Source organism: Ixodes scapularis, unplaced genomic scaffold (assembly GCF_016920785.2).
Source record: "Ixodes scapularis isolate PalLabHiFi unplaced genomic scaffold, ASM1692078v2 PGA_scaffold1__304_contigs__length_218370807, whole genome shotgun sequence".
NCBI classification, from domain to species: domain Eukaryota; kingdom Metazoa; phylum Arthropoda; class Arachnida; order Ixodida; family Ixodidae; genus Ixodes; species Ixodes scapularis.
In genome coordinates, this window is record NW_024609846.1 from 95,210,256 (window position 1) to 95,282,344 (window position 72,089).

Below are 72,089 nucleotides of genomic sequence, written 5' to 3' on the forward strand. Positions count from 1 at the left end.
AGATGTCTCCACCGTAAGCAAAGCGCACATGAAGGTACCCTAAAAGAGGCCATGCAATGCGTTTCTGGCCTTTTTTTTTAATTTGCATTGCTTTCGATCGAATTAGTGAATGCGACCCTAGCAACAGATTAAACATAAAATAAACAATAAATCTAGCATATTTTGAACATAATAGATTAAAGAGATTCAGAATTTTTAGCAAATTTTCTTTTGTTGATGACGTCTTTTGTCTGAACCAGTAGAGAACCGAAGCGACAAGAGCGTGCAACAACCATACGCGATCTTCCTAAGTGTTGGACATTAACATCCAGTTATGAGGATGTGAACGCCCCACCAATTTATGAGTGTTACAAGCAAATATTTGAGTGAGAGTCACGTGCTTGAAAGGATCAGAACGGGTCCTTGCGCCTATTCAGCCAGTCCTACCTCTAGAATTTTATGTCATCATTATCCGACGCTCGAGACCAATGTCGGCACTGAACGTTCGTGTTTGACACTGACAGGCACGCCGTTCGAAGCAGCATTTGGTTTTCTTCGTTCCTTTGCAATGCCCCTTTAAAAGAGGGGTGCAGCGATATTCAGTTGGAATGTTTTTCACTTTACGCGAGCTTACTGGCACACCTGGGGCTCAAGGATACTCACACGCAACGCCACTGGCCAAGAAACTCCTTTGTTTGCGGATGTAATTTCAAGGACAAAATCCATCGTTTTCATTCAATCTCTCCTTTGCAAAATTTGATAACTAACGTGGGGATCGCAGATAGATAGATAGATAACAACTTTAATGTTCCACCAGATGAGGAGACACCTAGTCCTCGTCCCCGGCACGCAGGCCTAGGATACGGGGCCAGGGACTTCCGCGGTTAGAAGCAGGCAAAGAGGTCTTGGCTCTTCGCGGCTTCTTCCGCCAGGCGGATGGCTTGCTGCTGTAGAGCAGGGACCTCGCTCCGCAGCAGCGCTTCCCAGGCTTCTCCACAATTTATATTTGCTTTAGCCCCTGAGGAGCTAGCACATTCCCAGATTATGTGGTCAAGGGTCCCCCTCGCCCCACAGTGCTTGCACTTATCGTGTTGTCTGTCATCTATCCGAACATGGTATGCCCAGACTGGGTTTATGAAGTTCCCAGCTTGCAGGCGCCGCCATGCGACTGCCTCCCTATTGCTTAGACTTTTGTCTGGTGGTGGCACCTGTTTCCTTTGTAATCTATAATTTTCCACAACCTCCCTATAAGTTTGCAGACGCTCGTTCATGTTCCGGCAGTCGGGCGGCTCCACAGTTACCCGGAAGTAGAGAGCTCGGGCTAACTCGTGGGCCGCCTCGTTGCCAGGAACGGACGTGTGTGCGGGGTCCAAATTAGGCTAATTTTTCTGTTTAGCTGTCTACCGGTAAGAATCCTTGCCGCTTCCGGCGAGATCCTACCCTTCCCAAAATTCCAGATGGCCGTTTTGCTATCGCTAATAATAAAATTGGCTTTCGTTCCAACGCAAGCGAGCGCTATCGCAACTTCTTCAGCCGTTTCTGTGTTGCGGCTTCTAATGGCGGCGGCCGATACGGGAGCACCTCGGCCGTCAACCACCGAGGCGACCGCCGCACCCGACTTGCCACTTGCCGCGTCCACATACGCAACCGACTTGCTGTCCATTAAATCGAAGCGTTTGATTAGTGCTTCTGCTCTCTTCTCCCTCCTCTCCGTGTTGAATATGGGATGCATGTGACGAGGGAGGGGGGGAATAATTAGGTTTTCCCGGCAGTCCTGCGGAATGCTTGACTTGACTCGTAGTTCCCTATCTGTTTGTAGGCCTACCATCTCGAGGATAGCTCTGCCCGTGGTTGTTCGGCTAAGTCTTTCGAGCTGCGATATTCTGACAGCCTCCGCTATTTCGTCCCAGGTATTGTGCACTCCCATAGAGAGGAGCTTCACTGTGGAGGTGCTAATTGGTAAGCCCAGGACCCCCTTTGTGCATCGTCAGATGAGCGAGTCTAGTTTCCTTCTCTCCTCCGACCTGATGTTTAAGAAAGGCGTGGCATAGCTCACGCAGCTTATTACGTATGCTTGAATTAGTTTAAGCAAGCTTCTTTCCTTCAGGCCTCGTCCTTTCAGCGCGACCCTTTCAAATAGTCCAAGGGCTTGCGTGGCTAATCTTTCTAGTCTTTTGATTGCCCCATCATTATATCCATTCTCCTGAATGAACAGTCCCAAGATTCTGATCTGATCTACCTTTGGAACTGGTTTCTCCTCTACTTTAATGCTAAAATCCCAGCTGCGTTTGCATCGTAGAGACTTTGGGTTATAGACGAAGAATTCAGATTTTTGTGGAGAGCATGAGAGGCCCCTATTGGCAGCATAATTCATGACAGTGTCTGTCGCCGCCTGCAAGCGCTCCTCAATGCTCGCATCACTACCTTGGTTAATCCAGAGGGTGATGTCGTCCGCGTAAATACTGAAATTCAGCCCCTCTATGCTCCTCAGAGCTGCTGGGAGGCTCCTCATTGCCACGTTGAAAAGGAACGGGGAAAGAACCGAGCCCTGCGGCGTGCCCCTGTTCCCTAACTTTAGTGTGTGTGACTCAATGTCTTGGAACTTTACACAGGCAGTTCTGTCTGACAAAAAGTCCTTGATGTAGTCGTACGTTCGCGTACCTACCCCGATTTCTTGGAGACCGCAAAGGATCGCTTCATGTTTAACATTATCAAAAGCCTTTGTCAAGTCCAGGCCGAGAATTACTTTGGCGTCTCTAGAACGCGAATCGATTATGTCATGTTTCAGTCGGAGCATCACGTCCTGCGTACTCAAGCTCGGCCGGAAGCCGACCATCTCGCACGGCCACAGGTCGTTTTGCTCCATAAAGCGTGTCAATCTGGTCTGGACTACGCGCTCCATCAATTTCCCCGTGCATGAGGTTAGGGAAATTGGTCTTAAAGTTTCTAGTCTAGGGGGTTTGCTCGGCTTTGGGATTAGAATTACGTTTGCCGACTTCCACTGCCGAGGCAGGTGGCCTTTAGTCCAAATATCTTGCATGTACTCCGTCAGAGCGCTGATGGAGTCATTGTCCAGGTTTCTTAATATTTTGTTAGTTATCTCGTCAGGGCCCGGGGGCGATTTTGTTTTTAGTCGCAATATTTCTGCCCTGACCTCCGCTTCCGTGATGGGTGCGTCGAGCTCCTCGTTGGGAGCTCCGTCGTACTCTAAGAGGGGGGTATTAGCGGTATCACCAATATACATGTTGACTAGTTTGTCCATAAATTCCGCGTCTGTTCCCTCGAACGCGTGCCTGGCTTTTGATAATCTAATTCCTGATTGAGTTTTCAAATTGGTCGAATCTAATAGGTGTCTCAGCAGACCCCATGTTTTGGCAAGGCTCATGCCCCGTTCCATCTCGTCGCATCGGCTGCACCAATTTTGTTCGCACAATTTGATCGCATAATTTTCAATTTCTTTGTTATGTCTAGCAATCTTCCTTCTCAAATTGCGGTTCCATTTTTGTCTCTTTAGTCTGCGCTCCATACCGTGTTTTTCCTCCCACATGTGAAGCAGTTTGCTATCAGCTACCTCAGGGCATTGTCCCCTTCAAGTGTCTTTGTGGCCTCCCCAACGTGACGCTTGAGGATCTCCGTCCATTTCTCTGTGTTTGTGATCCTCCCAGTGGCAGCTTTCTCTCGTTTATCCCTAAATAATTCCCATTCGGTAATTCTCGGTTGACGCGCACAACGCGTCTTCACTCCTTTTTTAATGGTCGAGGCCAGAATAAAATGGTCGCTGCCGAAATTTTGCTCCGAATTTTGCCACGTCAGGTCTGTCACATTTTTGGAGGTCAGGTCAGGGGAGGTGTCTGCGCACACGCTGTTACCCACCCTGGATGGACTACTAGGGTCCGTGTGTAGTGTGAGTCCCAGCTCATGCGCATCCTCCCATAACTGCCTGCCTTTAGGATCTTGTTTAGCGTAACCCCATTCCGGGTGTGCCGCATTAAAGTCACCGACTATTAGCAAGGGGTTGGTGCCGGCTGCCTTAATCGCTTTGCGGAAGAGGGCCCTGAATGCCACCTTTCTCTGCTTTGGGGTACTATACAAATTTAAGAGGAAGTGGGGATCGCAGTACACCCATATGACGATATTTGAATGCTGTTCATATATTGGACCCGAGCATTGCGTGGGCACTCGATTTGGGCTCGTGATAATTACTAGCTCGAGAAACATTCGGGTAGTGGCCCGTGCCCAATCGCTGCAACGACGACAACAGCCGAGCCATAACAATGTCTGGAACTCAGCGCATGTCCTGTGCTTTGCCAACCCCAGCGCGTGGCTATGATAAACATTGGCGGCTTATAATCAGCTCCAAATGACGTGGTCGCTTGTTCTGGCTGCGAGTTGAAGGGGTGAACGCTGCTCGTTTTTCTTTATTCTTTTTCTCGGACTTCTATTGAATGGGGTGAAAACCGAACGCGTGTTAAATAGGTCATTCGCGTCAGGGATCCCTTTTAAGCGGTATTTACGGAAAGTACAAAAATTGTTGCATCGCCCCTTTAAGCTGAAACAAATATAGCAAAAGGGGATGTCCAAATTGTAAAGTTGTGCAGTATATATAAGGAGTACTCACTGGGCGCCATATTTGTGGCTGCTGTCTAGAGCGCATGCTCAGAACGAGCCCACATTCATAGGCTGCTAAGACCGGTCATTTTGACGGTGTGGAATGAACGTTGCAAAAGGACCCTGGAAGCTAGCCATCAGCACGCGCTCAGCAGTCGCGCACACAGCTATGGCCGCCAGAGAACGCTTTCTATAGCAGTCTCGCGATGATGTTCTGCGGCCTAATAAAATGTTAGAGCGCGCATGACTGATAAAGTACGGAGTTGTAAAATTAGGCCCCAAAACAAGTGCACGACTATTTGCACGTGGAGAGCAGCAGCTCCTATATCTACGGTGTGTCGTTTGATTCCCCCACTTCTACTTCAAGTGCCCTAGTCCGTTGACACACGCCGAGGGTTAAGCGCCTTTCGACCTATTGAGCTCGACCAATTGAAACGTCGGGCCACTAAATGTTTAGGACTTGCTTTGTGAAAGTCTGTATTTCTCAACTTTTTGACCCAACCAGACGAAGTTCCGTCAAACATGTTTACGTTTAAAACATGCATTCCTATATATTTCTTCTTGCAGTAATTGGCGTCTTGAATGGCATTATTTAAAAGAATATCATTTATTATTTCTATTTCTGCCCATTTTGTGTATTTGCCTTCAAATCTATAACGTAAGCACACAGTTCTTTTTGGCCTACCCCGCAACCCGGTGTTTCACACTGACAAACAGCGAACAAATAAGCGCGTTCCGAAGACTCAATGGATGGCTATTTTCGAGTATCGTCCTCCCGTGTCGGTCTCAAGCGGTTATGTGAAATTCACAGTCAAATTTGTTGCATTGTCATTGTTTACATCCTGTCTATTCGCTGTTATCAAGCCGATAGCAGTTTCCCTGTTGACGTCACTAGTCGTGGCGTTCTCTATATATCTGTGTTCGAAGCAATAAAGGGGGCGTTGTCCCATACTGGCTACCACCGGAGCGTGTACTCGCGTCGCGCCTGGCCGAACGGCGGATGGCAGCTAAGACGTAACAGTGGCGACGAGCTGAACTCACTCAACGGGCACGACAAGCAAGGACAGCCCAAGAATGGCAACTGCGGCCACGGCGTTTCAAGTTCCCTTCTTCCACGACGCAGAAGATAAGTGGGAAACTTATGTTGTTTGAGTTGAAGCCTACTTTGAAGGAAATGCTATTACCGAAGATAAGAGGAAGCGCGCACTGCCCTTAGCAAAAAGAGTCCGTACTTCAAACGAAGTTGAAATATATTTAGTACGAATATTCATTTTGTATTTATTCTGTATTATTTTGGCCGCATTCGAAATACGCGCGTAATGTATTCAAAATACATTATAAATATGAATAAAAAAGTGAAAGCCGTTTACAAATCCCTGTAACGCCGAATTGGAGCGCAGCTCTTGAGGAGGAGGAGTGAAGGGTACTGAGGGGAGGGTAGACCCCTCCCCCTTCTCCTCCTCCTCCCCTCATTCTTTAATATGCTCCGGGGGGGGTGTCACGTGACTTCGGGGAGGGGGTCACGTGACCTCGGGGAGGCGTGACCTGGGGGTGACCTCAAGGCCACGTGACCCCAAAGGTGACCCCCACGTAAACTTGGGGTCACGTGACCCGGAGGGGTCACGTGACCTCGGGGGGTCACGTGACCTCAGAGGGGTCACGTGACCTTAGAGGGGTCACGTGACCTCAGAGGGGTCACGTGACCTTGAGATGACCTTGGAAGGGGTCACGTGACCTTGGGGGTCACGTGACCTCGGGGGTCACGTGACCTTGGGGAGGCGACCACGTGACCTCGGGGGTCACGTGACCTCAGAGGGGTCACGTGACTTGGGGGTCACGTGACCTTCAAAGGGTCACGTGGGGTCATCTTGGGGTCACGTGACCTTGAGATGACCTTGGAAGGGGTCACGTGACCTCGAGGGGTCACGTGACCTTCAGGGGGTCACGTGGGGTCACGTGACCTTGAGATGACCTTGGGAGGGGTCACGTGACCTTGGGGGTCACGTGACCTTGGGATGACCTTGGTTACGCCGACGCCGACGCCGACGCCGACTGCGACGCCGCTCAAGCCGGGAACGGGCCCCTAAGAGCTGTGCTCTAAAAATATTTTAGATATACCAAAAATATTATTCCTTCACAATCAAGATGCCATTTGTGGATTAAAAACCGGGTACACAATTTTTTTTTTCGATTTTGTCAGCAGATGGTGTCCCTGTGGTATTTGAATGCACTACTAAACACATCTCACAAAGCCACATTAGAAACGAACACAAACACCATGACGCACTGAAGAGCTCATTCACAGTCCCGTCGACTGCTCTAGAGCCTTATATAGCCTACATATTGAAGGTAATAATTTTTTCGGTGACCACCTCTGCGCTTATTAAGGTTACAAGTATTCGAACTTCTCCTCGGGAGTCTGTCAAGGGGGAAACAGTTTCGAAGTTCGTGGACGATATCTCTTACTAAAAGGCATTGGTACAACTAATAACAATTCGGCACAGTCCCTAAAACAATATCCACACAAAGGGCTCATAAAAAACATGTTATTGCTTCTCTGCGTAGCACCACTCGGGGCGAAGCGAATCAAGGCAGTTTCTTCACTTTAAAATACTATAAACGACATTATTTTCGTGAGGACCTAATTCTCGCAAAGTTGGCGAATCGCCTACAATTCCGAAAAATAGGTCCTGTAAACAACTCCGGCAAAATGTAAAAACATTAAAATCTATATTGCGATCCCAGCGCGTCGCGAAAATTAGAATTTGCGAATTATTCCAAAACTCCAACTTTGACCTAAATCGCGAAATATTGAGCCCGCGAAAAATAAATATTTGACAGTAGTTGTTTTGCCTTTCCTTTTTAGTAGTTGACTATTTAATATGGTAGTTAATGTCACTGTATTAAAGTCACTATTCACATCACGTACAATGGTGAGTATACACGTTCAGTGAACTAACATTGTGCTAACAAAACCACGCCAAACGTATCTGTTCACAGCATTTGCTGAAGCTTTCTAGCATCAGCAAATGTTGTGGATGTAGTTCCCGAACCCCGTTTGTGATTGGTGTGCAAGGAACTGATCAGGTGTGTTCTTGATAGAAAAAAGGAAACAATAACATAAACTGGGCTGATTTATCAGTGCGATGCTGCGCAATTCAATTGCCAAACTAATCAAATGTATTTAGGCGCTTCAGTGTACTCCATATCTGCTTGAAGTGAACTTCAGAAGGGGAGCCTTTAAATATTTTGGTAGTTTAAGTCAAGCTACCAAAGTATTGCAGTCAAAAGGTACTTAGAGTATAACACAACAGTATTTACGATTTTCAGGTATTTTAAGAGTATTCTGCACGTGTTCTTGATTGCTCCATTTTTTGGGGGTTGGAGTATATTTTGCATGAATTAAATAAATATTTCAAGAAATATATGTGAAAGGTATTTTGTGCCTATTAATTTAGTATTTACATATTTCAAAACGCATGAAGGGAACTTCGAATGTAGTTTAAGTAAAGGAATTTTAAAATGATTTTTAGAAGTATATTTCAGTACTAAGTAACAAAAAAAGAAGTTTATATTTTCGGTATATTTTTCGTGTACTTACAATTATGAATTGTATTTCAAATACACTCAAATTAGAATGTGGTATATTTCAAACGTATTAGTTTTCGCTAAGGGTGTTGGTAGCCGCGCTCGGCTCCAGGCCGATTGGAAAACTGTGCGGAATATGCGCGCCTCGAAGGGTCAACGATCTAACGTACAAGGAAGTTGTCGGCATCCTGGGTCGACACTACGCGTCCAAGCCTAACGAAATAGCTGAAAGCTACAAGTTTTTCAATCGGCAACAGCGGGAAGGCGAGTCGGTGCAAGACTTCATCGTGGAACTAAGGAAAATCGCGGAAAATTGCAATTTCGGAGACAGCTTGGACCGCATGCTGCGGGATCGCATTGTTTGCGGAGTGCGAAACCAGACAGTCCAACGTCAACTACTGGCAAGGCGAGACCTGACTTTGGCAGAGGCAGAAGATTTGGCTACCGCGGCAGAGGTAGCCACAAAGGAGGTAAAGAACATGGAATGCCAGGAGGTGAAAAATGAAGTGGAGCTACACAGAATAGCCGGAAAGTCCCGAAAGCAGCCAGACCTGGGAAGGAGGTACAATACAAGAAAAGAAGAATGCGAACGAATGCGGTACCCGAGAAGTATTTCCCCTGGGGATGCGGAAGCAGTTCACATGCACGGGACGCGTGTCGGCACAGATTTGCCAGATGTTTCCGATGCGGCAGACAAGGCCATTTCGCGAAGAAATGTGGGGCGCATAATGACGTTGCAACTCCAGGACGACCAATCTCGACGATTGCAGCTGCGACGGCGTCAGAGGGAGAGGACCTGGACTTGGCATCAGTGTACACGGTACAACCTCGAACACGGGCAAGTTTTGAACCGCCGGTCCGAAGGCAGATCTCCTGGGGGGGAGTACGACTGACCATGGAAGTCGACACGGGCTCTCCTGTTTGTGTTATTCCCCGTGAAGTGTACAATGAGCACAAGGACCATTGGCCGGCGCTGTCGGCAACCAAGCTGAGTCTCCGATGCTACTTGGGACAGCTGCCCATTCTCGGGGAGCTACACATGAGGGCGACCGTCCATGACGTCACGGTGCCGGCTTCGCTCGTGGTTGTGAACTGCCCCGGACCAAGCTTGTGTGGTCGAGACGTAATCGGCAAACGGAACTTACTGAACCCTCTGGTGTCAAGCGTGGTTGCAGGCTCAACGAGAGAGCTGGAAGACCTGCTGTTGCAGTTTCAGGACCTGTTCGAGCCAGGCCTGGGAACCATCAAGGGGCCACCGGTACGTTTTCATTTGAGGGAGGGAGCGGTGCCGAAGTTTATGAAGGCACGACCTTGTTCCATACGCGCTTCGCGACAAAGTGTCAGAGGAGCTGGATCGGTTGGTAGGGGCCGGAGTTATCTCACCTGTAAGCCATTCGGAGTGGGCAGCAGCGATTGTACCGGTGCAGAAAAAGAACGGCTCGATACGCCTGTGCGGCGATTTTAAGTTGACAGCGAACATGGCGTGCAACACAGAGCAGTATCCGCTACCTAACATAGCTGATATGTTTGCGTCGTTGCGGGGCGGTTCTTTATTTAGCACCTTAGACCTTAGGGATGCTTACAGCCAGGTGGCATTGGATGAAGAGTCGAAGGAATTAACAGTCATCAACACCCATCGTGGCCTTTACAGCTTCAATCGCCTTCCTTTTGGAGTTGCTTCCGCGCCGGCGATTTTTCAGAGGAAGATGGAGAGCATGCTCGCAGATCTGGAGGGCGTGCAAGTGTAGCTGGACGACGTCCTGGTAGCGGAACAACCGGGAACCGACAACCTGAGCAGGGTGCTGCAATGCTTCCGGGACATGGGTGTCAAGCTTCGGCGATCAAAATGCCAATTTAGGAAGCCGGACATCACTTACCTGGGCCACCAGATCGACAAGGAAGGACTACATCCAATCGAGAAAAACTTGGAGGCCATCCGAGATGCACCGACGCCGTCAAATGTAAGTGAACTTCGCTCCTTCCTTGGGCTTCTGACGTATTATCACCGATTCTTGCCCAATATGTCGACGCTGCTAGCACCGTTATACGAGCTGCTCGGCAAGGATCAAAGGTGGAATTGGGGACCAAGGCAAAATAAGGCCGCCAAACAGGCCAAGGCCGCGCTGCTGACATCACCGGTCCTGACATTTTTTGACCCTGAGAAGCCACTGCGACTGGAATGTCACGCGTCCCCAACAGGAGTGGGTGCCTTCCTATCGCACAAGATCCGGGGTGTCGATACACCGATGGCTTTTCGGTCAAGAACATTGACCTCCGCCGAAAAGAACTATTCGCAACTAGAAAAGGAGGCACTTGCGTTGATCTTTGGCGTAATCAAGTTCCGTGATTATTTACTGGGACGCCAATTCGTATTAGTCACGGACCATCAACCACTTGTGGGTCTGCTTCGAGAAGACCGGCCTGTACCGCTACTGGCGTCTGGACGGATTCAAAGGTGGGCTCTGCTACTCAGCGATTTTCGGTACAAAATAGAATTTCGACCCGCCAAACAAAACGGAAACGCTGACGCGCTGAGTCGATTGCCACTTCCACGGCAAGGACCACCAGTGGAAGAGGACCTCCCGGAATTTGTGCTGACGCTGCACCGCGTAGATGAAGCATTTAGGTCCGCGCAGCGGCTAGAAGACTTGATGAAAACAGACGATACGTTGTTGCAGGTCATCAAGTACGTGCAGAACGGCTGGCCCGCTAGCCTTCTGAAGAACCAGACAGAGGTGCAGCCTTATTTTGCCCGGAAGCTCGAGCTGTCTACGTGCCGTGGGTTACTTTACTGGGCCCGGCGCCTCGTGATTCCGACACGGGCCCGCCCGGACATCCTGAAGCTGCTGCACGAATCTCACCAGGGCGTATCAGCCATGAAGAGAAATGCGCGGTCGTTGTTTTGGTGGCCGGGACTGGACCGGGAGGTGGAACAACTGAGCGGAAATTGTAACGAGTGCGTACAAGCCGCCCCAATGCCGTCTGCGTGCTCACCGGTGAATTGGCCAGAAACAAAAGAAAGATGGTCGAGAGTGCACATCGATTTTGCAGGACCAGTTGACGGAAGGATGTTGCTGATAGTCGTCGATTCCCATTCCAAATAGATTGAAGCTTGCATCATGCGATCAACAACGGCAGAGGCGACTGTGAATCAACTCCGAGAACTGTTCCGCAGGTTCGGTCTGCCCAGAACAATCGTTTCTGATAATGGACCTCAGTTCATTAGTCAGCATTTTGAAGACTTTGTGAAAAGAAACAATGTGTGTCACCTCCGCTGTGCGCCCTATCATCCTCAGTCTAACGGGTTGGCTGAACGGGCAGTCAGGACGATCAAGTTCGGCCTCGCTAAGTTAACTGGGGGAGATTTGGGAAAAAGGCTGGCGCAGCTTCTGATAAATTATCGTCGGACACCTTTAGCGTGTGGCAAGTCCCCAGGGGAAATACTTCTCGGGTACCGCATTCGTTCGCGCCTGGACATGAGTGTACCGTTCCGGCCTGCGTTATTGTCCGACGATGTGCAGGTTCAAGGAGACTCCTGGGACCTTGGGGCGCCGGTGTGGGCCCGCAACTTCGGCCAAGGTGAAAGATGGTCACCGGGGACTGTCCAGAACAAGCTCGGGTCAAGGATGCTGGTCATCGAGACTCCGGAGGGAACAGTCCGTCGACACATGTACCAGGTCCGCGGCAGACAAGGTCCGACTGAAAGTCTGGGAGGCCCTAAAAACTGTTCGGACAACGTCGGGCCGCCAGTGACACAAGGACAGCCGGACAGCCAGGGGCCACCGAGCGAGCAAGACGTGCCAGCCCCCGACGGTCAAGACCAACCAGCCTTACGACGCTCAACGCGGACACGGAAACCGATCGATCGTTTGCAATATTAAGAGAAGGAGAACCGTTGCATTGTCATTGTTTACATCCTGTCTATTCGCTGTTATCAAGCCGATAGCAGTTTCCCTGTTGACGTCACTAGTCGTGGCGTTCTCTATATATCTGTGTTCGAAGCAATAAAGGGGGCGTTGTCCCATACTGGCTACCACCGGAGCGTGTCATACTCGCGTCGCGCCTGGCCGAACGGCGGATGGCAGCTAAGACGTAACAAAATTGATTGATGACATTAACAAATATTTATTTACTACCTGAAGACTTGACAACATAGATAAAGGGACGATCACCCTAAAGATATACATCATAAGTTAATGCATCCACTCATTATCTGAAATATGCTCTGGAAATATTTTCCGGCATTTTTATCCTCGAGAGGTACTTGCATAAGTTATTTGAAAGAAACTTAGCATTTTTTTTCTTTTCAGTTTCAAGTTGATTTAGATAACAGGTGTTCCTGACGAGTATTCAACTTCTCAAACATATAGAAGTCTGTTGCTTCTTTTATTTGATGAACAACGATTTTTTGTGTTTGTGGGCTGGATGAAAACAAAGCACACAGTGGCGCGTGACGGAACTATGACGATTGCGCACGCAGACCGTCAGCAAGTGACCAGTTAAGCAGCTTTAATGTCGAGTAGACTATGAAATACTACTTTGTTCTATTTAACAACAAATCACCGATTAGCAAGGGGGATGCTTATTGACAAAGTGAATTGACCGGCATCTTGTCAAGAACAAACATCAAACACCGAGTTATGTCGAAAATATGCACTTCAATGCGCTCTATTTTAGGCCAGATGCGTACTGAATACGAAGGTCACTCTTTTCTGCATAATTATTCGCGTGCGTCATGGTGCTGAATGAAAACAATATTAGTCAGGAAAGCAAGCGTTGTGCTTGCCGCTCAGTGTTCTATAAAAAGTAGACTGCAAGGGTTTGTTTTAAAACTTTCCTGACATTTTGAAAATATTATTGCTTTTAACTTAGTTGTATCGTCATCATATATATTGTGAAACGTATTTTATAATCTAGATTTCAGAATATATATATGGCGAGAACGTGTCCATTTTATGATTGTATGCACTGTAATTAATTTTTTAAGTACAAGAGCACAGTAGGACTCGACTTTTAATATTGCGACGCAATCGCCTACTAGTCATGTGCATTTTAGGCGACCCACCAGACTGATAACCTTTAGATTCAGGTGAAATATATGCCACTGAGGTAAAAAAAAATGAAAGCCGTTTACAAATCCCCGTAACGCCGAATTGGAGCGCAGCTCTTGAGGAGGAGTAGGGAAGGCTACTGAGGGGGGTCACGTCACCTGCGGGTAGTCACGTGACCCCGGAGGGGTCACGTGATCTCGGGGGGGGGGGGGTCATATGACCTTGGGGGGTCACGTGACCTCGGGGGATCACGTGACTTTGGGGGTCACGTGATCTCAGGGGGGGGTCACATGACCTGGGTGGCCTTGGGGGTCACGTGGGGTCACCTTGGGGGTCGCGTGACCTTGAGGAGACTTTGGGAGGCGTCACGTGACCTTGGGAGGGGTCACGTGACCTCGGGGAGTCACGTGGCCTGGAGGGGCCACGTGACCCCTCCAGGTCACGTGACCTTGGGGTGACCTTGGGGAAGGGGCCACGTGACCTCGGGGTCACGTGACCTTGGGGTGACCTTGGGGTCACGTGACCTTCAGGGGGTCGTGTGGGGTCACCTTGGGGGTCACGTGACCTTGAGGTGACCTTAGGAGGGGTCACGTTACCTCGGGGGTCACGTGACCTTGGGCTGACCTTGACGGTCCCGTGACCTTGAGATGACCTTGGTTACGCCGACGGCGACGGCGACGCCGACGCCGCTCAAGCCGGAAACGGGCCCCTAGAGCTGCGCTCTAAAAGAAATAGATGTTCAGTCGTATATGTTAATCGAGCTTTTCATTTACTGTTTCATCCAAATGAAACAACGCAATTTATTTTTGGTACCTGGAAATAAAAGTGGATTCAACAAATGAAAAAAAGAAGGTATATAGTTAATCGTTTCACTCCTGAAAAGTGCCTGTAGCCAAAGGAACACGGAAAACATATTCTCAGTTTAGCGGTTCGAACCGGTTCAAACCGGTTCGAACCGTTATTTTTCGGTTTCCGGAACTGAACCGGAGCTGAACCGAAATTCGTGAACCCGAACCGGAACCGAACCGATAAAAATTTTGGTTCGACACTCTGGTGGCAGCTACATTCGCCTTCTGCCGTCATGTGGACCTAGATGCCGCTTCTAAATTTGGTATGGAAGGTTCTGTTCGCTAGCACGGTGCGAACAGTTTTCTAGTACGACTCCAACGCTATAGAGCCAGTATTCGCGTCGGACTGCTCGGAGCCCCTTCCGTCGCAAAGACTTCAAGGTCGAAAGCCATCAAGATATTACTCTGCTGCATTTGTTAGTGGTGTTATTGCATCTCAGAGCAAATCACCAATTTCCCGAACCTCCAACGCCTGCCGCAAATAGCCTAAACCAGGCGCAATTCGCAAAGTGTCCGACGCTGTCTGTCGCTACAACGCACAACGGCGTGGTAGAGGGAGCGTCGGCTGCTCTCGGATTCAACATTTGTCGTCACGAGCTCCCTGCTCGTTGTTTCCAGTAGAGCGGCAGCCAGTGATTCGGAGGTGTACGCGTAACCTTAAAAATTAAATTTTCTTGGAAGAAAACTAATATTTCTAGCTGATATTTTGTGGAGATATTGTGAAACATTTATAAACACTGATGACCATCAATATTTCGCCGTATCACCAAGTTGGGAAGGAACAGACTGATCTCAGCAGCTAGTTTGAGTACGCCACCGCTGTGGCCATGCATTGTGGGATCTGTAGTCTTTCTGCACGCCCAACAACAGCGCTGGCGGTCTGCGCAAGCAGTGCACAAGACGCCACGAGCTGTCTCGTGCACGGGCGCCTACCTCTTGTGAACTACCGTTATGGCGGCGTCACGCATCTGTGGAACGCTTAGCAAGATAGGTCTATTGTGCGCGGTGCGACAGACGTCATTTCAGGATAACGTTGCTTCCCTGAAGTCTTTTCTGTATGAGATGGAAGATAAATCGCGTCGGAGACAATCGAATCTTTCATGGAATTGCCGAGTGCCCTTCAGAAACTTGAACACAGACTGAACATAGTGCTGTCAGTGCTCTTTCAGGTTTGGAAATCAATGCCCAATGCATTGCGCGGACCCAAAAAATCGGCTATTAAAAAAAAAGGATAAATGCCGTCAAGTGATCCTAAATTTTGAAACTTTTAAGAGGAAAGACACGATTCTGCAACACAGGACTCGGATGAAAGGAAAAGGTTTGTCTAATAAAGATCTTTCACCCGCCTCGCGACTTGCGACATCAAACACGGATCCCTGTGTCCCTATTAAGATATCAAAGCTGATTGATATTTGGCAAAGCACAGGGATCCGTGTTTTGCCGTACGTTAAAACAAACTACTCGTCAAGAAAAATATGCATGCTTACGATCCCACAGAAGATACCGATTTCAATGTCATTAATTTTTTTTCGCCACGAGTTGTTCATATTTAGTATAATGTTAGTCAGAACCCGCTCGAAGGGACATTAGAGGGGATATTGTCACGAATGACGAGGTGACGAAACAAAGAATAACCGAGGAAGCTAAAGCGTTTAATGGGCGAACTTGTGCCCAAAACATAAAGGAAAAAGAAGATAAGAACAGAGCGTCGCGCCGTCGAAGGTGGCGTAACAGCAGGATTGAACGCTGGGGCGAGACTGACTCCGGCTTGCCACGGGAAGTATCTTTTGTAGCCGCGTAGGTCTTTTTAACATTCGGCCTAGAACGTTCGGCGCGTAGAGCATTCGTAACTCGATCAGACAAGAAAGGTATCGAATTTGCGAGAACGCCAAGTAGAAAGCTGCTTTATATAACAATGTTTTCCAGCATGTAACCCACTTTTTTTGTTTGTTCCTTTATTATAATGTTTCTTCAGCAGTTGCTCCCGCCTTGTGTAATGCCAGCAATGGCCTTCAAGGTTTAATAAATAATGATGATGAAATAAAAGAACATTTCGCTACCTGGAATCGAACCCAGATCTTCCGCGCGACTGCCAAGCGCGGTAACCATTCGGCCACATACTTCTTTTTTCTTTATTGCCGGACGTGCACTTTAGAAACACAATAACAAAGGCGTAAATCATACATAACATTCGGCCACGTACGCGCTCGCTCAGCGACGCGGGTGGCAATATTAAAGAGTTCCTCATTGCCCAAAGGAAAAGGGTTGTTGTCGACGGGTTATAGACCTTTTTCACAAGGGTGCCGCCGTCTTGAATTGTCGTCACTTCCCAGTGTAGGCGGAAATGTTGTTTTCCTGTCGCCACGCCAATAGAAGGCCTTTAGGATATAACCATAACCGTCACACATTCTTGTTTTGCCTCCCCTGGTTGGAACGGTTTTTTTTTTTTTTTTTTTTCGTCACCCATACGGGATAGGCCAATTAGGCGGCTGGAGACGAGAGTACACGAACAGCGCGCTTACGCTTCCCGCTCACAGTGCCAATCTGGCTAACGAGCGTAGTAATCAAAAAGAAAAACATTAATAAACGTAAAACATATGCGCTTAGCGAGCGCTTTTGGTTTACAAATAATAGTTAAGGTAAATCCCAATCAAGCGGGCTAAAACAAGAGACAATCTAAAATCAATATAAATGTTGATGGCTGTATTCAGCCAAATCAATCCAATCCGTAGCGCGCTATAATTTGGCGTTCGTTCTCAGATTTTTTGGGCGTTTGCCTGCGCTTTGACCGTCTCTCGCCGAAGATTTAGGCCTTCAACTATTCCTAAACTGAGACGAACGCGAGCGAGCAGACTCTGCGAGCAGCTTCTCTTTTTAGATCTGAGCTGGAGTAACTTTGAAGCCTTGAATTACTTGTTTTCAAGCTGCAGGCATCGTGCCACGAACGAAATCCACTCGGAGCCACGGAGTGGCAATACTTTGCCATGTCAACGGTTACTGCGTCTTTTTAGGCTTAGGAACGGCCAGAATCAGGGACTATGTTTAAAGTGCCACTAGCCCACCGCTCATTCTTTGTGACTTGAGCGAGATAAAGCAAAGCGAAAGCCGGTTGCACCATTCATTGGCAATTAAATTTGCTAATACTGCAGCGACCATGCTGAATTTGCTCCGAAGCGAGCGGAAAGGGCGCCGCTCGCTTCGCGCTATTTCTCGAATTCTGCATTGGGGGTGAACGCTAACCCTAAACACCAAACGGAGTTTGGGCTCTGTGCATGCGCAGTTGTGAGCCCCTATTTTTGGGGGGCGCTCAAGCTTTGGGGCCCCCTATTCTAAAACTATCTATTAAAATGCAATTTTCGCGCTTAATTTTTGGTCTATACGTGTTTCAGGAAGCAGTATCAGATCGGACATCCCAGTATCTTGTTGAAGACACAAAAAATGCATTTTCAAACGAATTATACGATTAACAAATTGCACCTGGTGGATGTTGAAAAAGCCTCATTTGTAATGTCCGTCTAGGAACATTGATAGGTAGAGACGATGCGTGTCTTGCCTACACCTATAGCCTCACTGGTTCCCCATGCGTGCAAGCATGTGCAGCGAGCGCGTGACTAACGTAGCTTTGGCAAGCTTGTAATTGCACGCACTTGCCCGCACCAGCAGGGGCATGGCGACAGCCAGAGGCCCTGCCTGCAATCGTCTTGTCGACATCAACCTTGAGCCACAGCTTTGCTCGTACCGAGACAGGTTACGTCACGATTGCGCCGGATGTTACGTGCTCTCCGTTGGCTGCTCTCCGAGCGCTTTCCAGAGTGGATCGTCTATAACAAAAAATAAAGCCATCAGGATAAACTACAAACGTGCGACTGTCATTTACGAATATTGTGGATCATATTCAGCCTATTTCTGAACACGACGAGTATTCCAAATTTCGTTGAAGTATCCCTTTAAGCTAGAAAAAGGCAGGTATTGGCTGCCAGTGCACTATTTTTATTTTCAATATTACCCGTAGAATAGTGCGCTCTCGAGAGGATCTGATCTCCGCAATGAATTCAGGTACTGTAGTGGTATGTACGGAAGCGTGGCTATCTAGTAAAGTTCAAAACAGTTAAATATATCTGCCATAGACGGTTCAATAAATATCGATCTGACAGAAGTGATGAACTTGGCGGTGGAGTACTAATTGCCTTTGCGGATAGCATTACATCCTCAGTCATAGATGCATGTAGCCAACTTGAGACTGTCTGGGTCAACCCGTGTATAAATTACAAGCGATGGATATCGGGGGTGTGCTGTGCTACCGCCCACCAAGTTATAACTTCTTTTTTTGTGAAGATTTACACGACTCGGTCTCTACTTCACCAATCCCTACTTCTCTACTTCACCCATCATTCTTTTGGTTTGTTTCTTAATTTTCCTAACATCCTTTGGTCTGGAATTTCCCACCTGTAAAGCCATTTTCCTCTGAAAGCAACGATTTCATACATTTATGTTCGTATTTTCCGCAACTATGCCCAACCTCCTCGTACTACCTGCTCATCAGCAAACGTACCAGACATTATCTTAACGACATGTGGGAACTTAATCTCGCCCATATTATATTTACCAGGTTTAAGTGATCACTGCCTCTTATATTTAAATATATATATATATATATATATATATATATATATATATATATATACACCATCCGTGTCTTTGCCAAATGCACCCAAACATATACGAGACTATAATAAAACTGATTCTGATGCAATTAATAGGGACCTATGCACTTTTATGAACACTTTTTTTATCATGCTGCCAAGAGCATTCTTTTAACGATAATTGGAGCATATTCAAGACGGAACGTATGATTTTGAACTATCATATCCCCCTGCTGAAGGCATATTTCAACTCAAATGACCCGAGGTTTCATTGAACGCACAGTAGATTACCAAACAAGATAAAGCGTTCATTTCTTGCCGCGAAATTTTTTTGACAGATCACAAGTGGAGTGATTATTATACTACTGCTGATTTATATAGAACGGCTGTGCATCTATATAAACATAATTTTTTTTTTAATTACACCTCACCGTCCATGTTGATAATAATCCCAAGCTGATTTGGAATGTTACGAGAGTTGTAAAACGCCTGTGTCATTGAAGACCGAGGATGGTAGTCCTACTGCGGTGTTGATTGCGCTGATATTATTAATGATGTATTTGTAAGTTTTTTTTCGCCGTCTCCAAACACTCTTACTCTTGATTGCATATCTTATGACTATCTAACAATGAATCCCTTAATAGTCGATCCTGAAGGCATTGTTAAAATAATTGACTCCCTCAAACTTTCATCATATGGAGGGAATTGACGATATTCATACAACATTCTTAAAGAACTCCATGACCTGCATGGCAATTTAGCTTGCCGCCATAGTAACTCAATCTTTACGGTTTGGTGATTTACCTGACGATTGGAAGGTCGCCAGGGTGATTCCTGTGAACAAGGCAGGTGACAAACGTGGTCCTCTAAATGTTCGCTCTATTTCGCTGACTAGTATCCCATGCGAAAATTCTCAACAAATAATTCATTCTAATTTAGTAAACTTCCTAGATCCAAACTTTCCTGTTCATTTCGACATGGTTTTTGGAAGTCATTTGCATGCGAAACCCAGCTTTATCATTTCCACATGACCTTCACACTATACTTGACCAGAGGTTAAGTATAGATTTATATTAAGATTTTTCAAAGGCGTTTGATAAGCTGTCTCACATACTATTTCTGTTAAAACTCAGTAAGGAAATTATCACTCTGAACGTTCTGACCGTGATACATCATTTCCTAACAAACCTCGGACATCGGGTTACCATCAATAATTATATTTCCGCGTTAGTCTCTCTGGCTTCAGGAGTCCAATAGGGTTCAGTTTTAGGTCTTTTGCTACACTCTCAGAAAAAAAAGGGTATATTCTTACCCCTTGTCCCATCCCATATACGACACCCCAAAACTTCAGTTCAACGTACAGTGCGCTGACGTCTAACAGACGGCCTCAACTTTTACGAGGCACTTGAGAACGGTGAGATATACCTCATTAAACAGTTAAAGTACGCATCAAAAACTACAGAAAAGAAACACTGAGGTTTTGCAGTAATGCTAAGAAAATCCCGATTACTTTTTTTTTTTTTTGTGGTCAATAACACGTACGTTAGCTATTTTAATAAGTTGTACCACTCGGCTATCAAGCCGCCTGTGAAAGTTGGGAACATCGGTTCGACGTCCACGAGTTGTACGCCGAATTGAAATTTTGGGGTGTCGTATATGGGACCTTTCTTTTCTGAGAAAAGTATTTTTAATCCACAGCAATATCCTACCATGTCATATATCAAGAAACATTTCACTATTTGGTGATAACTACGTTTCCTACCGACAAGCGACCAATAACCTTGATTCAAACCAGTTACAAAACAATACCAACGTAGTATCACTTTGGTGCGAGTCATGATCTATGCAACAAAACTTAACTAAATGTAAATAATCTGTAAAGAGCGCGACACTGTTAGCGCGAACAAGCGATCGCCGGTTTTCCCTTTTTTTTTTTTTTTTGAAACCAAAGGATGTCATCAAAGTTATTATTGCTATAGATAGAGTTCATTTAGGTCTATATTGCAGGCGATAAAATTTCGTACTCGTGCTAATACTATTTACAAGTAAAATGGGAAAATTCGCCGATGTCGTGTTCGCGCTAACAGTGCACAATGTGTACGTATACCGATATACGACACTACCTGCAGATTAGAATATTCAAGTAGTTGCACTGCACTAGGTATCAGAGTGCCGGTACCTTGGTTGGTGTACATATCACGTCTGGTCTAACCTGGAAATCTCACATAGATAACGCAACTAACAATGAAAATTGCATGCTGGAATGTTTAAAGAGAAACTTCACATTGGCACCACAACCACTAAAAGTAATGATGTATAAAACACTGGTACAACCGAAACTAGAGTATGCATCGCCTGTTTGGTATCCTCATCAGTCTTCACAAATTGCATCACCCGAAGCAATACAAAAACAAATCGGTACTTTTCATTTGATTCAAATATCATATATTTTCATCATATGAATATATAATGAAAATGTTATCTCTTTCTCTACTGTCTAAAAGGAGGACTGTTCGTGATTTAATTTTTCTGCATAAGGTTGCGAATGGCGCTGTTGATTCGGCTCAACTCCTTGCAAAAGTGAACTTTCATATTCCATTCCGAGTAACTAGACACTTTGTTTGTTTTGATGTTCGCTCGCCATGTAACACCTTACCTCTCTTACGGATACAGTCATTATATAATACCTTCGCTCCACCCCACCTTGATATATCTGCATCAATTCCTATGTACCGTCGTGATTTAAATGATATTATTCTAGCCCCTTAGCATCATGTTTGTCTTGGATGTTTTATCTTTTTAGTAAATGTTTAGAGCCTATGTACTTGCTTGCTCATTTTGCTTGTTGTGTTGGTGCACCAATAAGAAGACCAATGTGGTTGTTTTTGGGCACCCCAAAATACAGATTATTATTATTATTATAGATCATCGAACGTCAAGTGTTTTCATTAAGAACTAAACTTTCACTCCCACAACTATCAGTCCACAAAAAAAATCGCTCGGTTAATCTTATTTCACAAAGCTTATCACACTAACCATACTCGGTGAGATAGGTTCTTCGAACTTCATGAGTCAGTAATCAACATAAAGTTGCTATCCGTCCCTCTATTAGCAATGCTTTTAACTATTCCTTTATATCACGTGTATCCCTCCAATGGATTCACCCTCCGGGTTCATCCTCTCAATTACTGACAGTGTTTTTTTTTTTCTTTTAAGAAGGCCTTAAAGGGGCGGTGCAACGGTATTCAATTGGAATTTTTTTCACTTTACACGAGCTTACTGGCACTAGTGGGACTCAAGGATAATCGCACGCAACGCCACTAACCAAGAAACTCATTTATTGGGCTTTAATTTCCAAGACAAAACCGAGCGTTTTCATTCAATCTCTCCTTCGCAAAAACCTGATGACGTAGCTGGGCGGTAGCAGTACCGCCCAGTGACGATATTTGAATGCGGCTCATAGATTGGACCCGAGCATTGCGTGGGCACTCGATTTGGGCTCGCGATAATCTATAGCTCGAGAAGCATTTCGGGTAGTGTCCTGTGTCCAATCGCTGCACTGACGAAAACAGCCGAACCATAACAATGTGGAACGCAGCGCGTGTCCTGTGCCTTGCCAACCGCAGCGCATGGCTATGATCAACATTGGCGGCCTATAATCGGCTCCAGATCACATGGCCGCTTGTTCTGGCTGCGAGTTGAGGGGGTGAACGCTGCTCGGTTTTCTTTATTTTTTGCTGCGACTTCGATTGCGTGTAGTAAAAAACGAACGGGTATTTACAGGTCATTAACGTCAGGGATCCGTTCTAAGCGGTATTTGCGCAAAATACAAAAATCGTTGCATCGCCCCTTTAAAAGGGCGGTGCAACGATATTCATTTGGAATGTTTTTCACTTTACACGAGCTTACTGGAACTAGTGGGACTCAAGGATACTCGCTCGCAACGCCAATGACAAAGAAACTCCTTTGTTGCACTGTAATTTTGAGGACAAAACCGAGTGTTTTCATTCAATCTCTCCTTCGCAAAACCTGATGACGTAGCTGGGCGGTAGCAGTACCGCCCAGTGACGATATTTGAATGCGGTTTATAGATTGGACCCGAGCATTGCGTGCGCACTCGATTTGGGCTCGTGATAATCGATAGATCGAGAAGCATTCGGGTAGTGTATTGTGTCCAATCGCTGCAATGACGACAACAGCCGAACCATAACAATGTCTGGAACTCAGCGCGTGTCCTGTGCCTTGCCAACCCCAGCGCATGGCTATGATCAACACTGGCGGCATATAATCGGCTCCAGATCACATGGCCGCTTGTTCTGGCTGTGAGTTGAGGAGGTGAACTCTGCTCGTTTTCCTTTATTTTTTTCTGCGACTTCGATTGCGTGTGGTGAAAAACGAACGGGTATTTCACCGGTCATTAACGTCAGGGATTTGTTTTAAGTGGTATTTGAGCAAAATACAAAAATCGTTGCATCGCCCCTTTAATCAGTCCCTGCCTGATTTTGTTGATCTTACTGCTTATTGTTTTTTCTTCCCATATGTCATTCCAATAGAAACACATTGTTCCCCACTCCCCTTTTGTAATGTTTTATGCCCTGAGCGTGAATAATTAAAATGAAGTGAGGTGAAACAAACCCACCCGTACCCCAAGTCTTGGACATTCCAGTCACCTCAGCTCTCCAAAAACATTCCTGGCTACGCACCTGGGTACTGCACCTCGGTAGGTTTCGCCCTCGGTGTTGAAATATATATCTTATCTTGCAACGTTTCCCATTGGCCATTCAAGCACTTACTCGGTCTGTCTTTCTTGCCTTTTCGATCGCCCTTTCCCGCGCCAACAACTCGGTTGGTGTAATGTGGTGCTCCTTCTCGAGAATACCACGATGCTCACTAAAACAGCCCGTTTGAAATTAAAGAACAATATAAAGGGTTGGTGAACGTACTCTTCGTATTGGAAATGCATCCAAAAGTGAGCCGACGTATAGCTTTTTTTTTCGTTTTTTGGCCGCTTTCTTAGGCTCGATCTAATGACTTCAACTTGTTCTCTGCCTGCTCGGCTGTGATAACCCCGCCTCACTTTCCGACAACGGTGTCGGCCAGCTGCAGCCACAGGGCCCTTATGCTCCTAAACATAAACATTTATTGTTTCTTATTAGGCGTGTCTCGTAAAATTTCCCGGCAAAGGTGCACTTGAAACCTCCATTGGTGCTGAGATATTCTCCCAACTTTTTTTAGGCACCGATAAAAAAAAAAAAAAAGAAACTTTGTTTTTACGACATTAAACAGCTGCCTGTCGACGTCAGCTGGGGGTGGACGCGCGGGCTGCAGCACCGCTTGGTTTGTGGTCGGCTCGGAGGCTAAACTGAGCGTAACTCGTTCTCCGTCTCAAATAATAAAATACGAACATTGTAAACGTCAATGTATTATAATGAGGTAATGATCGACGTAAGTCAATCATTCACCAAACGTAAGCAAGCCTACGCAGCCTTGCATACGATTTGTACAACATACAAGTACAAATTGTACAACTTGCGTTGTACAATTTGTACAACGCAAGTTTGTTAACACACTTGCGTTAGTTCGACACTGCAGAGTGCGACTGCAACGGACGGGTTGCTTGGCACGAGTTCCGTCGGCTCCAACGAAACAAAATAAAAAACCTGTTTTTTATTTCGTAGTTGACGGGGTTGTTGCCGTAAAATGCGGTAGCAACCCTTACTTCACAAGCACTCGGTCCGACTCGACGCAAGTGTTTGAAACGCCGTTAAGTCCTAACTTCCGTTATGTGGACCATCCCGCTTCCGTCCACTGCAGGTACACCAGTTTCATCTACGAGTGAAAATACTACACTTTCAACGTTCTTCTGTATTACAAACATGGTTCAAATAAACGCCCTAAGAAACACGGAGATCAAGGTAGAGAAGAGGCGTCTGCCTTCGCCGTCTGCTTTCGTCGCCTGCTACACCACTAACGCTGAACTGGCTTCGGAGCCCGTGCAAGCATTTAGGGAACTGGGATTGAACTTGTACAGAACTGAGACGAATCGAACGCGCCAGTGCAGCGCCCGTGCCACTTCCGGTCGGATCAAATATGCCAGTTCCTGTAACCTATACTCGTCACACGAAGGAAAAAGTAACTTATGTGCATTATTCATGCGCTACACGAAGTAGTTCTTGCAACTTTCAGTTGTTGAAGGAAGAAATTAGGTGGTTATCGCTTAGAACGTGTAACTTTCAATAAAATAACGGCAAGCTAATCTAAAATTTACCCACATATATCCTTATTTACCACATAAAGAAGTAAATCAGCAGTGCCTTTTTTTTTAAATTTTACTATGGTTATTGAGGAGAATACAAGTATAGTTTATCTAATTCAGGTGAATCGAACAGTTATAATGTCGTTTTCATTGAACGTTTGAACGGTGTTTTAGTTGATTTACATTCTCATTAAATTCATTGGAGATTTCCATTTTCATTGAACGCTTGAAATGAACGTTTGAACGTTCACTTCAATTGAACATATCATTGCTTTTTATGTTTTCATCGGAAATTATGGCGTTTGACGCTTATGTACACCGAGAAAAGTATCCGTGACGCAAGTCAAGCGCTTCGTCATCGCGAGGGATCAAAACATGCGCGGAAGTTGCTCCAAGAACATCAATGGGCGGTAGCAGCATGTTACGTGTTCCGGATTCTGCGACCGTCGCTTCCACTGCAGGTGGACATTGCCGCTGCAGATAAGGAATTTCTCGTTCGGAACGGAGTCAGCACCTACAAGTGTAAAGAGTGCACCAGAGAGCAAGGAACCAATCCGTCTAGGCTTTGCATCCACGACTTGCCCAGCAGTATGAAGCCCGGCATTGAAGGTAAAGTACACTCTGATAAGCAGGAAAAAGTACGTGCATATGTAGCAGAGCTACGACCAATCATTATTCAGCTTTGCGAAAAGATTGCCATGTTCTCCACCAAAATACAGGCGCTGCCCCAGGCAGACAATGAACAATTGCAACTTCATCTAGCCCGTAATGAGGAACTGCTTCGTAACTCCTCAAGCACTGCTCCTCCTCGCTCCATTTCGACGAATTTAGAAGCTGCTTTTGAAAGTTGTGTTTCAACAATTAAGGGTACTCCGACAGGTGTAAGTAAACCATATTTTTCGAATTCTTTAAATTTGGATACTGGACTTTCAAGTTATGCGGTAGCGATTCGGAGCACTAGTTACGGCTGGTGCAGACGTGCAAGCAACGGCGCAAGTATGATCGAGAACCAATTGGAACCGTGCATCTAATCTGGAGCCTAGAGAACCCTTGGTTTCCTCGACCACTGGTATCCACGGCAGCCAATCGACAACTGGCAAGGACGGATTCACCATTACTTAAAAGACAAGGAAAGTCAAGCCCGCCACAGGCACGAACATCACTAGTAAGCTGACGTCCGCACCTCGCCCTCCGCGGAGTCGGGCGCTCTTTGTTTCTCGTCTTGACCATACAACAACTGTTTACGATATCACAGAAAGGCTCAGCACCGTTGTTAAAACATTTGTATGTACTGTGGGCAACCTGGGGATCAAAAGCTTTGGACCAGGTGGCCCGCATGCCAAATCGTCCACAGTCATTTCCGCCGCGAGGGGGCCAAGTAACAATTGGCCACGCGAGCGGTGCTCCAACACTGATAGGCCGTTGCAGTGGATGCGCGGGACCTCTTGCGATCGCGGCGCGGGCGATGGCGGGGAATAAATGAATACGTGTTGCTGAAGCAGTGCCTCGTGTCATTCTCCGAGAGGTTTAGCAGCAAGGAAATTCCTCCACTGGCGCCCAAACGTGAGGAAGCTGTTTGTCTGGGAAGATGGCCACCGAACTGGGTTCGTTATTGCTTCTAACAAAGTCCTTTTTGAGTTTCTAAATTTGCCCGTGTTTCCGAAACGTTTTTTTTTTTTTTTTTAGAATTTATTTGAGAAAATTTAACTGCATTCAGAACCTCTAAGTAGTACAGAATGTCGTCTACGGGGGGCGCCAACAAACACGTGAGCGATTAGCCAACCACGTCGCTTGGCGGAGCTGAGTAACAACGGGATCACAGAGGGGAGGGGGGAGGGTTGCAGGCATTGTTCAGTAGGCCTTGAGCCAAACTCACGGGGCTCAGCATATTGCCCAGCACCCTGCAGGAAAATGTCAGAGGGTGCTCAAGTACCCATTACACGCCCGGGGTTTTAATGTTTGTACTTGCGTACAAACATTAAAACTGACAGCCCTCACGTTTTTTTTTTTTTTTTTTTTTTTTGATAAATAAACATTTTGTGGTTGAGAGTGACTCCGCTGAGCGAAAGATATAGTGGAGCTCAATGAGGCAAGAGTTACCTAGAGTTACCGCGAAGTCGGTGGCGGTTTCGTTGAGTGGGGTTTAGCAGACGACAAGCTCATAGGCTTTGCTACGCGGAATTCGCTCACTCCCGGAAATCCGCTCACTCCCGGAAATCCGCTGTCGAGATGGAACTTCTTTGTCATTCGTGAACTTCTGGGCTTCCCTGAGGACGGTCTCATTGACGGCAAGAAACTTTGTTTACTCCACTACGACAGCAAGCTTGCCAGCTCAGCCGTAGGTGCTCCCGTACGTTTGATTTTTTTAATCGGCGTTCGAACGTTTAACAATTACCGATTTGATCTCCGGACACTCGGTATAAGGATCGCAGCATACCATAAAATACTCGCCTCCGAGCACAGCCTACATGCTTCAGTGTTCTTACTTTTGTGCGTTTCTTCCATAGACTTGCGTGTATTGCCTTTGTCAAGCAATGGCCGCCGGTGGCGACACCGACGGGCTCCCGATCCGCGAACGCCAAACTGACTGAGCTCCAAAATGGCTCCCGCAGAGACCGCAGTTTACAGGATAACCTGTTCGTTCTCGCGCCGCTCATTGAGATCGCCAGAAAAGAGGGACGATATTTTATATGCTGTTTCTTAGATGTAGCGAAGGCGTATGATAGCGTATCAAACGGGTCCCTCATCCAATGCCTCATGAGACTATATATGCCCAGCCAATGGACGAACTTCATGCGACGATTGTACGACGGAGGAGCTGTCACGGCTAAGTTCGGAGGCTTTGATGTCCAGAAGGGCTGAAGTGGAGAGGGGCCTGAAGCAGGGCTGCCCTCTCTCGCCCCTCCTATACACGAACTCATCTCTGTTACGTCACGGCGCGGTGGTGGCGCGTCGGACGCACTTCCGGTCCGGGGTTGTGGGCGGAAGTGCCCATCTGAGACGTGTATTCCTGCGCTGTTTTGAAAGGAACCAGACAAAAACCTGCCTTATTGTCAAAATGCTGCTACTTGGGCTGTACCAAAGGGCCGAGAAAGGTTTGAAGGTCAGTTTTCATGCGCTCGGTTTGTCCGAGAACGTGGATATATGCCGTGAAAAGGGAAAACCAGACGCCGTCGGACCACGATTGCTTGGGCGGTAAGCATTTTGGGTTGAATTCACGGATACTTCTGGCCATCAGATTTATTTGTTTTGTTCCAAAATGAACGCCGGAAAACCGTCAAGTTGTACGGACCACCTGCGGACTACGTTCAGTGCATCTTCAATTTGAAACGGTCGCCCTATCGTTCGAACTGTCGTCTGCTCTTTCAAACGTTTCTGCTTGTCGTCTGCTCTTTTAGAGGACACCCGCCCGTAGACCAAACGTGGACCCGGTAATTGCGATAAGAAGTAAGTACAGGCCTCAAAAGACTTAAGTTTGAAGGTTGGTAAGCAGGCTCGACGTAAACAGTCGATACAAGGAGATGTTGATCACTATTACCAGTGGCCATCATCGACTTGTTATGCCTGATTCACTTGGTTAGATTCTGCTTGCGATTTTCAGTATTGACGTCGACCATCTCAGCTACGGTTCAGGCTTTTGCAGTCCGAGCGACGTCGCTACTGAAAATTGCAAGCGAAATCTCATCATGTGAATCAGGCTTTAGCGTACATTCTGCGGCGTCCACGCGGAATGAATCGCCGCATGTCAGATTATTCACGCGAAGTTTTGCGGTGTAACGAGCCTCGTTAATTTCGCTGACGCCGCTCAAGTAGTCAGACATCGTTAGGAGGACGTAGAATCAACAATTCCAACGCAAAAAAGAGCGCGGGGACTCACACCGACGCCGAAAACATCGCATTTCAATGGTTTGTTTATGGGCGACGGCGAGCTTCTTGCCCACACCCCCATCGCGCATGCGCGGCGCCGGTGGCGTCCGCTAGGGGCGCTCCGGGCTCTCCGGTTTGTTTGTAAACATGAGTTGGTGTATATATGTTGTACACGGGCGAGCTAGAACAACATCTCCTGAAATCAGGGCTCGGTTTCTCGCTCACACGCGTAGAAGAGGGTTGTGAAACGCACTGGACACTGCCGGGCCTCGCATACACTGATGACCTGGTGCTCATGGCGGAAGACACGGAAACACTTCGGGAGTTGGTAGACGTCTGTGAGGAAGAAGTGGAACTACTGATACTTTAATTCCATGTTTTAGAATCAGCAGTAGTGCAGTTCTCTGGAGACTACACAGGAAACAGAGTGTTGAGGCTGCAACAGGAAGCGGTCGCGGTGTCGGATCAGTACAGATATCTATACGAACGCGCCCGACTACTGTGACAAATATCAAGCAAATATTCGACAGACGGAAAAAAGAGGGCAAAACATCTTACGTCGGCGAATTCTGTGGAGCGGCAATAGATACCTGTGGTAGGGGTCGCTACTATTAGGTTGTATATATATGAGAGAGTAAAGAGGCAGACGAAGACTTGTTTCGTTCCACCCGGACCAGGCGCGTGTGTGTGTTCGTTCCTCTCTGGCCTCGACGGTCGCCGGTCTCTACATGGTGTCAGAAGTGGGATGCTAGCGCCTTTTCTCTTTTCAAGCGCCAGCACCAGCCTCGGAGGAGACCGCCATGGCCGAAGGGGAGGGCGCCGCCGCCGGTCCGGGAGCGTTGCCAGTCGGTGCGCTCAATCTACGAGCACCGCCCCAGTTTGACTTCAGCAACCCCGGAAAATGGAAACAGTGGCATCAGCAGTTTGATGACTACGTCTACGCGTCAGGACTCTACGCCGCCAGCGACAAAGTCCGTGTTCGGACCCTACTATACTCCATGGGGCCGCAAGCGCGGGACGTTCTGACTTCGTTACACGTCGACGATTCAAACTTCGACAACTACGATCTCATCGCTGAGATGTTCAACGCGTACTTCGTTCACCCAGTGAATGAGCTCTACGAGAGCGCACGCTTCCACAGACGGTTGCAGCAAGCGGGTGAGTCAGCTGACTCCTTTTTTACGACGCTCAGCAACATGGCAAAAAAATGTAACTACCCGTCGTGAGAAGTCGAGGAGCGGCTCATTCGCGACCGTTTTGTGGTGAGCTTGCGAGACACAAAGCTGTCGGACAGACTGTGCCGAAACACGAAGCTTACGTTGGACGAAGCGCTCATTCAAGTTCGCCAATACGAGGACGCAGAGAGGGAACGGAAGCTGCGGGACTCGTTGGCATCTACAGCCATGGCAGCTTCAGCAGAAGCGAAGGCGTTAAACATTGACGCAGCAAAAGTTGCGAAGAACCGCCTGCCAAGGCCGAAGCAAGCAAGCGGTGACGCAGCGAGAGCATCTTCATGCGGCTTTTGCGGACGTTCTCCGCATCCGCGCTCAGAGTGCCCTGCTAACCGTGCGCAATGCAACAAGTGCCACAAGAAGGGCCACTTCGCAGCTGTCTGCCGCGCCAAGAATAAGTTGGCTTCACTGGAGCTTGGTGCCGTCCGTTGTCCGTCCAAGGCTAGAGCGAAGTTTGTAGACGTGAAGGTCAACGACGTACTGCTGAGCTTCAAGGTTGACAGCGGAGCGGAGGTCACCGTCGTCCCCAGTACGTTTTCGGGGTACCAGCTCGCCTGGAGCCCCCAGAAGGGGAGTTGACAGGACCCGCCGGTCAACCGTTGGACGTGCTAGGAACGTTCGTCGCGGCCTTGGAATGGAAAACCAAGCGCGTCAAGCAGAAGCTCTACGTTGTGCGTTTGCAAGTTGTTCCCTTGTCGGGATTTCCGGCAATTCAGGCGTTGGGCGTGGTCAAGTTTGTGGATCACCTTCCGGAGTCTTCTGCCGAAAACAGTCCTACTGAGCTCGACGGGACTTTGTCAACACAGCTCTTTCAGGGACTCGGAGAACTTCGAGAGCAGTACACAATTCGTCTTCAGCAGAACGCGGTACCGTACTCGCTGCACGTTCCGCGAAGGGTCCCCATCCCACTACGCGATGTCGTAAAGTCTGAACTAGACAAGATGGAGGCCCAAGGGGTAATCCGAAGAGTAACCAAACCGACACCGTGGTGCGCAGGCATGGTAGTGGTGCCGAAAGCTTCGGGAAGCTACCGCATATGCGTGGACCTGACTCGACTGAACCGGGCAGTGCTTCGTGAACGTCACATCCTGCCGACAGTGGATCAAGTGCTTGGACTTCTGGGCGAGGCGCGAGTCTTCTCCAGGCTCGACGCCACGTCAAGTTTTCACCAAGTGAAGCTGTCAAGTGAGTCCCAGGAACTTACAACGTTCATCACCCCGTTCGGACGGTTCTGCTTTTGTCGGTTGCCTTTCGGGATTACCCCTGCGCCGGAATATTTTCAACGCCAGATGTCGTACATTCTGGAGGGCCAAGATGGAGTTGTCAATATGATTGATGATATTCTCGTTTTTGGCCGAGATGTTGTGGAACACGACAAGCGTCTCACAGAGGTTCTCAACCGCTTAAAAAAAGCAGGTCTGACTCTGAACAGGTCCAAGTGCAAGTTTGGCGTCACCAGTGTAAAGTTCCTTGGCGTAGTCGTCAGCCAGAATGGCATTATGCCAGACCCTGAGAAGGTGGAGGCTGTACAGCACATGGAGCCACCGGTCGACGTCAGAGGTGTCCGTAGACTGTTAGGCATGGTCAACCACGTTGGTAGGTTTTTGCCACATCTGTCTGCCGTCACGGCACCTATTCGAGAATTGCTGAGCAAGAAGAGTGCGTGGGTCTGGGGACCAAACCAGCAGGCTGCCTTCCTCAAGTTGAAGACTATGCTCTCTTCAGACATTTGTATGGCTTGTTACAATCCGGAGCACCGGACCATAGTGTCTGCTGACTCCAGCTCTTTCGGTCTTGGTGCAGTCCTGCTCCAGAATCAACCGTCTGGCGAGCGTCGGGCGGTGGCTTTTGCTTCACGGTCACTTAGTGCGACCGAGCAGAGGTACAGCCAGACCGAAAAGGAGACTTTGGCAGTCACATGGGTCGTGTGTCGCTTCGATGAGTACGCCCGGGGACTGCGGTTTACAGTGGAAACCGATCACCAGCCCTTGACTGCGTTGCTTGGCGACATGGACGTAGACCTTCTTCCTCCACGAGTTCAGCGACTGAGGATAAAGTTGATGCGGTATCAGTACCAGATTTTATACGTTCCTGGGAAGCTCCTGGCAACGGCCGACACCCTGTCCCGAGCGCCGTTGAGCCGAACAGCTCCATCAACCTGCGACAGCCTAGAGCTGTACGTCGAGAGCGTGGTTCACGCAATCCAAGAAGGTGCGCCCGTCAGCCTTGAGGTGGTCCGTCGACAACAGTCAACAGATGGCGACTGCACAGCACTGGCAAAGTTCTGTGACCAAGGTTGGCCTCAGAAGACCAAGGTTCCGTGTCACCTAATGAAGTACTGGAACTACCGCGGGGAACCAACCGTTTGTGACGGTGTGCTTCTCAAAGGAGGACGCCTCGTTATTCCTGCATTGCTGCGACCTGAGGTCCTGCAGGCCATTCACGAGGGACACCAAGGAGTCAACCGATGCAAGGCACGGGCTCGAGACTTGGTGTGGTGGCCCAGTATCGGCGATCAAATCAAAACCATGGTCGAGAAGTGCGAGCGCTGCCCATCGACGAGGGTACAGCGGGCTGAACCTCTCATGACGTCGCCTCCAACACAGCTACCTTGGCAACAGGTGGGAGTCGATTTATTCCACTTAAACGGCCAAGATTTTCTACTGATGGTGGACTATCACTCACGATATCCTGAAGTAATGACACTGCGAACCACGTCAAGTCAAGCCGTGATTTCTGCAGTAAAAAGTGTCATGGCGCGTTTCGGGATCCCTGAGGTACTTCGAAGTGACAACGGACCACAGTTTGCCTCCCACGACTTCGCCAGATTCGCGGAAGACTACGGATTTAAGCACGTCACTAGCAGTCCTGGATTTCCGCAGTCAAACGGAGAAGTGGAGCGTACAGTCCGGACAGTGAAGGACCTTTTGGTTAAAGGCGACGATCCGTTCTTGTCACTTCTCGTCTATAGAGATACTCCTGGCGTCTTGGGTTTTAGCCCTGCTCAGCTGCTGATGAGTCGACAGCTCCGGACTCAAGTACCCAAGGCTGCCGAGAAACTCCAGCCGGCATGGCCAAAGTCACAGGTCTTTCTGGAGCGGGACAGCGCGGCGAAGCGACGCCAAGCTTCCGACTTCGACCGTCGTCATGGAGTGCGCGAGCTCAGGGAACTTTCACCTGGCGAAGATGTGTGGGTGACCGACGCACAGTGCCCTGCTCATTCGCTTAGCCGAGCGCAACGCCCACGCTCTTATGTCGTCGAAACTCCGCGGGGTGTATTGCAGAGAAATCGGCGACACCTGGTTCCTTTCGGGAGCCAACCTACGGAGCCTGTTCCCGGCCTGCCAGCTCCGGTTCTGCCGGTTCCTGCGGCCGATGGAGCCAATGGCCTCCAACCCCAAGGTTCTGAACAACGAAGCCTGGTTACAACTCCCTCTCCGCAGCCTTCTGCCGAGGAAGCTCCCGCAGAGCCAAGGGCAAGTCCGAGAGCTGATGCAAGTCAGGCACCAGCGAATGTGTGGATCCACACTCCTCGACGCACGATATCTGGCCGTCGAGTAGTAACTCCAAAGAGACTGCACTTGTAGTGAGGTAGTATGTCCTGATGTGTTCATCCACGAGTGATGTTTCTGAGAAAGGGGGATGTTGTGGTAGGGGTCGCTACTATTAGGTTGTATATATATGAGAGAGTAAAGAGGCAGACGAAGACTTGTTTCGTTTCACTCAGACCAGGCGCGTGGGTGTGTTCGTTCCTCTCTGGCCTCGACGGTCGCCGGTCTCTACAATACCGAATGGTGAAGGAACTATGGAAGGCTGTGCAGGTGCCTGAAATTACGTTCGCCAATGAAATAATTTGTGTCACGGCTGACACACGAGCCTGTTAGAGAGCAGGCAAAGGGATGTCGGCCGTCAAGCACTTAGTTGCCACGTACAAGTGGCGATTAAGGCGATTAGGGTGACCTGGGATTGTTGACTTTCGAAGCAAGAAAGGCAGCCGGCAAGCTTTGTTATCAAGGACGGCTCCTACACATGGGTAAAATTCAATGGGCCAGACAGATACTTGACTCTTTGGGTCTCCGATGCCTACAGACACGGTGGGTAAAGCGCGTCTACCAGCTCCGCAAAAAGAACGCTTTTTTTTTTTTCACCGACCCAGTTTAGGAAGACATGGAAGGCAAGAAGCAGGAACAATCGAACACCTGATCCTCCACTGCCCGGCCCTGGTGCCAAAATGGGAGCTATAGTCGACACGCAAGCCGACCTAACATCCAGCCACAACGGTGGACGGCAGGCGACGCCACCGGCGAGTGTGCACGGAGGCTATAGAGCTATAGCCACTACAGCTCCCCAACCTGCACAAGCGCCATCACTAGCAAAAGCATTGGGATTTTAAGAAGAGGCCGACTCCGGAGCACACTCCACGGAGAGATGGGTGGGCCGAAAAACCAAGCGGCTGGCAAATTGGTAGAAAAAAAAAGAGAAATATGTGAGGGGCTACACAAAGGAGCCCACTGGCTTGGACCCGATTAGTACGTGACCCCCCCCCCCCCCCCCCTTTCCAAAGGGGATAGCTACATTCGTCATCATCATCATCATCGATTAAAACCCCTCGATGTGTTTACGTTTGTCTTACAAGTAGCGTCAAATGTGCCAGTGCACGAGGTCTGTGTCCCGAGCGGCCCTTGTCCCTTGTAAACAAATGGCGGCGCATCATTGAAATGAGCGGCCTTTGGAAACGGATGGTGTCGGAGTACCCGCTCTTGGCACGTGTCCTGCGTGTTTCCACAACAATGGTAGACTGTACTTGTAAAAAAACGCCTTTATCAAGGGGCTTTAGTTGCGATTTAAAGGGGCCATGAAACGAATTTGGGGCTGGGATAAATGATTTTAAATTGGGACTTTAGTAATCGCATATCGTTTAGTTTGCCAAGAGAAAGAGGGTAAAAAGTCAACGGCCAGCTTTTCGGTACGAACATTTGAAAATATTGCGGACTATTTTGTACCTTTTTTCGTTCGAAAGCTCTCCGCCTTTTCACGAGGATACATCCGCGGTTCCCAATGCGCGTCAGCGGTGCCAACCTGACGTCAGCCGAGCCCAGCTCACGCATTGGACACGAGGACTGCGTCACTCGGAAGTATGCGCTCGTCAACAATAAATCCGTCGACGAATATTCGGATTCGCGTTCGTGGCCAATGAGTGCCCTGACGGAACTTATCGTCACCGGGGAATGTCACGTTCTAGGGTGTGCTTAAAAAGCACGGTGGAGGCTAGGAGTCATCGCACCGCTGCCGAAGAATATCACGACGACGTGATCTCACAATTCGCATTTGAGTTGAGGATTAAAGCTAAGGAGAAAGAAGAAGGAAAATCGTTTTATGACCCGCTTTAAGCGCGCGCCGCGCGTTCACAATATCACCCGGGCGCGCACTTAAAAAAGCATGCTTCAAAGGCTCCGATATGTGAGACACAGACTCTTATATAGCGCTGTAGTCTCGTTGTATATATGTACAGCTTGTAAAGGAAAAGGAATTAAAGAGCACGCGCCTCGCGCATCGCGCTGCGCTGGACATTCTATCAAACATGGTGTCAGAAGTGGGATGTGCTGACCACTGCTCTCCTCCCGAACGACACGTCAGCACACCCTAAGGGCCCTTGCCCTGAAGCCTTAACCTGGCTTTAACCTCTACGGCCTTCACTACGGACCTATGCTCTTCATCTGCCGACAGACCTGACTCCCCGTAACCGGATGGAACGTCCAAGCCAAACGCCAGCGAACGTGACTTCGTTCCAGATTACGCCGCCTGACCCATTCACGATTTCATCGCCGTCAGACTGGCCTCAATGGAAGAAGCGGTTCCTGCGCTACCGCGCTGCTTCGGGACTCTGCGACCGTCCAAGGGAGAGTCAAGTCGGCACGCTGGTGTACCTCATGGGCCCCCAGGCAGAGGACATTTTCAACACGTTCAAGTTGACGTCCGATGAGCAGAAAAACTTCGACGTGGTGCTCAAGAGCTATGACAACTACTTCATTCCTCGAAGAAACGTCATCTTCGAACGGGCGAAATTCAACACCAGAGTCCAGCTGGACGGTGAGTCCGTCGAAGATTTTGCTACAGCTCTCCATGCCCTAGCGGACACCTGCAACTTCGGAGAACTCCGCGAGGAACTGATCCGAGACAGGCTAGTCGTAGGCCTCAAGAATCACAAGGTGTCGCAAACTCTTCAGTTAGACCCCGACCTCAATCTGTTGAAGGCACTCACAGTTGCGCGTCAGAACGAGTCTGTTCAGCTGCAACAGGCAGAACTCCTTCAAGGCCATCCCAAAGAAACTGCAGCCGTGGATGCACTACACGTGAGAAAGTACAAGTCTGCTAAACACGACTCCGACGCCAAGCCACCGTCTAAGACTCAGCATCAACCCACAAAAGGCAGCGGCAAGAAAAATCAAGCCCGCTCATGTGGCTGGTGCGGTAAAGAGCGGCACGCGCGAGCTCTCTGTCCAGCAAAGAGTGGCACGTGCCAAAAGTGCAGAAAGAAAGGCCACTATGCGACTGTTTGCCGGTCGGTGCAAATGCTGCAGACAATCGAAAAAGAGCCAGGATTCCTTGGTTTGGTGGGTGAAACTGCCTCGTCAACCTGGGAAGTCGCTCCGCAAGTGGAAGCGAAAATACTGATCTTCAAGATCGACACGGGGGCGGACGAGACTGTCATTCCTGAACGACAGTACCATCAGCATTTCAAGCATATCCCTCTAAACCCCACAACGCGTCGTCTTCAGGGACCTGATGGAAAAGCTCTTTGCGTCTCGGGGGTGGCCAAACTTCATTTCAAGTTGAACGGCCGAGAAAGCCTCGAAGACGTTTACATCCTTCCGCTACTCCGCACCGCTCTTCTTGGCAAGCCAGCCATCAATCGCTTGGGACTGTTCAGCTCCCTCAACTCTGTTTCGGTGTTGAACGTCGACAAAGATTTCCCTGAGGTCTTCCAAGGTCTTGGCAAGTTACAACAGGAGTGTGACATACTGCTTCGACCTGACGCCACTCCACATGCTCTCACGTCTCCTCGTCGGGTGCCTCTACCTCTGTATGAGAAGACAAAAGAGGAGCTTCTACGGATGCAAGAAATCGGCGTCATCAACCCCGTAACAGAACCCACCTCTTGGTCTGCTCCAATGGTGGTGGTACCCAAACCGTCAGGAGCACTGAGGATCTGTGTAGACTACACAGAGCTCAATAAGTTCGTCCTACGTGAATGGCATCCCATTCCGGCGGTGGAACACACCCTTGGGACGCTGCAAGGAGCCACCTGGTTCTCAAAAATGGATGCCACGTCAGGATTTTGGCAGATTCCTTTAAGCGAGAAGAGTAAAGCGCTGACCACTTTCATCACGCCCTTCGGTCGCTTTTGCTTCAATCGCCTACCATTTGGTATCTGCTCTGCCCCGGAACACTTCCAACGGCGCATGAGCGACATTCTCCAGGGTCTTGAAGGTGTTGCTTGCCACATGGACGATATCCTTGTCTGGGGATCATCGAAGGAACAGCACGAGCAACGACTCCGCGCTACTCTAGAGCGAGTTCGAGACGCAGGCGTGACCCTGAACAGAGACAAATGCCAGTTTGGCGTCACGAAGATACAGTACTTGGGGCACATCATCGAGAACAACCACGTTCGACCTGACGAGAACAAGATAAAAGCAGTCACTGAGATGCCGAGGCCAACCTCCAAGACTGAACTCCGACGGCTGATGGGCATGGCCACCTACTTAGGTCGTTTTGTACCTAACATGGCAGAGTTGCTACAACCACTGTCAAGCATGTTGTCATCAAAGCAAGAGTTCGTCTGGGAGACCGCGCAGGAAAAAGCATTCTCAAACTGGAAAAGACTACTCTCATCAGATCCAGTCCTCGCGATGTACTCCCCGAAGAGACCAACTAAAGTCACGGCGGATGCCTCCTCGTATGGCCTGGGCGCTGTCCTACGTCAGCAGCAAGACGACGGTCGCTACGCTGTCATTGCCTATGCTTCCCGAGTACTAACCGAGACTGAACGCCGTTACGCTCAGATCGAAAAGGAAGGCCTTGCTCTCGTCTGGGCCTGCGAGAAGTTTCACGACTACCTCTGCGGAACTAAGTTTTGCCTGGAAACGGACCATAAACCTCTTGTCTCGCTGTTTGGGTCGAAAGCGATTGACGACCTGACACCTCGACTGCAGAGGATGCGCATGCGCTTAATGCGGTACGCTTTTGAAATCATGTACATTCCAGGCAAAGACATCACCGCCGCTGACGCTTTGTCAAGGTCTCCGCTGCAAGGGAAGATCGAAGACAACGAGCTGGAAAAAGAGATCGAAGGCTACATAAACCAGCTGTTTTCAACGCTGCCAGTTGCTCCCCCTTCGTTGCAAGAGCTAAAAAGGGAACAAGAAGAAGATGAGTCCTGCCGCCAACTCCGCTCTTTCACACAAAAAGGCTGGCCAAGTCATCGTGATCTGCAGCCTTGCCTAAAGGAGTTCTGGCCGCATAAAGACCATGTCACCGAAGTCGAAGACGTCCTTATGCATGGCATCAGAATCATCATCCCGAAAAAGCTCCAGGAAGCAACTCTTCGCATTCTGCACGAAGGCCATTTTGGCATTGATAAATGCCGCGCGAGGGCAAGAAACGCAGTCTGGTGGCCAACAATCGACGCTGACATTGAGAATTCGGTGAAGTCATGTCGGACTTGCCTCCAACAGAAAGGAAACAGGAAAATGCCAATGAAGCCCACGGAGTTTCCAGAAAGACCATGGCAAAAGGTCGGCATGGACCTTTTCTTTCTTGGAGGATCGTGGTGGCTGATTGTCACAGATTACTACTCGAGGTTTCCCGAGTTAGTGAAGCTCACTAGCTTGACTGGCAACGCTGTCGTCACACACTGCAAGTCCATCTTTGCAAGACACGGCATACCGGAGGTAGTCATCAGTGACAACGGACCACAGTTTTCCAAAGGACCCGACTCATCGTTCGCATTGTTTGCGAAAGAATATGGGTTTAGACACACAACTTCAAGTCCCCACTATCCACAAAGTAACGGTCTAGCAGAAGCTGCTGTAAAAATAATCAAAGGATCCCTGAAAAAGTCGGGAGACCCGTACCAGACCCTTCTTACCTACAGGGCGAGCCCCCTCAAGAACGGTTACTCACCTGCGGAGTTACTAATGGGTAGAAGAATCAGAACAACTCTTCCAACTTCTTCAAACAGCCTGCTTCCTCGTCTCCCAGACAAAGAGAAACTAAGGGCGTACGAAGAAGAAAGCAGGAAGAAGCAGAAACTCTGGTTTGATTCCCGCCATGGGGTGCGAAATCTTCCTGACTTGAACGTCGACACGGACGTCTGGGTAGTGGACCTCGAGAAGTTCGGCACGGTCCACAGGTCAGCTGAGGAGCCGAGATCATACTGGGTGGACACTGGCGATACGTCCGTTCGCCGCAACAGGACACACTTAGTCCCGATGCCTGAAGCGACCGCCGAAACCACCCATCGTCGAAAAAGTACACCGAATGTACCTCTGTTCGTTCCTGCATGTACCGACACGAGCCACACACACACGACAAGTGGAAGATGTGTTATTCGACCAAAACGTTACGCCACCTGACTTCCTTTTTAGAAAAGGGAAGATGTGAGACACAGACTCTTATATAGCGCTGTAGTCTCGTTGTATATATGTACAGCTTGTAAAGGAAAAGGAATTAAAGAGCACGCGCCTCGCGCATCGCGCTGCGCTGGACATTCTATCAAACACGATAGTGCGGTACGCCGAACGTAGCTTATCAGCGACCTAGTTTACTAACCGGACGCGCGAGCAAAAAATTCCATTCTATGACCGATGCTTTTAGGCGTGCCTTAGAAAAAACAGGTCGAACCATGGATAGGTGTACTTCCTGGCGAGAAAACATTGTATAATATACTAGAATTTTACTTTTTGCTTTGGTGCACACGTTCTCTTAAAAGGCACTTCGTTCAGCGTTAATTATTTGCTTTAAAAGTCCTATGGCTGCTTAGTTAGCTGTGTGCCAATGTCTTTCGGAGCAGGAGGCTAGCCCCTTGCAAAGGCGCGTTTTATGAGTACCGCCAGTAATTGTTGTGGAAATGCGCAAGACACGTTCCACGAGCGGGTGCTCCGCCGCCGTTCGCTTCCAAGGGCCGCTCCTTTCAGTGCTGTGCCGCTATTTGCTTCCAAGGGCCACTCGAGACACGAGCCTCGTGCAGTGGTGCATTTGCGCTACTTGCAAGACAAACGCAAACACATCGAGCGGCATCAAGTGGCGCTGCGGAACGGTAGCCCCGCAGCGTCACCGCTACGCCGGCTACTGCGGGGCGTGCTCCGTTGCCATGGCGCGCCCGCGCTCTTTCCCAACTGATTGCCGTTGCTACAAGCGCGAGCATGTGGCCCTGAACAGTGCTTACACTGCAAAAGCGCGCATGCTTGGCAAAAAAAAAAATTGGGTTGTGTGGTATGTTTATACAGCCTAGAACTTGGTCTGCCTCACAGGGGCAATGTTCACCCCCTCAACTCGCAGCCAGAACAAGCGGCCACGTGATCTGGAGCCGATTATATGCCGCCAATGTTGATCATAGCCATGCGCTGGGGTTGGCAAGGCACAGGACACGCGCTGCGTTCCAGACATTGTTATGGTTCGGCTGTTTCCGTCATTGCAACGATTGGACACAGGACACTACTCGAATGCTTCTCCAGCTATAGATTATCACGAGCCCAAATCGAGTGGCCACGCAATGCTCGGGTCCAATCTATGAGCCACATTCAAATATCGTCACTAGCTACGTCATCAGGTTTTGCGAAAAAGAGATTGAATAAAAACGCTCGGTTTTGTCCTCGAAATTACACTGCAACAAAGGAGTTTCTTGGCCAGTGGCGTTGCGTGTGAGTATCCTTGAGTCCCACTAGTGCCAGTAAGCTCGTGTAAAGTGAAAAAACATTCCAATTGAATATCGTTGCACCACCTCTATAATGTGAAACGAAGTATATATGATCTGAAATCGTTGACACGAAGGTATTTTGGAAGGCTTGCATTCACTCGTGCAAACATCGTGAGCACCAAGACATTAAAAGCCTGGCAAGGGTACCATCGCTCGCATGCTGCACGGGTTTGAGGCTTGTCGGTGTCGGTTGTTTTTGTTTGTCGCTCTGGTGAGAGTTGAGCATTAGGGCGAACGCTCACCCAAAGCATGACTTGAGTTCCGAGCATGCACAGAAGTGAGCCTCTATTTCTTAGGGGCCCCCTGACATTGATGCCCCCTATTCTAAAAATTCCTAAGGCTGGAATTTTAGCCTCAGAAAGTAACCCCTTTTAATATACGAGTAGTCTCTCAGACTACTGTTATAAAAAATCGTCAGGTATACGAAAGAATTGTCGGACTAAAGGGCATTTGGGGGACATGTAGAGCTCGTAACTCCCGGGTGAATTGAGCAACAGGAGCGAAAGCTTGCTTGCTCTCTTGTTTTGTTGAAATTGCACCGTCCCAGTGCCATGTTCACTTATTTTCACACCAAATAACGGCCGAAGAGGTCCCATGCCACGAGAAACTGAGGGATAGGTGGAGACGAGAGCGTGCAGGGACGTCAAAACATCCAGCTCTGGTTGGAATTATTAGTGAGTATAAGCTAGCTGTATTTGCCTTCACTCATACTTCGAACGCGTTCAGTTGCAATTAGCCGGAGTTCAGCGTTTCGCGTTCGCGTTCGAAGAGTGGATAGAATAAGGCAGCTATGCGGAGCGCACGTTCGTCTGCTTATTGCGCAGGGGTTGCAGTGACGTCAGAACGCCGAGCTCTGATTGGCTCTGATTAGAAGGATTCCGGGTAGACATCAATGCTAGCTGCCTTTGAGGTCTACCCACTATCCTTCCAATCGGAGCCAAACAGACGCTCGACGTTCTGACGTCACCACAACCTCTGCGCAAGGAGCAGACGAACTTGCGCTCCGCACAGCTTCACCTCTACCCGCTAATCATTCTATTCAGAGCTCGGCCATCTAAAGTTCCCTCGCGCTCTCGTATACCCCTCTCCCTCGGTTTGTCGACGCATGAACAAATCAAAGTGAAAGGCGTCAATGGCAAAATGGCGAGCCCCCCGCACGAAGGCCCTCGACACGGGGTGGGCAATCCTCGACCCTTACACTCAAATCAGTCTGAGACCTCTCGTTAAGTCGATAATAGCAAACGCACCAAATGCTATGAGCACCGTGACGGTGCACTTTCGATGCTGCTTTATCGACTCCATTGGTCTGTAATTGCGTTGTCGGACTTCAAGTGAAACCGAGTCTAGTTCAGGACCGGAAGCCCAGTGAAAGCGCCGTAACCATGCGCTTTCAGGGACTACGCCTGTGTTTGGTTGTCATGCATTGATTACAACATGTTTCGGTGACGCCCTCTTGTGATTCTTATTCGTGACGTCACAAGTTGAATTTTCGGTTGCGAAAGTTAGGTTTGATAGTTGTGCAAAGCCATATATAACGGTCCGGAATTGCTCATATTTTCGGGAATGAAAGCGGACAACAATACGACTTACGACGAGTGTTTGAGGCGTTTTTTTCGTGCTCTGACTTAGACAGACTGTTTCTGTGCGCGTGGGGATACGTATGTGTGAGACAGAATGTGCGTGTGTGCGCGTGTATGGGCGTATGTACATCATTTTATGTTTGCGTGTCTGCGCGCGCGCGTGTGTGGGTCTGCGTGCGTAAGGTGCCGTGTCTCAAGGTTCTGCTCATTACAAGTTAGCAGCATTTTTTTTTTATAGTGAAGCGACATATCAGACATTCAGATTGATTGACTGAACCTAAAACACAGTTCTGAAGCTTCCTGTACCACTCAAGGTACAGAACGAGTCCCCTTCTAAATTGTAATAAAGTGGTAATGTGAGCTAGATGGTACATCACTAATATTAAACAGCGCACAAAAAGTCAGCGGAAGAGAAAAGGACAGTAGAGCGAAAGAGCGCTGATCGCCTCGGCGCGTTATGCCACCATCTAACCCATTTCTTTCTTAATTAAACCTTTTTTACATTCTTTATCTGCCTGCCGAGGGAAGATCGGTGGCCGGAAGACGTTCGAAACATGAGCTCCGTGGAAGCGTCTGCAACGGCCCTTGCTGGCCGCGGTTCTAATCACTCCGGTGAATCGACGAACGATGACTATAAAATTGTTTTACCACAGATGCCTACAGGAATTACGAGTGAAACATCGGTGCTTCTGCATTGCGATTTGAAAGGGCGCCCCTACCGTATCCAGGATTTTCGACAAGAGATGGCCAGGTGCGGCGTACTCGGCGACATCGCAGCACTTGGTGCGTACCAAATGAATCATGTTTGGATGGCTACCCTTCGAACGGCAGAAGCAAAGAGACGACTCGTGGACGCCAAAGAACTGCAGGTGAAGGGTCTTCGGTGCCTCGTCGTGGATCCCAGCATCACGGAGGTACGGCTTCGTCTATACTGGATCCCGTATGATGTGCCGGACGACGTTGTGCGTAAGGAATTGGAGCCGTATGGCAAGGTCCTGGAAGTGAGCCGGGAGAAGTGGAATGTTGAAGGCTTCCAAGGGATCGAATCAACGACAAGGTGTGCGCGGATGACACTGAACGAAGGCGGCACGGCCGATACCATGCCACACCAGCTTCGGATCCAAGGTGGTAACGTACTTGTTGTGATCCCTGGTCGGGCGCCCTTGTGCTTACGCTGTAAGCGCACAGGTCATATTCGACGAGAATGCAGGGCGCCGAAGTGCTCGGAGTGTTTTCGCTTCGGGCATTATGGCACCGAATGTGTCAGGTCGTACGCCAGGGTGGCCAGCGGGGCCGGGACGGCCGAGGCCGAGACCAATGACCACGCCATGGATGCCGAGGAAGCGGAGCGTACTATCCAGGGCTTGGCGCCAGAAGTTTCAACCCCTGCCAAAGAACGCAAGAGTGAAGGAAGCAGCTCCTTGGGGGCAGCGAGAGAGAACGGAGGTCAACCGGAAGGCGCACCTCCCAGCGGTGCCGACGTGAAACCCTCTGATGCCGGAACAGACAAGGAATCGAACGACGCAAGCACCAACGGACCTTCAGATATGGACGACACCAGCGAGTCAACTAAGCGAGCCTTCGATGACGATACGGCAGCAGGAAACGGAGCACGCCAACTACACCCCTGGATGGAACGCACGAAGAAGGGGCGTTACCAGCCCGCGCCCAACGATCCTAAAGAGGAACGTCGGCGCAGGGAAAGCAAGTAAGGCGTTCTTTGCCTGGTTTCCTGGTGTTTAAGATTGCTGCATCAAGACAACTTGGACCCTGACTGCTTAGGTTTTTAGTGTCTGCACCGAAGCAGAGCACATGATTTGTGAGTCCCAATCAGCCATTACAGTTGCAACGCTGAATGTTCGTGGTTTATGCACTAGAAAAAAGCAGTACCAAATACAGCGATTATTGTCGAAAGAGCAACCCGATTTCTTGGCGTTGCAAGAAACTAAATTGGCTGAGGCGGAACAGGTAGAGGAAGCAGTCAGACCTTTCATGCCTAACTACGAAATCTGTGTGACGCATGCAGTTGGTCATTCGGCAGGGTGTTTCCTGCTTCTGAAAAAGTCGGTACCGTTGTCGCAGTTATGCGTTACAACGGACACTGAAGGACGTTTCATTATGTGTGATTTTGTGCTAACGTCAAATCAATTCAGGCTTATTTGCATTTACGCCCCAAATGTGACCACTGACCGCGTTTTATTTTTTGGCGGTTTACGTCGGTATCTTGATTGCGATAGAGCTCTAGTCCTTGTGGGTGACTTTAATTGTGTTGTACGACAGTTGGATAGATCGCCAATAAGACGGAACACTGATAAGAGTGAACTACTTTTGGGCGAAATGTTGGAGGATTATGACCTGATTGATGTGGGCACTGTAAAAAACGCGAAGAAGGAAATGCGCTTTACCCATTTTCAAGCGTCGTCCAGTGCGCGTTTGGACAGGGTGTATGTTTCTGCCCCTCTAGCAGAACATTTAGGAAAGTGCCGTGTCACTCCAGTCTTTTTCTCAGACCACAGTCTGGTTATCGCGACGATAGGCGACAGAGCACCTGAAAAGAAAAAGTTTAATTGGAACTTATGGAAACTAAACATAAAGCTTCTGAAAGACAACGTCTTTCTAAAAAATGTAGAACAGTTTTTGAAAGATGCTTTTAAAGAGCCGGGAGTGGACATTTTCGAGAAATGGGAACTGGCAAAACAAGAAATTAAGGCAATCGCCATTGAGAGGTCATCAATTCTTTCGTACAACGCCCGGTGTGAGGAACGCAGTTTAAACAAGGACTTGATAGAGCTATGTAAAGCAGAGTGCGAAAGACCCGGTAATGGGGTAAAAGACGTCGAGTATGTCAGAGAAAAATTAGATCAGCTCCACCGCGAGCGCTATCGTGGTGCAGTAGTGCGCGCTAAAGCCCCTTGATAAAAGCGCTTTACCCATTTTCAAGCGTCGTCCAGTGCGCGTTTGGACAGGGTGTATGTTTCTGCCCCTCTAGCAGAACATTTAGGAAAGTGCCGTGTCACTCCAGTCTTTTTCTCAGACCACAGTCTGGTTATCGCGACGATAGGCGACAGAGCACCTGAAAAGAAAAAGTTTAATTGGAACTTATGGAAACTAAACATAAAGCTTCTGAAAGACAACGTCTTTCTAAAAAATGTAGAACAGTTTTTGAAAGATGCTTTTAAAGAGCCGGGAGTGGACATTTTCGAGAAATGGGAACTGGCAAAACAAGAAATTAAGGCAATCGCCATTGAGAGGTCATCAATTCTTTCGTACAACGCCCGGTGTGAGGAACGCAGTTTAAACAAGGACTTGATAGAGCTATGTAAAGCAGAGTGCGAAAGACCCGGTAATGGGGTAAAAGACGTCGAGTATGTCAGAGAAAAATTAGATCAGCTCCACCGCGAGCGCTATCGTGGTGCAGTAGTGCGCGCCCGTGCAGAAAAATACACAATGGGCGAGCAGCCCACTAAGCGTGCCTTGGCAGACGAGAAGCGTTACGCACTTCGGAACGAAATAGCCGAAATTGAATTCAAGCAAATGATTACTACGGATCCCGAGAAAATAGCACAGGCCTTCCTCGAGCATTACGCACAGCTTTTTGCTAACAAAACGCAAGGGTGTCATATGGACATTTATGCCCAGCTTTTAGAAAAACTGCCAAGGCTATCGAATGATGAACGCGAAGAGCTTGAGCAAGAAATTACGATCCAAGAAGTAGAGCGCGCAATCGACGACCTGCCGAACTCTAAGACGCCGGGACCGGATGGATTGGGCGCAGAATTTTACAAGAACTTTAAGAGCCTAATAGCTAGTGTTTTTTTGAACGTCATACATACTGCCTACGAAAGAGAATGTTTGCCCTTTTCGTTTTCTCGTGCCTACACTGTCCTGATACCGAAATCTGATGACCCCGTGAAACTGCGCAGCGTCACCGGTTATCGCCCAATAACGCTATGCAATACCGATTACAAGATCTTCGCGAAAATTCTGGCGCGTCGTCTTCAAGGTGTCGCATGTGAGATAATAAGCGAGCATCAAACGTGTGGGATACAGGGGAGGACTATCTTGACAAATGTGCATGTGGCTCGTAGCGTCCTGGAGGCCTGCAGTGACAGCACCACGCAGGTTGCAGTGCTACAGATAGATCTAGATAAGGCATTCGACCGTGTTAGCCATGATGTACTCTTTGATGTTTTGAGTCATGTCAATGTTGGTGACGCCATCCTAAAAGGTGTAAAGATGGCCTATAAGGACTGTACAACAAGGCTTATAGTGAACAAAGAGCTCAGTTCTGTTATTAACGTACGAGAGTCGGTACGACAAGGTTGCCCTATGTCTCCCCTTTTGTTTGATTTGTATTTAGAGCTTTTCTGTTTAAGCGTAAAAAATAGTCAACGCGTCCGAGGTTTCCAATTTTATAATGCAGAAGTAAAAATAATGAGTTACGCCGATGACATTGCTGTTTTTTGTAGGGACAAAGAAAGCGTTACCGAAGTCATAACTTTGGCTAAAAGGTTTTGCCACGCTACTGGTGCTGTTATAAACTGGGAAAAGTGCCGTGGTTTCTGGCATGGTGCTTGGGCCACTACACCCTCAGAATTTGAGGGTGTATGCTGGGACACAGTGCCGTGCAGGTACCTCGGGGTGCCATTGCAAAGTTTCCGGAATAGCCAAACGTACTGGTCGGGTGTCGCTACCGACCTGGACAGGCGTGCTTCTCGTTGGAAGCAACGCGAGCTGTCCATTTTTGCCCGAGCGACTGTTTGTAACGTTTTTCTGATTGCGAAGCTCTGGTATGTTCTTCAGGTCATCCATTGTGCGCGAACCAATGTTCAAAAATTTCATCAAATTTTCGCCGCGTTTATTTGGAACTCGAAGTATGAGCCGATGAGACGAGACAATCTTTTTCATCGAGTTTGTAACGGTGGCGTGGGGCTTTCCCACCTTTTTGTCAAGCAACTTGTGTCGCGCTTCTTTTTTTTGAGAGACCAAGAACACCCGTTCATTCGCACACTGATTCAAACAAAAGTGTCACCACATTTGCCATCTTTTCTTGTTTCTTCTCATGGCGGCGAGCCAACAAGAATCACTGGTTTTTTGAAAGAAGTTGTTGACACGATGGGGTTTCTGACAGCACGTTTTTCTTTGAATTACCTTTGTGATGTCAGTAAAAAAGCGCTCTATCGCGATTTAGTTGTGAGTGTTTTCCCTATGCCCTTGTATCGAGGTGTGTCCCAACATGGCCACGATGTGCTTAGACTTGTAAAAAGGATGTGTGTTCCCGCGGCTGTTAAGACTTTCTTTTATAAATTACACACGAATACCTTGCCAGTTAAGGTTTGGCTTAAAGAAAGAGGGATCTATGTGCCATGGTCGGTAAATTGCCTTCTATGTAAAAAACCTGAGACTATTGAACATGTGTTTATTTTTTGTTGGGACGCGGTATTTTTCTGGGATGTCCTCCAACGCACTCTAAAGAAAGAATTACCTGTTACCCCAACAGGGATACGTTTCCTTAGAGTGGATAATGATAATGAAGTCCCTTATGACATGATTATGTTGTTAGCTTTGTGCAGCATTTGGAGATCACGTATGGCTGTTCGACATGCTGACCTCGACGCAAAAGAAGTGCGGATATATTTCTTCAACCTTGTAAAACAAGTACAGAGCGTGTATTTGAACTGTGAACCTGAGCCGGAGTGGACTTTTTATTTTTTTTATTTAAAATCACTCCTCGAAATGCGTGATTTTTAATACGCTGTGCAAAAAAGCTGTGCAGTGCTGTTAGAATGACATGAATGTTTTTGTACCTACCATGCAATAAAGAAAAAAAAAAAAAAAGATCGGTGGCCGAGTGGTCTAGCGCACACCAGCTCGGAGCACGTGGAGCGAAAGCTCGCGTTGCAGAACCCAGGGATCCTGGGTTCGAGCCCCACCCCTGCCCGTTTCGATCTGGATGAGCATCCTACCGGCGTGCGGTCGTGTATCACTACTGCGTGATTCACGTTAAAGACCCCAGGCTAGCGGTTGTACTGCACTGGCTAAATTGCTCATCTACAGCTGGGAGACTCGTCGCCCCTGTGAGGCAGACCAAGTTCTAGGCTGTATAAACACACACACAACCCAATTTTTTTTATCTGCCTACCGGTCCTCACATTTGGCTCTTTTGTTCTACTGTACTTTTCTCTTCCGCCGACTTTTTGTGCGCTGTTTAATATTTGTCACCCCTTCTAAATGTTTTGTTTGGCGTTCAAGCTTCGGCATATTATAGGCGACAGGCTCCCGAGGAGGAATTTCGACGGTGACTGGTCGACGGCGACAAAACATGCTTGCATCGCCCGACTGGAGCTTGCGCAGGTGCGCCAATCGCCCAATCTAATCGCCCGCTGTAATCGTGCTTCCATTTTTGTACTTCAGTATAGCAATCAAGTGGAGGGTATCTCTCCAACCCCTCATTCCGCGACACACAAAGGTGCTCCTACAAGGGCTTCGCTCTCACCACTTCGCAGAAGATACTGGGAGAAACCCCTGTAGGTACCGAGGTCATGGCTACGAGCCTGCGACTACGTGTCTCGCTTCCCGACAAAGGTAAAAAAAAAACAAAAAAACGTTCGCTTCTTTTTTTGGGGCATTTCTAATTTTCCTTTTTTTAAAATACTTGTTTTCTAATTTAAAATCAGTTATTTGTTTCTTTTTTTATTTATCAGAACGTATACACGTTTCACAAGCAGAGAGTCGTTTTTTTGTTTTTCTTCCAACAAGTCTCGCAGGAACTGCTTAGTAGTAGTTTATTGTAAAGTGAAAAGGGGGTAGAAGCAAGGCGAAAGGTTAGTCTCCCAGTGGTGGGGTCAGCTTTCTCGCCTTGCTAGGGGGATAGGGGGAACCAAGAGTGGTTGTAGGAGAGGTGGCGCAACAGACACTATGATGCACTGTAATACACTATGATACACTATTTACGCTGTGATACAATATTAAACAAATTGTCTGGCTAATTGTGATCTTGGTCCTTTCCTGACGTATTACAGGCTGCTATAGCCTGCGGATTTTAAATAGTCAAGCAGTGCTCTTAAAGCTTTTGTTCTCGAATGCCGCGAACCTGTCGGGAACAGGAGTGACTTGGTGTTGCCAGCAGGAATGTTAAGCTGTTTGAGGGTGGTCACAAGTGCTTTCCGGTGGTCTCTCCGCTCTGCAATGCCAGAGAATGTGTTCGATGTCCTCCGTGGCACCACAGGCACTGCAGGCTGGGGATGACAGGCGTTTGATGAGATGCAGTCGAGAAGCGGTTCGGGCGCAGCCTTCCCTTATCCGATGAAGTAGAGCTTGTTCCGGCCTGCTGAAGCTTTTCTTGGGAATTTTGTACGGCGGTGTTCCAGCCGCAGTTTCAGGGTCAGGGTGAAGTTTCTCAATGGCTTTTTGAATAAGGCTGTTTGACGAATTATATGGATGTACGGAGATTGTTGGTGCGACATCCGCATGAGCAGCACGTGCGAGAGAATCCGCAGTCTCATTTTCTTGAATGCCAATGTGGGAAGGGATCCACTGAAACTGGATGGATGCACCTTCCACAGCTGCCTTCTGCACTAGGTGGGCTATAGTGCGAGCTAGCGGAGATTCTCTTTCCAGGTTCGTGAGTTGCCTCGGAGCTGCTTGGGAGTCGGAGAAGATGACAAAGTGGTGTAGCTCCGCGTGCTTAAAAATTTCTTGTAAGGCAAGCCAGATGGCAGCAAGCTCGGCACAAGCGGTGTTCAGGCAGATGTCCAATCGACCTTTCATGTGAACTCCAAGTTGGGGAATGCAGTTGGCAGCTGCGGCGGAATTTCCACGTAGGCTACCATCTGTATATATGTGCGTTTGTCCTCCGTAGTCTGTGGTTATCAACTCTTCAGTAATAGACCGTGCTACGCAATCTGCGACCCTCCCTCGGCGAGGCAGGGGTGCTATGTTGCGCTTTTTGCACTCCCAGGAGATTTGGAAGAGGGAAGTGACGTCAACGACACAGCAAATGCAGATTGGATGTTGACAGAAGAAAACGAAATCAACACCCAATCTGCGTTTGCTGTGTCGTTGGCGTCACTTCCCTCTCCCTAGTCTCCTGGGAGTGCAAAAAGCGCAACATAGCCCCCCAGGTCAGGAATAGCTGCCAGTATTTGCAGTTTCTCTTCGTCACAGCGAGGCGGAAGTCTCTCGGGAACGTTAAAAGGATAGCCGATTGTTGAACGAAACGCTTCACCCATCCTTCCCAAAAAAGAATTATGCCTTGCTATGATGCCTTCGATGAGTTTGATTGCATTAGGTGCACTGTGGGGCCTAGTGAAATGTCGAAGCACTCGTTCTTGTGCTTGATTCCGTAGTGGGGAGTCGCCGGCTTCTACGAGTATGGGCACATTTCGTGATAAGCAGGGCAGGCCGAGGCAGAACCTTAGCGCCGTTCGGTGGAAAGTTTCAAGAGTTGCCCATTGTGGTCTTGCTATGTCGAGTAGGGGAAGTGCGTAGAGCACTCTGCTTACAATGAGACCCCGATAGAGCGTCAACAGTGATGACTGGAACGGACCCCAGTTTTGACTCGCGATGCGGTGAAGAGCACCACATAGTTTACGAGACTCTTTCATGACGTGCTTAACAGCAGGGCGCCAGTTCACTCTGTCGTCTATAATGACGCCAAGGTATTTAACTTGTGTCCGCCTTCGAATACGTTCTCCTTCCACGCGAAGTCTCGAGAATTCGGAACTTAATCGCCCTCGTGGTCTGTAGGTGAGTGCGGAGGTCTTAGCAGTAGACAATGTGAGGCCAGCGTGAAAGAGGAATGCCGAGGTGGTGTTAAGAGACTTTTGGAGTTGTGCTTCAACTGTTGTTGAGGAGCGTTGGACCAGCACACCACAGTACGACGTCGTCAGCGTATATTGCACATTTGACTGGAAATATACTTTCCTTTGGCAAAGCTGCTATGACAACGTTGAAAAGTAGCGGGCTGAGGACACTTCCCTGTGGCACTCCTTGTGTGCACTCGCGTGGCGTACTCCAATGCCTGGTCAGTCTAACTTGGAGCGTTCGTATGTTTAGAAAAGATCGCACAAAGGCCAGGGACCGACCTCCTACCCCGATTAATGGCAATCTGTCTATTATTATGTCGTGAGGAAGAGCGTCGAAAGCACGATGTATGTCCAAGAACACATCACGTAGAACATGTTTCTGTGCTTTGGCCTCTTCAAGAGACGAGGCAAGATCTCCGATGGCATCTGCTGTGGATCGACCTCTTCTGAAGCCCGACAGTTCGTGTGGGAACGCGTTTGTATGTTCAAGTTGCCAAGTGAGACGGCGATGGACCATCCTTTCTATTAGCTTGCAGGTGCAGGACGTCAGCGATATTGGGCGATATGAGGACAAGTCATTCGCGCGCTTTCCTGACAGCTATCACGGTCGATTGTAGCCAGGCATCGGGTAGTACTCCTCTCTGCCAAATGTCGTTGATGTAGGCGAGTAGTTTGGGTCGGTCTTCTTCGTCGATGTTTTTTAGGGCCTGGTTAGTTATACCTTCAGGTCCTGGGGCACTCTGTCGACGGCAGTTTCACAAGGCGTAATTTAACTCTGATAATGTGAAGTCGTCATCAACTGACTTTCTTGGGAAGTGTAGAACGGGAGGCCTGGGTCCAAGAAAAACCGCCTTTGGTGAGTTGATGTGAGCGGTGAATTCATCTGCAAATCGTTCTCTGAGGGTAGCGAATGAGATTTTGTTTTTGATGGCGATTTCTGCGAAGTCGTCTTTAGGTGGGACTGCAGTGAGTAGGCATTCGACTGTCGTCCATGGGAGGCGGGACCCAGCGTCACTGTTTAGTGAATTACTTCTCTGTTGCCATTGATGACGGCCAAGTTGTACGGTATAGCTGCGAAGCTTGGCCTCAATTCGTCGTGATGTTGTCCAGTCTTGGGGTCGCTTAGAACGTCTAGCTATTCTTTGAGCTCTCCGGGATGCGGCGCGAAGGTTCAAATATGTCAGGTCTGGGACTGGTTTTGTTGTTGGGAGCGTTATTTGCTTAGTGGCGACTTTAAAGGCGGTGGTTACGGCCTCCTCCATTGCTATAGGATTTTGGCCTGTTAGTATCGTGCTAAGGGTTACGCGATAAACGTCCCAGTTGGTAATCTGATGCGTTCTGATCTTCCGTGGGATGGCCGTGATGGGGAGGAGCAAGATGGGCACGTGGTCACTTCCCCATGTGTCAGGTTCTGCATTCCAGACCATCTGTATTTCGGGTGATACGAATGTTAGATCGAGAACGCTGTCTGTTTTAAGAAGAGGACAAATGAATGTTGGCGATCCGTTGTTGAGGCATCTTACGCCTAGATCTTTCGTTACATCAATGAGCGCATTTCCCCTTTCTGTGGTTGTGTCACTTCCCCAAACAGGGTGGTTCGCATTAAAATCTCCGCACCATATAATTGGCCCAGGACAGCGTCTTCTGATCTTTCTCATTTCATCGGGATCCAATGGTTGGTGAGGACGTATGTAGCTTGAGACAACAGTAATATCACGCTTCTCCATTCTTATATTGTTACGGCTGTATGTTCACCGTATAGAGTGTTCAAGTCGCTAAGGTCGATTTTCATTTGTTTGAGGTGATTCTGCACGAATATAGATGCCCTAGACTTCCCGTCGAGGTGCGGTGTCTTACTGTGATATTGGACGTATGGGGATAATCGATGAGGATAATCGTTGCACATACGTTTCTTGAAGAGCAAGAACATTTGGTTGAAGCTCCAGGAGGCGGCGACAAAGTTCGGCAAGTCGAGGTGTAAGAGTATTAACATTCCACTGGATGATCGATGGAAGCATCTTGATACGACCAGGCGCTACCGGCGCGCGCACAGGGGATCCTGCAGCTTTGCTCTCAGGCATCGCTGTGTTGAGAATTTTTCACGATTCCGACGATAGCTGTCTCAAAGAGCATTATTCCTCGTAAAATTGTCTTCAAGGTGCTTGGTGGCATTTGTGCAATGGCGCTCCGCAGTGCAGAGAAGATGGAGCCTATTAGGCTATCGGCGGATGTGGCTGATTCTTGCGCTGGCTCCTCAGACACACGTCGACCAGAAAGTACATCACTGTATGCAAGGTTTCTATTTGGTCTAGTCTGGGTCATTTTTTGTTGCTCCTTCTTCGCATCTGACTTTCCTGAGTTTTCTTTATCAGTGGATGCAGAACGTTTAGAAGAGATATTCATTGACCTCGATGCAGCTCTTTTTGAAGAGTCCTTCTTAGGTTGATTTTTTCGTCCTGCTTGCGCATGGGAACGATCTGCGTGCGTTGTTTCTTTTGGAGCGCAGGATATTCTTCTTGTGCTACAGGTAGTTCGCGTTGTGTTTCAACAAGCTTTGGTCCGTGAATGAAAGATTTTTTTCTTGTAAGTGCTGCCAGGCGTAACTTGCAATTTGCATAAGAAGCAGGATGGTCACCGAGACAGTTTGCACATTTGGTGGGAAGTGTGCCAGGGCATTCTTTGGACGAGTATGGTTCTCCACATCTTTTGCATTTTGTTTTCCCCTTGCAGTACTTTGCAGTGTGGCCGAGGGCCTGGCAGTTGAAACACCTTGGAGGTGCTTCAATGTACTCGGTTACCTCGTGCCGTGTGAAGCCGAGGTTGATCTTGTCCGGTCGCTCGGTGTTTGGACGGAATGTTAGAACCACTCGGTTGGTTGGTTGGGCAACATCTGTTGCATTTTCGCGTCGCTGGTAGAGCCGACGAGCGGCGATCACACCGGCTGGTCCCAGAAATTCGTTAAGGTCATCATCAGTGTACCACTTTGGTACCCCTTTGATGAGACCGAAGTTTTGTAGGTACGCTTTGGGTATTGTTGCTTGTACGGGGATCCCACAAAGGGAGTGCACTTTGAGAAGTCGATGCACAGTCGGTACTTCTGAGATATCAAGTAAAAGGCCTCCCCTTGCTGTAAAACGATGTCTCACGATGGGCACGCCAGCCAGTGTCTCTACTTCAACAGACAATTTCAGCGGGTTTTGTTGCTGCAACCGCTTGTCCTCCTGCACGGGCGTTAGAAGGACTGGAACCCCTGTCGTCCTCTGTCGACGATGTTGCACTAAGGTGAACTCAGAGTCCTCCCCGGCTTCCGTCTCTTCCATTTTTTCGTTGTGGTCGTTTACTGATATCTCCTCATCATCACCGTTTCCCTTACGTCGCTTAGTTTGGGGGCTTACTTGTGTTTCATTGTAGGTATGGTCTGATTCGGTAATATCCGAGGTCGTGGCTGGGGATGTCCATCGGCACAGGACCTACCAGGTGTACCCCTGCCTCGAAAGGCCAAGGTTGACTTGAATAGGCGTCTTAAAATATACGTGTCGAAAAATTGAAACAATAGAAGAAAAAATGGCGACCTAGCCAAATAGGATTCTTCTTCCTCCTGCTCGGAACTGCTTCGAGCAGCGTAGAAAATACGCGTAAAACTTCTTTTTTTTTTTTTTGTGAGATGATAACGAGTGTAGGGGGGCTCAATAATTTCCAAGACCGCAATAATAAAATATACAAAAATAAAAAAACTGGCGATCCAACAAGAAACAACAAACTACAGACTACAACCGACGTCACGCGGTGAGGGACCAACCTTCCCTTCAAACCGGTGAACAAGCCTAGGTGAGATCTGAACAAGTGCGGGTTGAAGCCCCTTTAAACGGAAAAGTAGTGACGTCCTTTGAAGAGTGCCGCTTGTTAGCTTGGAGCGATCCAGGCGGCGCTACCGTCGACGCGCGAGTTCGAAAGAGCAAAAAATTAAGATAAAGGGGCCTGCACGAGGAAGGAGTGGCCCTAGCTCCAATCAAGTAACGCCGAAACTGTAACGTCACGGCTTCCATTGTGACGGCTTGAAGTTGAGCTAGTTGGTTCATGCCTGTTAAAGTGCGAGCTAAACGTTTAAGGACGTTCGTCTCTACGTGTGTGTCCTTAAGGCCACGGTCCCACTGAATGTGGCAGTTTAGGTACTTTTTGGCAGGTCATTACTCATCTCCTTTTAAATACTGTTTTATGGGATTGATGTCATTCTAAAGGCAATGCAATTCTCTTTCATTTGATATTATGTATGTTTTGGTTCTTACTGTTCATGCCCGTTTGTAGCGTTGCGAATATGATGGCGCGGACCCTCACTTTTCCGCTAGTTCATGTTTTATGAATGATCCATTAAAGATAGCACGGTTTCAATATAGCAGTTTTGTTAAGATGATGTCGGAGCAGAATGTAACGGTACACTTTTTTTATTATTTGCACTACTTTGTTTTTTTCATCCCTCCAAATATTGCCCTAAAATTGACATTTTTCAGCACAAATATATTTTAATGACAAGCGCTAGGGCAATGAAATTAGCTACAGATGTAGCGCTTATAATTGGTAATATGCAGAAAAAAATTTAATGTTGTGTAAAATTTTTTTGTTTAGATATTTTATATCAAACGTAGCACTTTTTTTTGTGCTTCGAGTCATGGTACTTCAAATGCCGCTGAGGAAATAATTAAACTATGATAAAATATTTTATAACATTTAGAGCTACAATGGTTGCCCAAGGGGTGGACGATGGCTTTTTTTTATTTTCAAAATCATAACGCTCCAGGAGAGCTTCAAATTTACCTGTTTTTGACGCATATCTTTTTTGAACATCAAACAGATTTATTGACATCTAATAACATTTATTGTTTGGAATAGATATACAATGCGATGTATTAAATTTTCACAATGATCTTGCTTTGGTTTCTTAATAGGTGTAGAGCTTGACTAATTTTAAATTCAATTAAAAACTGTTTGGGTGTTTTGTTGCTCTACCTGGCGGATGGCAGACAAACTGCTGATTTCTAGTGTTCGAAAAATTTCCGAGGGCGGCGTTGGCGTCTGTATCATCATCAATCTCCGTGTCTTTTTACCTTCACATTTAAAAAATATATTGGAAGATTTACTATCGATAAATGAATGGTTTAAGTACTGGATCAGGTTAATAAATCTAAGGCAAATAATTACACACACGTAGCGTGATATAATGTGTTCATTATTCGATATGATTGAAATCAATAAACAATAAAGACGAAGAGGAAAATAATACACCGGAGTTCACTTCATGCCTAGAGTCACTAAACGAGCTTTAAAGTATCGGCACTCCGTTCCCCAAAATTGTTTTGGGCGCCGCCATTTTGGGTCTTGTTCAGAGCAAACGCAACTGCCGATCGTCATGATCCAAAAGTACGACTTCCTCAGCATTAGATGTGGTGCTAGGAAGCTGACGCAATATTGCAATGCTCTGTCGCGGGTTGTTTAAACATTTGTGGGGGACGGAAAAGCGTTTCCTGTAATTTTAGATAAAGCTTCAGGTAACTGGCAACCATGATTTTAAGCCACAATATGGCCAAGTGTCGTTACTCTGAACCTTAGCTAATTTAGTGGCACTAGCGGGAACAATGAGGAAGAGGCAGGTGTCAAAAGGTAGTGGCTTGTGGAATCCACGGGGTTTACGTCATGGCCCCTCCAGGTATTACAAGCCTCTTGAACAAGAGCATGAATAGTGTCATTAAATAAGCTACGCGTCAGAGTAGCGACACTTGGCCATATTGTGGCTTAAAATCATGGTTGCCAGTTATTTGAAGCTTTATCTGAAATCACAAGAAACGCTTTTCCGTCCTCCACTTTAAACAGTGTGCGACAGAGCAAAGCAACATTACATGAGCTTCCCAACACCGAATCTAATGCTGAGGATGTCGCACTTTTGAATCATGACGATCGGCAGTTGCGCCTGCTGTGCACAAGCACCAGAATGGCGGCGTTCACAACACTGTCGGGGTAAAGAGCGCCGATACTCTAAGCGCCGCTAATTTATTTGCTCTAGTTCCCGCGAAACTCCTTTTCCCTGACTGAAACTGAAAGTAAATATGAATAATACACCATTATTATAGCCTTATTTAGTTATAACCAATTACACATAATGAGAGGAGGAAGCGGCCGGGTAGGAGAAACGCGGGTTTTATGTGCGACCGTTCTAACCGTCTCAAAAGAGAGAACGCGCGAGCTTGCGCTGGTTTAAAAAAAGGCATCCAAAGAAAAGAGGCGGCACGCTGTGCTCTTTGTTATTATGCGTCTAATGGCAAATTGTTGTGTGTATGTTTATACAGACGGAAGTTAGTCCGCCTTAGTGGGCGTCTGACTCTCAGCTGTAGATGAGCAATTTAGCCAGTGCAGTACAACCGCCAACCTGGGGTCTTTCACGTGCACCACGCAGTAGTGATACACGACCGCACGCCGGTACGATGCTCTTCCAGATCGAAACGGGCAGGGGCGGCTTCTGCAGCGCGAGCTTTCGCTCCAAGTGCTCCGAGCTGGTGTGCGCTATACTCCGTTTCACCTTGTGTTGTACCGCAGGAAAGGCTACAAGCGCGAGCTCCTTGTTCTATAGCACACCTCGGTGGCACGAGCTCTCGTGCATTAAAGGCAGCTGCCAACGCTATGAGCTCGCACTTCTAGCCTTCGCTGCGGTACAACATAAGGTGAAACACATTATAGACCATGCACTCGGCCACCGACCCCCCCCCCCCCCCCCCTTGCGCGTCTAATTTATATACAGGTATAAGTATTGGAAGATCGACGATGGACGTCGATCGTCTCGAGGTAATGTAACGTAATAACATTATATAAATTATAAATTTGTTGAAGGACTGAACGACACAATTTTTCAATTCTTGGATTGTAATATGGCGGTAGCCTATTGTACTTACTGTTGATGAAGAGCAATATGAGGTGACGAGGTAATGATTAAATGATGAGGCTCTATAAGGACGACGACATTAGTGGGTGTCGAACCACAACGTACAGTGCCAGACTTGTTTCAAGTATCGTGTACCCAAAGACTTTCTTCACCCGCAACAGAATATGGTAGAATCAACGAGGATGCTGCTTTACAACTGTACGTGGAACAGGAAAACTGCACTGTGCAGAAGTGCGGCTTATTCGTTAATAGGAGGGACGGATTTCTAGCAGCATTCCCTGATTGACTACTTGGAACAAATGGCCTCGTTGACGTAAAGTGTCTCCGTTCCAAAAGATTCTTGAACCATACTGAAACCGCAAAGGAGTATGAGGCGAAAAATAAGAAAAAGGAGCCTGGTGTGAAAGGTCCAAATCACCACCATAGCTTCTACTATCAAATACAAAGGCAGTTACACAATACACAAAGAGAGTTTTGTGATTTAGTTATATTTACACTCAAGGGCATTGATATCCAACGTATTCAGGGAGATGACACCTTCTGGTCAACCAACATAGAGCCTTTTCTACTCAAGTTTTACATGAAAGGCCCGACTTCCGCTGAAATTCCTTACGTAGACGTGTTGTCCGACCGAATAAACTGCAATTATTCCCGATCTGGAAATCTTTCGATCTTTGTTTGTAAGCCATAGTATCATGAGATAAGAGGGGTGTGGCTTTTCGTCCGCCGAATATTGCTTCGGCGGGTGTTTTTACCGTGTAAGATGAGACCGTCGCGTGCTGCTGGAACAACAACCTGGCGATTCTTCACTGAACTGCTTCTTCCGTAAGCTTCAAAAGGGCTTTTTTTTTTTCGCACACCATATGTTCTGCATGCCCGTTAGTTGCGGGATGGTATGGTGCACTAATGTGATGCCTGATGCCGGTTTTTTTTTCTTCAAAAACTTGTTTATTTTGTTTGAAGCAAGATTTGGCGCGTTACCAGAGAAAAGTATTTTCGGTAGGGCAAAAGTATAGGTAAAAGAGACCGTAGAACGTCAATGACGTGTTTGGACGTCGTGGCAGGCATCGTGTAAACTTCCAGCCACTTAGAGTACGCATCGCCCATGACTCCGCAGATGCGGATCACGTTTCGCCACCCACCGATTGAATGGTGGATCGTTTTCAGTTACTGTTCATGATCGCGTTGGCCTCAATGAAGACTTCGACTCTTTCCAGAAAGTTAGCCTATGTGCCAGGACTTTTTTCGAAAGCGGTAAGTGTTCGAAACGTCGACAACGTCGGTAGCCACGTGTTGTGCTTGACACTGGACACTTACCATTCGCTGAGAAGAAACTTGCTTGTTCGCCTGCCACGAGTCGTCCGATATCAGGTTATCACCGCAACACCATCTCCCGACAAAAACGCATGTCCATAGTTAGCAATCACGTTAACTTATAAATTCCCGAACGCTCATAACTTGCCGTCGCTAAACGCCGTTCATTCATAGCGTCATCATCGCAAATAAACGTCTGCCTATTTCTTCTGATGGTTTTCATTATATTCCTCCTAAGCTGTACTTACAACATTATGTGTGTCGGTACTTCCAAAATGTTGCAACGGCGTTTGTTTTCTGGGAACTATAATGTAACAACCTTCACAACATCTTCCGGACCCCGTGAAACACAATATTTCGTGACGTTATTTTAGTCGTCATTGAAATGGTGAGGTAAGTACCATAAATTGCGAAGCAATTTACTTGACGTCCGCTTCCACTTTTGTCTTGGAAGATTGAGTCCACTGAACGTGCATTCCTGCAGAAGAAATTTTCATTGATAGAATATTAACACGTCAATCAACATTTGATTCCTTCTTGGTAAGATTTATTGCGAAAGCCCGTTACAACCGCCGAACCGCATCTCCCTATATCAGAGAACAATTTATACCCAGCCTGACATTCTCGCATACGTCCGTTTGCTGGGCCACGCTACTTGAGCTAGCTGAGCACAGCTGGCAGCGGCGCGAGCAGGGCTACGAGGCGAACGTGATGGTGCTCGAGCCATCCCACTGTGAACCAAGGTTTCGGCCACCCCACGGGTGCGTGTCGCCATCTATTGGTTGAACTAACGCCTTGTTCAAGATGGCTGCCGTGGGACCGCAGCCTTAAACGTTCAGGCGGCACTTTAACAATTCGAGAATATTCTTCGCGGTCATAGGAAGGTCGACTGCTATCTTGGAGCAACCCAGACGGCGCTACCGTTCATGTGCGAGTGCGAAAGTGCCAAAAATAAAGATAAAAAAACGTGCGCGACAGAGGAGGAGGGTTATGATGTCGCTACCTTCCTTATTTGGGGGGCCTTAGTTCGGGCTACGGTGTTGAGTCCTGCTCAGTGGCCACGGTGTTACGTTATCGAAACTGAACATGGTAGAGTTCTTCAACGGAGCCGTCGCCACCGAACAACCTCAGGATCTATACCTGAGCCAGCGCAGCAAGTCGACGTTTCTGATTCCTCTTGACAACCTGTAAAGCCGGCAAAGCTGGGGCCGATTCCGGAAGCGGCCCTAGTCTCAAAGAACAGTGATGGTGTTGTGAGAACTCGCAGTGGCTGACGTGTCATTTCGCCGGCTCGTTTGAATTTGTGAACTTAATTTTTGAGAACTTCCACCATCTCCTATCTTTCTTTAAAAAAAAGGGGGGGGGGGGGGGATGTAGAGGTTGCCACCAATTATCTGTATGAACTATCTGCCTATATCTGGAAAAAGTCTGAGGCGCTCCCTGTTTTTGTAAATAGTTAGTCGATCCATAGAGTAATATAGCAGGTGGATCCTCGGGATTAGATCCATTCTCTTTGCTGATTTGATATATGTCGGTCACAGCCTCTCTCACTCCGTCCATACCTTCACGGCACGGGCCCTCAGAGCATGGAACACTCATGGACGTCACAGATGTTTTAGACGCCTCTGGTCAAACTCTACCAGCTGCAGCATTCGCCAAATACGAAAAACAGGAGCCTGCAAAAGCCACGTCCAGTCAGTCAACGAGCCATCATTAGAGTGAGAAAAAAGACGACCCCGATGGCCTCTCAGTTCTAAGCCCGCCACCTGATGGCGACACATCATCAAAGTCGTAAACGTCTACAATCGTCGACAGCAAGACTGCAGCACACGAAGAGTGTCAGATTGTCGCGACGCCTTTAAACTGCAGAGTCTTCACAAGCGGTAGTCCGGTCGTCGAGACCTCAAGACAGATTACCTAGTACTCCTATACCACAAACAGGTTAAACAAAACGAGTGGCGCATGGGTGTGTTCATGAACACCTACCCCATTGATGACGCAAATGTGCGAAAGGTTGATATCAAGAGAGAGACTCAAGGACTACTGAATCTTTTCCTTCGGCCAGTCGTTGAGAGTCTTGAGACTCTCCTTCTCATTCCACGTGGAGGCTGACGCCGAATTCGAAAACATTTTTAGAGTTCCTTAAAAATTACTTAATTGTGTCATAGTGGTATCTGTCCATATCAGACGGGTAGTGTCCTGTTACCAGTTTGGCAAACTTTCACTCTCTATACTCTGTTTCACCTTATAAGACCGGACGCAGCAAACACTACGAGCTATTAGGGAGTTTTTGTCAATTTCCCTACTAAGCTACGCTCACCGAAACGAAGACGCCACAAACGACGGCAACGATAAAGTCACCGGGTAAGTGTTCGCCGTACAGAGAGACGAGCAATACAATGCTTGTCTTTGTGTAGCATCGTGAAGCAACCTTGAGTCTCAGTTTTCCCGGTGTCCAAGTCGTTGCTCGGTCGTTTTGGTTGTTCTGCGGACACCAATGTGTGAACCAGCCTTAAAAGAAGTAAAGAAGGAAGTGAGACATCATAGAACACGCCTCTCCAGGCTGTACTTTACGGCAAGTGTTTTAGTCTACTTATGCTCGTTTATTTTGATTTTGAAATAGAAGTGAAGAGTTTTGTAGCACCGCCCAATTGCCCCAGAACTTGATCGAACACGAATCCACATAAGTGCATTTCCTCTCATCGTTAAAGACGTTTCTGACTTCGTTTCATCTACAGTTCTATATAGCTTGACCAAAGCGCATTGCATTGTTTACGCGATTCGACCTCGAATGAAACCTATAATTAAAGGTTCATGACTGGGTTCCAGTGGAAGGTTAAAGAAAAGGACTGGTAATTCCTGTTGTTCTCACAGCAAAGACAGAACGGAGCTGGTTCAAGACCGCGCCCGTCGGGAGCCGTCCGACCACATCACTGCGTTCACTATTGCAGGTATTGCTTAACGCCTTTGTATGGCTTTATGGCTGCTAAACTATTCATAGAATTGTTTATTTTTTGTTTCATTTTTCTCCTTCTCTCACTTTCTTTTTGTGTGTCTGTCTCTTGAATCTTCTGTAGTGAAGTAAATAGCAAATGCTAAAATGTATTGATTGTCTAGAATTCTGGGAGCGCTCAAATCTAGTTCGCATCTCAAACAACCTTAAAAACTTTGTCAAATGGCACTTAAAAAGACGATTCTCAAAAAAAGGGTTCGTGTCGCGATGTTTGATTGTCATTTAATAAGAAAATATCCTCAAGGAATCGAAAACTCAAAAACCCTCTTTCAGTGTTCTTAAATGTCCCTTTCGGAGCAGCTAAATTCTGCTCCTGACCGGCATTACGAAAATAAACTACGCCGTCTAAGCTTGTTCGCACACTTGTAACCGAGTATCGACCGCGAGAGACAAGACCGGTTTTGAAAGGCCCGTTCACACTCTTGCAACCGAGTACGACCGACAGAGACCAGACGGTTTTTAAGCTTCTTGTGACGTCTTAGGACCGGATCCGCTGCAGGGGAGCTGGTCCCAAGACGTCGCAAGAGGATTAAAAACCGGTCTTGTCTCTCTCCGTCCCACTCGGTTGGAAATGTACGAACGGCGCTTAAGGGGCCCAGGCAACAGCTCTATTCGAAAAGGTTAGCCATTTAGACAATTCTTGCTTCCGGACCGACCATGGTTCAGATAGCGTTTCCTTGACAGCTTGAGTATGTTGACAGATCAGTGTTACAATGGAACCAAACCTACCGGAACAAAAAGTACGTCCGAACTTTACGGGAACTCAGATACCCTGCCGTCTGCGAAGCGTATGCTGCTCCCAGGAGAACCGGCCGGGTAAGGCCACTGGCTTCTCTTAAAGATTCTTTTGGAGTGCAGCTCTTAGGCGCCCGTTTCCGGGTTGAGCGACGTCGCCGTCGGCATCGGCGTAACCGCACGCGTTGTATTTTGGAACATCACAGTTTCCCCGCTAAATGTAGCGGGGAAAATGACGTCACACCACTTCGTGTGATGTCACCCATGAACGAATTCAGAGGGAGGAGGAGGGGAGGAGATAGAAGGAAGAGGAGGAGGGATAGGAGGAGAGGAGAGGAGTAGGAGGGTAGGAGGAGGAGGAAAGAAGAGAAGGAGTAGGAGAGGGGGAGGGGTATACCCTCCCCTTCGTACCCTCCCCTCCTACTCCTCAAGAGCTGCGCTCTAGTTCCGCGTTACTGAAATGTGTAAACGTCTTTCATTTTTTAGCTTGGTCTTTTATTTTTTCCGTCTCTGTCTGTTATTCGTTTCACCATAAGTGAGAGCGCAGCCGACACTAAACGAGTCGATAAGAGCAATCAACCATTGCCAAAACCGAAGGGTCACTTCATGATTTAAGACAACCTCGTCGTCTGTCTGTACGTACGCCACCACCAACTAAACCTATCATGTGCAGTGAATACGCCGTTACCTTGCACGTTTTGTCCTTGCGACTTGTGTGTGTGCGTCTTCCAACTTCCACTACGCTCTGACTTAAGGCTAAACAATGAGTAGTGCATTTAGTGCCGTTTAACGGGTGAAATATTTTGAAAAATAGAGATACGCTACCCTATTTTTAAGACTCTAATCGGAAGTATGCGGAGAGCAAGTCGTCTGCTTCTTTCTCAGGGGTTGCGGTGACGTCAGAACGACGTCGAGCTCTGATTCGCTTTGATTGAAAGGATGGTGGGTGGACCTCATTAATACACGCCTTGAGGTCTACCCACTATTATTTACATCAGCCAATAAGAACTCGGCTTTCAGACATCATCGCAACCCCTCTGCTGGAAGCAGACGAACTTGTGCTCCACACAGATTTTAGAGCGCAGCTCTTAGGCGCCCGTTTCCGACTTGAGCGGCGTCGGCGTCGCCGTCGCCGTAACCGCGCCCCCAGCCCCCTTACGACCCCCACCCCGAGGACCTAGGGAGGACCTCGGGTACGTTTGGTGACCTCAGGGAGGGCGGGGGGGGGGGGGGGGGGGGGGGGGGGGGCGTAACGTGCCCCCTCCGAGGTCCATGACACCCCCGAGGTCACATGACCCCCCCTCAGTACCCTTTCCTACTCCTCCTCAAGAGCTGCGACCTAATTCGGCGTTACAGAGAGTTTTAAACGGCCTTCACTTTTTCCCTCCATTGAATGGTCCTGGGCGGGTGATTTCGCTCAAGTGCAAATTGTTTATTAATTCAAAAGCATTAACTGTCCAATGAGGCGAGCCGACGTCATCAGCTTTAAAGCCGCACCAAACGGCACCTGAACTCCTTTCTCCAAGTGAAACCGAAATCTGATGGATTTCGGCTTCTGACACATTGGCTGGCGCACGCAATAGTTTCAAGGAATGAGGCTCCCATTGGCCGCTGCACTTCAGTTACAAGAAGGGCCAGCTCATGGCGCTGCGTGCTTGCTCGGGCAGACCGCCAGCAGCGGGAAAGGAATCTGCTGTGCCGCCGATCTGGAGAACGGCGGCACCGCCGATGTCAGTGCGAACACTTCACGAAGGCACGCGCAAGAACGACTTTCATGCTTTCGCATGGCACAACTCATAAGAAGTGCTGAGGTGCACCTCGAGCCTTTTTGTTGCCTAGTTCGAAAGAGTCTGCAAAAGTGTAAGATTGCTTCCTATTTCGGTACATCTGTCATCCGTCCAGGGGCGGATCTCCGTTTTGGGGGGAGGGGGGGGCGGAAAAATTTGTAAGGATACTATTTTCCCATTCTTTCTCGTGCACGGGGGCTCCACCCATGTCAAATTGCCCTCCGGGAAGGGGGGAGGGGGGGTCAACTTGGTTTGGGGGGGGCGCCCGCCCCCGTCGCCCCCCCCCCCCCCCTTAGATCCACCACTGGAAACTACATCCGTCTGAAAACAAACCATTCTCTTGAATTCCGCATTCTTGTTTCTCTTTCTAATAATAAAAAAATCTAAGCACCGTTTAGCACTTCTCATGTTTAGCTTCTCTAAATGAATTTAAGTTTTAAATAGAATGACCGCAATCTCACTAATTTATATGGGCGATATTTTACACTATTTTGTTGACCACAGCTGTTTCCAGAGCGCATGCTGCAACAGTCTCGACGCCGTTCAGCAGCCGTAAAAACCCAATGGTGAGCAACGAGTTCGAATGTTTGCTCATCGTTTTGCTAGCACAAGAGCGGTACGAGCGAAACGATCGACTTCTCCAAAGTCAAAGAGCATTCTTCTAACACTTTCCTCACCCATGACGGGAATGATTCTGCCGATTAGGCCCCAAGCCTTTATTACAAGTCCCTATGCGCAGGGATGCATAAGTGGAAGGATCCACCATCTTTCCAATCGGAGCCAACCAGAGCTCGGCGTTCTGACTTCACCGTAACCCCTGTTCAAGAATCTGACGAACTTGCGCTCCGCATAGCCATTCAGAGGATGAGAACGGCAGGGCGTCTCTTTCGGATGCCCGACCTCCTGTCTGCGCTCGTTGGCCTCCACCATGCCCTGGTTTAATACCAAGGCCAGCGCCTTTCCCACGCAAACGCCACGACTATACTCCGTTGCACCTTCAGTCCGAGCGCCGTGGACGTCACGAGCTATCAGCCGATCCAGCGCTGGGAGAAAATCGCATGACCTGCCGGTTGGGCAGAGCGACACAGGGAGCTCAAGGTTGCATAACAGTCTCAACGCTGGATTGGCTGAGACGACTCATAACGTCCGCTGCGCTCGGACTGATGTTAAATCGGAGAATAGCGCATCGCCGCAGCGCCGTCCATCACCCTTGCGTCACCGTCGACAACAGCGCGTATTGCAGCGTCTCACAAAGCGCGACGTTTGCACGCGGCGACGCCAAGACGGGCATGTCTGCCGCTCTCGAAGAGCTTCAGCGTGTTTGCCGCTTGGGGCGGGACGGGGATCCAATCGCGATGATGTCCTATGTGCAGGCCTTGCAATGTCTTCTAGGTGGTGTTGTTTGTCTGCGCGTGCCCGCTCGAGGCTCGCGAGACGCCGAAGTTTTATCGAAGGTACCAAGCTCTCACGGGCGAGACGACCGAAGGACATCCCTGCCGTTCTCATTCTGTCGGTGACTATTGTAGGCACCTGAGGACGCGACCGTCTTGTCAGTCCCCTGTTGGTAGGCAAATATAGGGATTTAGGGACGTATTACTACCTGCCAATACAAGGGACTTTTAGCAATCCGTTACCGTGCTCTGCGTAACCCTCTCCCGGAGCCGTTGAAGCATGCTTTTAAGCGCGCGCCCCGCGGTCACGGTATCATTCGAGCGCGCGCTTAAAAGCACGCTTTAAAGGCTTCGGTAGTGCGGCACACGGAACACGGTAACGGTTTGCTGAAGATCCCTGCCGCCTCGAATGCTCCAGAGAGCGCAGAAGAAAGAGCCTCCTGTTGGGACCGTGGAATTCTCCAGGCAGGATCATATAGGGCCAGGCAAGGAACTGACGTGGGCTCAGGGCAGGAAAGCTTGGGAACCAGAAGGTTGTCTCGTATTTCCTCTATTTATTTTTACATATTTACAGTAGTACGAAGTGAGGGAATACAGTTTGGAAAACTCGTCTTCTTTATTTGTAGGGTCGCGAGCTCTTTGTCCCTGCATTAGTGGCTAATGGTGGTCGAGCTGCCCACGTCGCATTGCTTGGCTCCACCTCTGTCCCTCTCTCGACGCACGTATGCATGCACACCCGAAGTTGGAACGGCGCGCCGAGAAAATGCCGTAAACAAGTGTCCGCTGTCAGCTCGTCAGGAGTTGATCCTGATGGCTCCTTTCAAGCGGCGTCGTGGTTCTAGAAATCGTTCCGCCCGTTGATCCGGGGGTGGCGGCAGACGACAATCTGAAAGGTCGTCCTTGACAACGGTCGACCTTTCCTCCTTCGGCGAATACAAATTTGCAAGGAGCGAAAGTATGCGAGATGGCTAGGAAACATCATAATCTAAACCCCGGAACAAGGAGAAATAAAAGAACGGACAAGACGACACAAAATCTCTATTTTGTGTTGCCTTGTCCTTTATCTTATTTCTCCTTGTCTCAGAGTTAAGATTGTGACTAATTTGCCCCGTCCACTCCATTCGAAGGCCGCCTCCAGCAGTTGGAGCCGTCGCTCTGGCCATCATCCTGATATCCGCTGCATCGACCTCGGATCACCCCTCATTTAATTAGGCGGCTCCAAAGCTTGAGAACTGAACTGCCGTCCGATCCCCACCCCCTGCCCGTTTCGATCTAGATGAGTTTCGTACCGGCACGCGTCCGTGTAATCGCTACTGCGTGATGCACGTTAAAGACCCCAGGTTAGCGGTCGTAATTCACTGGCTAAATTTCTAAATTTCTCACCGACATCTAAGAGACAAGTCACCCGTTAAGGCGTACTAGCATCAAGGCAGTCTAAACATATGAGCGACATAATTACCAACTAAACAGCCTGAGATAAAGCTGCACAAAGTTAAGTGCTCAAAGGTATGCGTAGAATTTGACCACGTTTCGCCGCATTTTGATTTCCATAAATTTAATCGCACCGCTTGCAACGAAAGCAAAAAAAAAAAAAAAAAAGATATATATAACTAATTTCTTCTTATATATATATTTTTTTTTTCCTTTCAGATCTTGGTGACGAGCAGGCCCGAGTTGTTGACTGACGATTTTGATTCAGACAAAATGGATACAATGCCAATAGTATCGACGAAAACATCTGGTCAGTGAATTTATCTCTATGAGTATAAAAGCAAACTGCAAAAAAATAATTTAAAAAAAAAACTGAGGGCGCAGACCAGCTGGTGTAATTTTACCAATTTGTTATTGCGACGTCGTCTGACTGACTTCTTTCCCTGTCTCTTCTAGTTTCGTTGTTTCGAGATTTTCTCACCCAGTCTCAGGTGTTTCTTTTTTTTTTTTTTAATTTTAATCCGCGATCCGAGACACTTCAAATGTTCTCCATATGAAAAAAAAAAAAAAAAAAACGCATACACAGACACTAGCGAAGAGGAAAGGTAGGGGCGACCAAGAAACCTAGTTTGACACGTTCACAAGGTGCGAATAGAAAATGCCCATCCATTGACTAAAAATAGAGGAAAACGAAACAATTACAAGAAAAGGCCTGACTTGTTGAGACCTTTACGGGCCTTCGGGCGTGCCTCGATAGTTCTTCGTGGCACGCTGATGAGATAATGCGCCAGCACAAGCTGAAAATTACCTAAATAATAAAGAAATAGACCCTCCAGTACCGTCTGAATTGTTGCGAGGAAAAGCCTTTTGGTTCGCGCATGGGAAAGGGAGTGATCACGTGTGCATCCATAGCCTCCTATATATTGACAAAGCCTGGCATATCGTCACGAGAAGCGGCCGCCGAAATAGAAAAGGTGGAGCGGCAGACAACGGATGAAAGAAGATCCACGTGACTGGCGCCCCGCTGCGGTGAGACGCCGAAACACACTGCTCCCGAGAAAACAAGTGTGTTTCGGGTCCTCGCCGCTGCAAAAGCTGTGAGCTGACGTCCAGGTTCGCCCAAAAATGGCTCTTTGATGCCCTGCACTACCACATCCTCGCGCCCAAACCGGCACTCTATGGCTCAGTCGTCGAACTGCCAGGATTTGTGAGTATCGAGGAGGCTATGGTGAAACGAACGCAACGAAGCTCCACCCCCGCAGCTGTCGCTCTCATGTGGTGGCGATGCTGCGAAGCAGACGACGTGATTTCTTCTTTCCTCGAAGCGCATCTGGTTGTTGCGACTAAACAAAAGATGATCTACCGTTCGAGTATTTACTCTCCGTTTCTCGATGACTAGGTCGCCGTTCGTAAAGAACCGATGGATTTCCAAAAGCCGTAGAAAAACTAAGGAAACCATTGTCTGTAAGATGGCGCCGGCGTTCGGTGTCCGAACACTGACCCTTACGCCGCTGCTCCCTTGTGAAGGAGCAGTACAGGCCGGTGGGTAGAGGCGAAGGCAGCTAGCCCTTTGCGTCTTATCCTTCCTATCAGAACTCGCCGTCCTTACGTCACTGTAGCCGCCGCGCAAAAAAGCAGAGAAATTTGCTCGACGGATACGTACCCAGTCCGCCAGTCCGCTACTCTCGCGTGCTCGTGATGTGAACCAGTTCTTTGAGACATGTCCGGGCGTTTAGCATCTGCTTCGCTTCCCATTTCGCTGAAATCTCCTCTGAAGGTCGTTGAACGGGCGAGTCAGAACTCACAGCCTAGGAAAGTTTGAAAAGAGACTTAGGTAACTCGGACAATATCGCCAAAAAGGGCGAGGATTTTATCGTAACTGTCTTTGGATTGTCGTCGACTTTACATGGCTTGCACTGACGCCAAATCGCGTACTTTTGGACACCGTAAAAGAGAGAGAGAAGAAAGCAGCTTTTGTATAAATTTTGAATGACGGGTTGATGTTCTATAACCTTCTGGGATGAGAATGGCGACGTTAGGGCTAATCTGGGAGACACAAAAGAGAGTCTTGGTAAGCGGGGAGCTCCTTTTTCCCCTTTCTAATAGCCATAGAAACGCTTTTTGAATGACGTCACGTGCAAACCATGTATAGCCACTGACATGTTAAGAAACGCAGGGCGCGGCACCAGTATGCTCACGTTTCTTCCTCCGTGAGTCGTTCAGCCTTCATATCAGCCTTCAATCAGCAAATGCCACAATCTAATATTGTGGCTTTTTCATATACGTAATTGCAATGAGCGCGTCCCTGACCACTCTTGAATATGTGCTGTCTGTATTTCAGGTTCGTCGGTAAACCAGATGGAGATCGAAATGAACGACGAGACATGCGTGCCTGATGTCGACATGGAAACTATAGACAGCGGCAATCTTGACCTCTCGGAGGAAAGGGTTGAGGAGAAAAGGTGTACCAACGCCTGATCCGTTTGAACGCGACACCAGAGCATGCACTCATGGACGCTATAATACAGAATAAAACTATATGAACACTCAATGTGGATCAGTTCTAATGCTGATTCATGGGCCTCATATAAACTCCTCACGCGTATCCGGTACGCCGACAAGAAAATTGTCAAAACGTGCAACAAAATTAACTGCAGAAGTTATGCGCACAATGAAGTAATGCAATTAGTAAATATCGGTATAGGACAACACTTCATTACTAACTAAAAATATATGCTGCGAAACGCGACGAAAACCACGAATCAACGCATTTGCCAAGATGCGGAGGGGGAAGCGGAGCGACGTAAATTCAGGATGGCAGCGCCCACGAGGCGCAGGGTGAAAATGTCACAATAACAGCTTTTTATTTCTACATCAGAAATGAACACTTTTCGAGACGGATCGGAAGATAGAAATAATTGTACGTTCAAACACCATTTGTGTATCGGCCAATCCACTATAAAAAAAAAAAAAAAAATCGAAGACGATATATGGTTTTTTTAAGCTTTAAAAATTGGTTTTAGGAAATCCATGAAAGCTATATACTTCTGCGGTTCATGCAGGTGAGTTATACGGCCACGGGCACATAGCATAAAGGCCAATCGTAACGATCAGTCGGCTAATTATGTTTAATTCGTTAATTAGCTCTATTATTGAAAACAGGTATATAGTTCCACTTAGAGACTTCCTAAGCATCGTCGAAAACCACTAAATCAACTCTTAGAAAAATGTAAGACAAGGGCAGCATTTTACAGCATTTTGAAAAAACACTCAGTTTGGAAGCGTTTCTAGGTTTCGGTGTCTTATCAAAGCGCATCTTTGCGCCCGCGGTCCTGCTCGCCGGTGGTTGCGGCACGAAGCCACCCCTCGCCTCCCTCGTAGGATGGGAAAAGTAAGGCGCACGTGTGTTGCACGTCTTTGCCATTGGGGAGCAGGACCGCGTGCGCAAAGATGCGCTTCGAAAAGAAACTGAAACCTGGAAACGCGTCCAAATAGAACGTTTTTACAGAAAGCCTCAAAAATGCTGCCTCGGTGTTATATATTTCTAAAAATAGTTTATTTGGTGGTTTTAAATGACGCTCAGCAAGTTTCTAATTAAAACCATATGCCGATTTTCACTAATTCAAAAAGTAATAAACAAATTTTACTTAATTATCCGACTGATCGTAACGATTAGCCCTCTATACTATGTCCCCCTGGCCATTTACCTCACCTGCACGAACCGCATAGCTGTAGCTTTCGCGGTTTTTTTTAAACAAATCTCTAAAGATTAAGAAAAAAACTGTAGAGTTTGTTTCATCAAGGACTGTTGTCACGTTGACGTTCGAAATTGTATATCTAAGATCATGAAAAATTTTCTAGGTGCAGACGAAGAAGCAATTTTATAAAAACAAATGACACGCCGCAAACAATTTGCGAGAAATAAATAATTTAATCTTCGTGGAAATCAAAACAAAAACACGTGGAGACAGCATAAACTTGTCTTCTGGCAAGCACGAAAATCTACCCACCACGTAAAAGGTACACTTATTTAAATATAAAATATAGGTA

General features: G+C 48.0%; 1 protein-coding gene and 1 pseudogene across 1 annotated transcript; one reads left to right on the plus strand and one right to left on the minus strand.

The window, feature by feature from the left end:
* Positions 1-24,153: 24,153 nt before the first annotated feature.
* LOC121835778 lies at positions 24,154-44,431 on the plus strand. Its single transcript, XM_042290272.1, has 3 exons — positions 24,154-24,273; positions 25,435-25,582; positions 43,573-44,431. Exons 1-3 carry the CDS (start codon positions 24,154-24,156, stop codon positions 44,343-44,345), a joined length of 1,041 nt encoding a protein of 346 aa, XP_042146206.1. The 3' UTR covers positions 44,346-44,431.
* Positions 44,432-53,513: 9,082 nt separating this feature from the next.
* The window catches only part of LOC8042039, a 29,334-nt pseudogene continuing 10,758 nt past the window's right edge, over positions 53,514-72,089 (minus strand).

What these genes read in the sequence shown, in the direction of transcription:
- LOC121835778 (XM_042290272.1), top strand. Translation starts at nt 24,154, where the DNA reads ATGATCGACGTAAGTCAATCATTCACCAAACGTAAGCAAGCCTACGCA. An exon ending in GTACAATTTGTACAACGCAA is followed by an intron (nt 24,274 to 25,434) that starts GTTTGTTAACAC and finishes CTTCCACTGCAG; the next exon opens with GTGGACATTGCCGCTGCAGA. An exon ending in TATGAAGCCCGGCATTGAAG is followed by an intron (nt 25,583 to 43,572) that starts GTAAAGTACACT and finishes TATACTGGATCC; the next exon opens with CGTATGATGTGCCGGACGAC.